The sequence below is a fragment of the Salvelinus namaycush genome, chromosome 16 (assembly GCF_016432855.1).
Source record: "Salvelinus namaycush isolate Seneca chromosome 16, SaNama_1.0, whole genome shotgun sequence".
Classification (NCBI taxonomy): Eukaryota; Metazoa; Chordata; class Actinopteri; order Salmoniformes; family Salmonidae; genus Salvelinus; species Salvelinus namaycush.
The window spans coordinates 5,861,314-5,933,402 of record NC_052322.1 but is presented as its reverse complement, the minus strand read 5'-3'; the positions used below and the strand labels follow the sequence as shown (position 1 = coordinate 5,933,402).

At 41.8% G+C, this 72,089-nt stretch overlaps 1 protein-coding gene and 1 pseudogene across 1 annotated transcript; one reads left to right on the top strand and one right to left on the bottom strand.

Annotated features, from left to right (window-relative positions):
* Positions 1 to 7,046: 7,046 nt before the first annotated feature.
* LOC120060931 (zinc finger protein 239-like) lies at positions 7,047 to 7,964 on the bottom strand (the record flags this gene model as incomplete). The annotated part of the gene is made up of 1 exon (XM_039010366.1): positions 7,047 to 7,964. A coding segment is annotated over one exon (918 nt), but the record flags the coding sequence as incomplete, so codon positions are not given.
* Positions 7,965 to 32,362: 24,398 nt separating this feature from the next.
* On the top strand, positions 32,363 to 66,758 carry LOC120060863 (annotated as a pseudogene).
* Positions 66,759 to 72,089: the final 5,331 nt, after the last annotated feature.

Sequence of the window (72,089 nt, the reverse complement as noted above, 5' to 3'; positions counted from 1 at the left end):
TTGTACACAAATTGTTCAATATTTTAGCAGGCTGACTTGAAAGATTACACGCAACATTTTTCTGCGTGGCAATACTGTGTTTAGATTCTGAAGGGCATTTATACAATAGAGGTAGTCTAGACACTGTATTAATACCATTATGCATTTGAATCCCATCTACAGCTACCATCTAAGATATTAATTTCCCTCCACAAGGGGGCGGACATGCAACGTTTCCAAAATGGGATAGTATTGTACATGCAACGTTTCCAAAATGGGATAGTATTGTACATGTAACGTTTCCAAAATGGGATAGTACATGTAACGTTTCCAAAATGGGATAGTATTGTCCATGTAATGTTTCCAAAAAGGGATAGTATTGTACATGTAACGTTTCCAAAATGGGATAGTATTGTCCATGTAATGTTTACAAAATGGGATAGTATTGTACATGAAACGTTTACAAAATGGGATAGTATTGTAAATTAAACGTTTCCAAAATGGGATAGTATTGTACATATAACGTTTCCAAAATGGGATAGTATTGTACATGAAACGTTTCCAAAATGGGATAGTATTGTACATGAAACGTTTCCAAAATGGGATAGTATTGTACATGTAACGTTATGCCCCCTTGTGAGTGCATAGTATTGCATGCTGTAGCAGGCTATATAAAGAGGAAGACCTCCATTGACGATTCAGTTCGTTGTAACATCTCGTCTGGACAGCTCGCCGTCCTTAGTTAGTTAGTTAGTTAACGCTAGCTAGTTAATTCTCACAAAAGTGAGAACTGCTCTAGATTGGAAACTTACGTTAATGAGTGTAAAGCCATGTTGGCTTTATGGAAACGATATACAATATATGGGAAAGAATATAGTTAAGGGAAATAATACAAACCTAGTTCTGCCTAGTTAGGACATAACGTTAGCTAGCTAGATAACGGTACTGTACTGTAGCTCATACAACGCCGACGGTCAAACCCGGCTTTCTAATGTTTACGGTAATTAGCTATAGTAACGTTATGGAAGCTATTAATAGAAAACCATCATTATCTTCGTTATTCATTATTATGTTATATTATTATTTAAATTATTTCGAGACATATTCAGAGCCAAACATCTCCCCAACTTACCTTTTTAACTGTTGTCGCATCCAAACTTGTCACCATCGTTTTCAGTTGTAATTGCGAAGTTCCCGGAAGAAGTCCAGCAACAACGGAGGTTCCTCGATGAACCCACCTTCTAACAAGTTCTTTGAAGAACCTTTTGGGTCTGTTTTTCATTATTGAGCAAGAACCCTACGGTTCTTAGGGGATCTGAGAACAACTCCAGTTGAACCCTTCATTTTTAGAGTGTAGTCGGCTCTATTTACTCTTAGATTCAAACATGCTGATTAGCATCAACATCAAGTCAGCTGCTCCAATACAGTATGAGGTGGGACGGTGAACTGATGTTGACCTGGGCAGTCAGCTGCTGCTGCTCCAATACAGTAGGAGGTGAGACGGTGAACTGATGTTGAACTGGGCAGTCAGCTGCTGCTACTGCTCCAATACAGTGTGAGGTGAGATGGTGAACTGATGTTGAACTGGGCAGTCAGCTGCTGCTGCTCCAATACAGTATGAGGTGAGACGGTGAACTGACGTTGAACCGGGCAGTCAGCTGCTGCTGCTGCTCCAATACAGTAGGAGGTGAGACGGTGAACTGACTTTGAACCGGGCAGTCAGCTGCTGCTGCTGCTCCAATACAGTAGGAGGTGAGACGGTGAACTGATGTTGGTGAACTGATGTTGAACTGGGCAGTCAGCTGCTGCTACTGCTCCAATACAGTGTGAGGTGAGACGGTGAACTGATGTTGAACTGGGCAGTCAGCTGCTGCTGCTCCAATACAGTATGAGGTGAGACGGTGAACTGACGTTGAACCGGGCAGTCACCTGCTGCTGCTCCAATACAGTATGAGGTGAGACGGTGAACTGACGTTGAACTGGGCAGTCAGTCATTCATTCTGTACTATGAGTCTGGTCTAACATTGTTGGTACTGAAAAAGCCTACTGCACATTGTGGTGGAAATTCTAACCATTCAGGAGAGACTTTGTCATTTCTTCAAACAATCAACCTTTATTTGATGAGAATTGTAATAATGTAGCTGGTCAGCCCTGCACTCTGAGGTGGAAGGCCAAGAGCTCGATGACACAAGGAGTTCAGAAGCCTTATATAGTCAAACTATCTTGTGCATATAGAAAACACGTGATCTTGGTATGTGTACGTGTGTGGAGAATAAGACACAGACTAACTGTGAATTGGTCGTCTCGTTCTGTAGCAACAGCTAGTTATTCTAGTTTTTCAGTGAGGTGTCAAAACAACAGGAAATCACTCTAGACACAGTTCCTGTGAAGTAGATCAATGGTTCCCCGAATTGGGGCAAGCAAGCGCCTTTGGCCTGTCTGTTGAGAGGGTGTGTGGTTGCACACCCACACAAACATACATATACACTTCTCAACCTTAAGGAGATCCTTCAACACATTAGATGTCATATCAATTTAGAGGTTAACATAAATTTTCTCTCACAACATTGCACAGAGAGAAATCAGACCCAGCCTGAACTGTGTGATGTAGTAGGGAGGGTTAGTTTCTCTAGAGATAAATCAGACCCAGACTGAACTGTGCGATGTAGTAGGGAGGGTTAGTTTCTCTAGAGATAAATCAGACCCAGACTGAACTGTGTGATGTAGTAGGGAGTTGTAGTTTCTAAAGTGAAAAATCAGATCCAGACTGAACTGTGTGATGTAGTAGGGAGTTGTAGTTTCTCTAGAGATAAATCAGACCCAGACTGAACTGTGTGATGTAGTAGGCAGTTGTAGTTTCTCTAGAGATAAATCAGACCCAGACTGAACTGTGTGATGTAGTAGGGAGTTGTAGTTTCCAACAGGCCAATAATCTACGTAGTTTAGCGCATAAAACGTTGTAATTAACTTCAATGACCATAATCGACTGCGCACTTACTTGTCTTGTCTGTGTTTCTTTTACACCTGTTAAGTTCTAAATAAAGAGTAAAAACTCAGACGATAAGTAAAGCTCAAACCAAGTTTATTCACCCACTGAGTCACAGCTGCATAAGACCAAGACATATTCACACAAGCGCTGGTATTTAACCCTTTATGCTGAGTCTCCTGTTACACCTCTGTTGCTTGGCAGAACATTAGTCACATCAGTTCTTCCTCACTTCATCTGACCTCGGCCTAAATTCCTCCCTCCTCCCCACCTCACGGCTGTCCTGTTGACTTGTACCAGACTGTGGCCCTTCTCCTCCCACCTCACGGCTGTCCTGTTGACTTGTTCCAGACTGTGGCCCTTCTCCTCCCCATCTCACGGCTGTCCTGTTGACTTGTACCAGACTGTGGCCCTTCTCCTTCCAAAGGATCCCTGACGTCTAACAATAACACATTCTGACAATGTAAATGTTCTACATTCCCCTCTCAAACAGTGACATGAATAAGGATATTTCATTTTCAAGTTCAGAAGTCAGAACCCATCACCTGCTATGTGAAAGAGACAGAAGAATGCACGATGGTCAATGCTATCCGGGATCCTTGTGACATCCCTACCCTAAACCCTAACCATTTTAAATGTCAACTTCAAAGGTCTAGGGACATCCCAAGGATGTATCTCTACCTGAAAATACATGATCTAAGTGATTGATAGTTGGTATTCAGCAGTCATAAAGCCTTATTTACTTTAATGAACTACTAAAATAGTGATTTTGTCAGACAGCATAGACAGCAGTTCTACATCCTTCCATCCCTCCTCAGCCTTCCTCTCCTCTGAAGACCCAGTGAGGGTGGAGCTCAGTCAGAGAGCTGTTGAGGGACTGGTTAGAAAGAACACAACAGGTCACACAAGGTTTAGATGGTAAATATTTATATTCCCTTCGCGGTTCATCACGTCAGCAAAAGGGAATATGTTCCATCATCCATGTTATTTACATTAGTGGAAATTCTCACCCCCTTTTGGCTGTATGAAAGTTAATTTCCCCTCACATGCATTTGATATAATTAAGGTAATTTGTGTCAAATGTACTTTTCCCCACTCATTCACCCCATCTCTTTACATTGCTGATGAATATTCGATGGCCAGACTCAAATTCCGAACACAATGCCCATCCTGGCAGATCTAAACCTAATGCAGCACATTGTGACTTTTGTGCATCCAGACCTAATGCAGTTTGGAGTGATCAGAAGTTACATTTAGGTGCCAGGTGTAACTGAGGCCATAGATGCTCCATATCCATTCCTTTGAGTGTTTTATTTAATATGACTAAATGTTTTTCTTTCTGTGTTGCAGGGGCAGTCAAGAAATGGAACGGCAAGGCCACAGAACATGACATAAGCAGAGCTGTGGGAGACCACCTCAAGCCCCTGGTAGAGCCGGGGATGGTGTTTACCACTCCTTCAGCAGGCTGGAAAAGTGTGATTGATCTGCATGATCCATTTGTTTGTTTCAATTTTCAGTAGTTGAATCCTTTGACACTGATTTTCATACTAGGAGTCTGTTGATAGGTCAGTCATTGGGTTCATTTGTTGAAATCAAGTCAAGCTTTATTTATACAGCACATTTCAGACATGGATGCAACACAATGGCTTCACAGGAAAAAACAATACACAACATAAGAGGATAAAAAACAGAAGACTATTGAGCATTCTAAGGAAATGCCATTGATTACAATATTAATTGGATGCAACATCCAACCCCAAATATAAGCTTGTTTTTTAGGAGGGGTTCTGAAAGACACTATGGGGGTGTCCACTGAAAGTTGACTAGTAACAACTGGGACCTAAAAGACACCCACCATGAGACCCACTAAATCTGCCCAAGGGGCAAACAAAAAAAAAACCACACCAAACTTAAAGACAGGAAGCAAACCAAAAAGGTGGAGCAACTAAAGGTGTTGACTCTCCACATCTATCAAGACAACTGGAGCACTGGGCCAGACACTCTTAAATAGAACCTGGACCAGCTCAGGTGAAACACCTTCCCACTAACGAGATGGACGAGCCAGCACAGGTGTAACACATACTGACTAACGAGGTGACACCAATCAGTGTCACCTACGTACTAACGAGCTATACCTGCTGAAGTCAAACCTCAAAACATAAATGGAAAAACCAAAGCCTGTAACACCTTTAGACAACAAATATATCCTATATTTCTGTTGGAAAGTTTGCTTACCACCAACAGAAAACAACTTTATTTCACATTATAATCAACTACAATGCTTCACCTTCTACAATTTAAACATGGTGTCTACTGGCTGTCAACAATTAAAAACAAGAAAAAACACATTTCTAAATCCTAATATACAATCGTATCTTCTCCTTTTTCTTTCTATAGAATCCTAAAACTCACTAGCTTCTAGAACTCTCGTCCCCTTGGAACGAGCCCAAACAAAACTAATCTCCAATACGGAAAACGTGCAGTCAAAATAAGATCCATGGCAACTCACTGGCTAAACACAAAACACAAATCTTTATGACTGCCCACCCTTGAGAAAATCAGCAACCAAGTTGTCCTCACTACGGACATGTCTGATTTTAAGAGGAAACTCCTGCAATATCCGTAGTAACTTTCCACCTAACTGCAGCGCTTCTCTCTCTTTTCAGGGTTCACTAGATAGGCATGTTGTTGGATCGGGGCCCAGTCCCCAATGTCATGCTCTAGTACATTTGGGTTGGCACATTGAGAATGAACCCTGATGTTCTAAAAGCAGGGCAACAATGTCAATATAATTGTACCCAAATATTGTCAGTTGGTTGCATAAATATTTATGATTACTAAATGTTACATGAATATTAAACATGAAATATCAAAACCAAATGTACACCCCTTTGTTAATATGTATTGGCAATAATTCACTTAATGGTGAGGCATGGAATAATAAAACATGTATCTTTTGTCAGGCTGAATGTTTGAAATATGAGGTGATTTGAGACATGCTTCTTCAGTAGTGGAATAAAGACAATTAGCACTTGAGTGTTGACTAGAAATGCTGGAGTGATGTAGGATTGTTAATAAAATTGATTATAGACCAATTTATTATACTGCGTCCATGTGTATAGGCTGCAAGTACGTTGAAATTAAGTTGTTTTAAAGTCATTGAAAAAAACAACCCAAAACATTTTCAACTTTCACATTCAACTACAACCGAACGCATATTGGACTTTGTTTTCAATGTCTTTCCAATATATATATATTTTTTTTTTACAAGTTTCCAAATCAATAACCAATATGCAGAAACAGTTTGGGATAAATTGAAAAGCTAAACATAAAATGGGCTATATACACAAACATCTGCCACAATAATCATATTACTTGTATTTTTTAAAACAAGCACCTTATAAACTGCACCAGAAACACTTATGTTTTGACAAGTAGCAATAAATCACTGATATTGATTAGGGGGGAAATCAGGTTGTATGTGCTGTTGAAATGAACACAACTAAAAAAAACATGGAAATGGGAGATATATTTTACCTCACTGGTTAGAGGACAACCTGCAGAAGACAGTCAGCTACATTTGGAGTGATGCATTTATATTTAGGGCTCGCTAAACAAAGGAACGCAACACTTATTTGTCATTACTCATCGATATCATGTTGAAATCAATTGTGCGAGGAGGGAGATGAGGTTGCACGTCCTGTTAAAACTAACAGCTCAAAAACCACACGGAATCTGGGAATAATGTGTACACTGGTTAGAGGACAATTTGTAGAAAACCGCTAGCTACATTTTGAAATGTTGCATTTTGATTCCAGTGGGTCACCAACGTGGTAAGTGTAACACAACTCTTTTTTTGTTAGTCACTTTTTGTTAAATCACATAAATAGTACTCTTTCAATTCAGAGCCTGGATCTTTCCCCTGAGGCTAATATACATATCATGTTGAAATCAATAGAAAAGGGGGCAAACATTTAGGGTTCTACATTGTGACATTATTAAAATAATCCTTCTACAATGTTAAAACATTCTACATTGTGACATTACTTCATTGATATCATGAAACAACTCCTTCATGTATTTTCTGATGTTTAATCAGAGATCTTTTATCAGAGTATTTCTTCCCACATTGATTACAGCTATAAGGCTTCTCTCCTGTGTGTATTCTCTGGTGTAATGTCAGATGGCCAGATCTAGTAAAACTCTTCCCACATTGATCACATCTATAAGATTTCTCTCCTGTGTGTATTCTCAGGTGTAACATCAGATGGTCAGATCTAGTAAAACTCTTCCCACATTGATCACAGCTATAAGGTTTCTCTCCTGTGTGTGTTCTCTGGTGTAAAGTCAGCTGGCCAGATGTAGTAAAACTCTTCCCACATTGATCACAGCTATAAGGTTTCTCTCCTGTGTGTATTCTCTGGTGTAAAGTCAGCTGGCCAGATGATGTAAAACTCTTCCCACATTGATCACAGCTATAAGGTTTCTCTCCTGTGTGCATTCTCTGGTGTATAGTCAGCTGGCCAGATGTAGTAAAACTAGTCCCACATAGATCACAGCTATACGGTTTCTCTCCTGTGTGCATTCTCTGGTGTAAAGTAAGCTGGCCAGATGTAGTAAAACTCTTCCCACATTGATCACAGCTATAAGGTTTTTCTCCTGTGTGTCCCCGCTGGTGTACCATCAGGCTGTCTGGCCGAGAAAAACTCTTCCCACATTGATCACAGCTATGAGGTTTCTCTCCTGTGTGTGTTCTCTGGTGTATAGTCAGATGGCTAGGCGCAGTAAAACTCCTCCCACATTGATCACAGCCAAAAGATTTCTCTCCAGTGTGAATTCTTTGATGTATTTTAAGTTTTACTGAAGAGTTGAATCTTTTCCCACAGCCAGAGCAGCAGTTAGATTCCTTCCCTGTGGGTCTCTGCAGGTGTTTCTTGAGGAGTTCTGATCTGGAGAGACTCTTCTCTGCCTCGTCAGCATCATGATGTTGTTGAGGATCCCCAGAGGACCCACGATAGTCTAGTCTCTCTCCTGTGTGAATCACAAAGTCAGACAGATGGTTAAAGGCCCACAACAGCAGAAATCCACTGTTTATTTGAGGTAAAAGGTGATGCCCAGAGCATACCCATGAAGGTGTACAACAATTGATGTCTGTTAAATTTGACAATTAAGAGAGTCAAGTTAGCAACAATAGTCATATTTTGTCTTGTAAGTTATTCAAGTTGTTGAAATCCTAAGCACTGTGCCAGACAACTTTTGGTCTCCAATATAGGCCCCTTTCTCTGGGTTTGCTAAAATTGCGGCCCGAGGTCAATGCACACACAATTTGATGCAGAAACTCCTCCATGCTAATGAGGAAACCGCTAGTTATGGATGTAGTACATCTGCTAATGAGGATGTAATATATCTGCCTGGAGCAAAAATGGTAAACGAAGATTTTAGTTTTTCACAATGTATTTTGAATATTACAGCGCAAGTCAGGAGTGTTACTCAAGGAAACTCACATTAAGCTCTGTGTCTATTCACTAATTCACCACCATAGGGGAGTTCTCATAGGCTGAAAGCAAAAATAGCCTCCATTTCCAGGTTGCTTATGAGTGCATTTCACATTACTTTGGATTATAATTGTAAGGCTTGTTTGAATCATCTGCTTAATATGTTTGTGTTATTGTCGCAAATCAACTGCTTTTTACTTTAAAAAACACTTCAACCAGTAAAATGCTTTTTGGCTATCTTTCCTATCAGCCTGACAATGAGGGTTTGTAAACTAAGTGTTAAACAAATTGGCCCATACCATCAACAAACAATAACATAGTAGAGGTCGACCGATACCGATTATTGGAGGATCAAAAAAAGCCGAATCCGATTAATCGTCCGATTTTATATATATATTTGTAATAATGACAATTACAACAATACTGAATGAACACTTATTTTATCTTAATATAATACAAGTAAAATCAATTTAGCCTCAAATAAATAATGAAACATGTTCCATTTGGTTTAAATAATGCAAAAACAAAGTGTTGGAGAAGAAAGTAAAAGTGCAATATGTGCCATGTAAGAAAGCTAACGTTTAAGTTCCTTGCTCAGAACATGAGAACATATGAAAGCTGGTGGTTCCTTTTAACATGAGTCTTCAATATTCCCAGTTAAGAAGTTTTAGGTTATAGTTATTATAGGAATTATAGAACTATTTCTATACCATTTGTATTTCTTATAACTTTGACTATTGGATGTTCTTATAGGCACTATAGTATTGCCAGCCTAATCTTGGGAGTTGATAGGCTTGAAGTCATAAACAGAGCTGTGCTTCAAGCATTGCGAAGAGCTGCTGGCAAATGCAGGAAGTGCTGTTTGAATGAATGCTTACGAGCCTGCTGCTGCCTACCACCGCTCAGTCAGACTGCTCGATCAAATACCAAATCATAGACTTAATTATAATATAATAAACACAGAAATACGAGCCTTAGGTCATATTCAATTTAATATTGCTCTTCACCGAGCCCAGGAACAGGCGGGGCCAAACAGGTGTTGATACCTCGTTTCCCTCCTTCAGGGAACAGTAATTATAGTCATAAAGTTACACTCTCTTTCAGTCGGTCAACTTCGGTACAACATACTATGGGAAATACAATTATTCCCCATGCCGACCCAAACGGATACTAAATGAAACGGCCCATGGCAGACCACCCAGACCTGACCCCGCAAGATGCGTCAGTTTTGTAAATTTATTCATTGTCTTTTGTTTGAAACACTCCTGTCAATGTTGAGTAAGGACGCACACACCTAATTACGCATATAGAAGTAGGACTAGTCTACCTGGTGTCATGAAGTTGGCCTGGGGGTAGGTTTATGACAGTCATAAATACCTCTCCTCCCCCTTTTCCTCTCTCTACCCTACTGATGTGACATTTGAAAATCCTTTGGTTAACATAGAGATTCTGGGAACATCAGAAGGTGGGGGGAAATGAACCATATTCTGGTAATCCGACCAATTGAACATATGCGGTGGTACTTAATGAATACGATGTCAGTTCGGTTGTCATCTGAGACATTCTCATCAATGATAGGATGACAAACTCTACAGTGGAAAGTCTGCACATTGTAGTTATCGGATTCACATGGAATTGTTGTTGAATTTAAATGTTTGAATATAAAATTATTGATGAAGAGATTAAAGGTAATTTTAGCTTCCAAATGAGAGATTTGGTTTTCATAAGGTTAGGGCTCTGCTCAATCAGTGGCCTGCCCCTGTGAAGAGACATGGGTTATAAAACTTTTAAACACACCCTTCTCCCTCCACTATATAAAGCCTTGACGAAAATGTAACCTCCTGTTCCAGGGCTGTTAAAATGACAATCCTATGTCAGAATGGTTCAGATGTCAACTGCAGAACTAAGCCAACCTCAGCGTGAGCTTTGGTTGCGAATGGTATGAACTTTGAACTCTTATTCACTACAGAAGTGATACCTCCTAGCCGTTCAGTTGGCAACAGCAGCTGCAAACGTGGGCTAGGAAAGCACAGACAGAGTATCCCGTCTACCACACAACGACGTTACTACAACGTATCCAATTTACCAGCAGAGACTTTCTTCAAAGCAACACGGCCTTCCATCTACCACCAACCTACCGAAGTGCAGCTCAGAGTAAATATTTATTGCATTTTCCTTTTCCAAATGGGCGGTGATTTAGAATGCATAAGATACTGTATTTACGATAGCATGGCTTCTCCCTTTGTTCCTCAAGTCTTCCCGCTCTTTCACTCAAACCCAGCCCCCTTTTCTTTTGTGTAACCAGCTGTCATATCTGTTCCGCCCGCTAGGGACGTTTTCCTTTATGACGTAATTTGTAATCAAGGTATGATTCATTCTGTGTATATGTAATTCTGTGTGATTAGTTAGGTATTTAGTAAATAAATAATTAAACCCAATTTTGTATTGCAGATTCAACTTGTTAGCCAGGGTTCGTGAAGATAACCAAGAATTTACAACTTTCAGATGAGACTGAAATAAGGTGACGATTAATATTGACTGCTATTGATGTAAAATATTACTAGGTCTTTAAGAGTTTATTCGGAAGATAACAGCTCTACAAATATTATTTTGTGGTGCCCCAACTTTCTAGTTAATTACATTTAAATGATTAGCTCAATTAGGTAATATTAATTACGGAGAAAGGATTTTATAGAATAGCATGTCATATCACTTAATCCGGCATAGCCAAAGACACTGGCCTGTTCGCAAATGTAGGTCTATAAATGTTCCCATTTGGGGATGTCTCATAGTATTTCTGATTGTCATAACGCTGCACCACTAATGAGTTGTGGAGCTTCTCATCTGGACAAGAGGAATACCTATGTGAGAATGCTGTTCATCGATTACAGCTCAGCATTTAACACCATAGTACCCTCCAAACTCGTCATCAAGCTCGAGACCCTGGTTCTCGATCCCGCCCTGTGCAACTGGGTCCTGGACTTCCTGACGGGCCGCCCCCAGGTGGTGAGGGTAGGTAACATCTCCACCCCGCTGATCCTCAACACTGGGGCCCCACAAGGGTGCGTTCTGAGCCCTCTCCTGTACTCCATGTTCACCCATGACTGCGTGGCCATGCACGCCTCCAACTCAATCATCAAGTTTGCGGACGACACTGCAGTGGTAGGCTTGATTACCAACAACGACGAGACGGCCTACAGGGAGGAGGTGAGGGCCCTCGGAGTGTGGTGTCAGGAAAATAACCTCACACTCAACGTCAACAAAACAAAGGAGATGATTATGGACTTCAGGAAACAGCAGAGGGAGCACTCCCCTATCCACATCGACGGGACAGTAGTGGAGAAGGTGGAAAGTTAAGTTCCTCGGTGTACACATCATGGACAAACTGAATTGGTCCACCCACACAGACAGCGTTGTGAAGAAGGCACAGCAGCGCCTCTTCAACCTCAGGAGGCTGAAGAAATTCGGCTTGTCACCAAAAGCACTCACAAACTTCTACAGATGCACAATCGAGAGCATCCTGTCGGGCTGTATCACCGCCTGGTACGGCAACTGCTCCGCCCACAACCGTAAGGCTCTCCAGAGGGTAGTGAGGTCTGCACAACGCATCACCGGGGGCAAACTACCTGCCCTCCAGGACACCTACACCACCCGATGTCACAGGAAGGCCATAAAGATCATCAAGGACAACAACCACCCGAGCCACTGCCTGTTCACCCCGCTATCATCCAGAAGGCGAGGTCAGTACAGGTGCATCAAAGCAGGGACCGAGAGACTGAAAAACAGCTTCTATCTCAAGGCCATCAGACTGTTAAACAGCCACCACTAACATTTAGTGGCCGCTGCCAACATACTGACTCAACTCCAGCCACTTTAATAATGGGAATTGATGGAAATTATGTAAAAATGTATCACTAGCCACTTTAAACTATGCCACTTTATGTTACATACCCTACATTACTCATCTCATATGTATAGACTGTACACTATACCATCTAATGCATCTTGCCTATGCCGTTCTGTACCATCACTCATTCATATATCTTTATGTACATATTCTTTATCCCTTTACACTTGTGTGTATAAGGTAGTAGTTGTGGAATTGTTAGGTTAGATTACTTGTTGGTTATTACTGCATTGTCGGAACTAGAAGCACAAGCATTTCGCTACACTCGCATTAACATCTGCTAACCATGTGTATGTGACAAATAAAATTTGATTTGATTTCTCAAAGCACATTTTTTTCACCTCAAACAGCAAGTGAACAAAGTCTAATCAAAATCAATTGCAAATGAGAAGAACTCCTCAAAGTATTTGAAAAATATTTCCAGCTCCCGCCCTTTCGATAACCACTCGGCACAAAAGGGAAAAATGTAATGCTCTGATCCAGTGGAAATGTCATAAAATACCTGATTACTTCTTATCCCTTTCACAAATAGCCTACAGCTGTGTCTGTCCCAAACTCACTGGCGCGGGAAACTGAGAGCCCAGAATATTTTATACAATGTTTCAAGTTTGTTGTAGACAGGCCATGTGATTTATAGGATTTATTTGCAATGTTTTTTTTGTTGGCTTTATGTAGGCTATTTTTTACATAGTTGGCAATGGCAATAAAAGTCACTTTTAGATTTGTGTAATTTTCATTTAGATTTAGATAGAATATAAATTAATCACAGACAATGATTTTGAGATACTATTATAAATTAAATGAAACTGCTCCAGTAAAATGTGCATATTAAAATCATAACTGGCACGCAGATCGGTAGAAAAGGTCAGTTAAATTTACACTCCAAATGTAGGTTGCCGACTGCTTGTGTAGCCTATTACCAGCAACGTAAGAATTTACGAAGGCCAGCAGGAGGTGGTAGTTCAGGAATATTTTTTTCTCTTCTGGTTGGGCTATATTGATGTAATGGCATGAAAATAAATTGGCTGAATATTATACAATGACTTATCAACAGCTCTAACAATGTGACCCCCACAGGAAATCTACACTGGCAATTCTAGAATATACTATATATCCTAGAAACCTGGTTAAACTATCACTATGACATCATGGATGAATTCTAGAATACACTATATAGCCTAGAAACCTGGTTAAACTATCATTATGACATCATGGATGAATTCTAGAATATACTATATAGCATAGAAACCTGGTTAAACTACCATTATGACATCATGGATGAATTCTAGAATATACTATATAGCCTAGAAACCTGGTTAAACTATAATTTTGACCTCATGGATGGCCAGTTCTTGTATTCATAGTGTAGTGAATTCAGGGGGTAGCCCTGAGCTGGACTCAAATCTGGGTCCAGTGACTGTCAAGCCAACACCTTTTAACTGTTACGCCAAGATGTCTGAACTTCTTGACGAGATCGCTAGGTTTTGGGTTAAGGTTGATACAATAGCTTTCTCTATGAATTTGAGAGTGGTTACATTTCTCCAGCCCCATCCCTCAGCCGTTTACCAAACCAAGTCTCTGAGCAGCCATTTTGTTTCAGTTTAAATCCTAGGTTGTCCCTTTAAAAAAGCCACACATCAATCAACAAACCAATCTGCAGTTGAAACAATATCAAAGCTGCAATTCCACCACTGTTTTGGTAATACGATGATGGATGGGGCTGGAGAAATGTAACTAGTCTCTAATTCATAGACAGACCTATGGAGGCAAGGACTGACCATCCATGATATCAGCATTATAGTTTTAACCATGTTGAGGCTATACAGTGTTGGTTTACATTGTTTCTAGACATTGGAGTAAAAAAAGCTTATTTGGGGTTCTGATTGGGTACAACAGTTGAACTAAACTCACGAGGCATGTGTTATATTCTTCAAGAATCAATGGCTATAAATAAATAATTTTAATGTCACAATATGGATGTAGCAATTGCATATTTCCCCTTTAACGCCACACATCAGTTCAACAACTGCAGAGTTTGTGCCTCTGTATTTAAGACAGTACTTACTAGTGTTAATCAGGGAACGGTTTCTCAAAACCATTTTACGGCTAAGTTCACCATTGGATGCCTTAAGATGCGTTTGGGAAACCGGAACTAGATACCCAGTTTCCTTCTCTTCTTCCTCCTCCTTTCTCGATGTGAAAGTCATCTCCACCTCATCTTTCACTCCAAAAACTGCATCCTCTTCTTTCTCTTCCCCCTCTTCTTTCACTGCAACATCCTCCTCCTCTTTCACTCTGAACGCGTCTTCCTCTTCTTTCACCGAACCGTCTTTCTCTTCTTTAACTACAACAGTCTCACCCTCAACTTCTTGTTTTACTGTGATATCCTGCTCTTCCTTCTCCTCTTTGACGAGAGCTTCTTTCTCCGTCCAGCAGACCTCCTCTTCTTTAGCAGGACGAGAGTAGTTTAGTAAGCTCATGGTCGGAGATGTTAGCTAGCTAGGCTAATGCTAACTTAACCAGCCCGCTAGCTGACTAATAACAACACCGTAAATATGAAATTAAATCGGATAACTAACTAGACGACAGAAGTGGGTTTAAAACACAGTGGCTAATATACACTAACGCGTCTAAATACCTTTATTGGTTCAGCTATTTTGGCTAGCAAGCTACGGATGTGGCTGACTAACTGTTGCTGCTGTTGAAAGATGCGTTCTGTCCACTAGATTATACGTCACACTAGCAGCACTGCCTTAAATCCCAACTTCTCCATCTGCTGACTGGAGTGGGTAACGCAGTTGATTAAAATGTATATTTGAAATGTTTTACAAAAGGTTATAGGGTAGGAATCAGGGACGTTTGAGATCGACTGAGTTTTTCAATGTAAATCCATTGAACGAGACAAGTTACCAGACAGGACATATTGCTAATGCTCTTCCCATTGATAACCTGAATGACAATTAACTTGTGGGCGGTGGTGGTGATGACGGCTTATTGGATGACGTCGTCCATCGGGATTCCCCAAAAAAGAAGACGCTCTGGATTGATCACTGGAGTCAGATGTGAAGGAGGAGGTTGATCATCAGGAGTCAGATGTGAAGGAGGAGGTTGATCATCAGTGAACCTCTAGGATTGTGGCTGGGCTGGCGTTTCCACTTCCAGCTTGGTCATGTATTTTGATACATTGAATGTTGATATTGTTGATATTTTTTATTTTATTTTTTATTTCACCTTTATTTAACCAGGTAGGCAAGTTGAGAACACGTTCTCATTTACAATTGCGACCTGGCCAAGATAAAGCAAAGCAGTTCGACACATACAACAACACATAGTTACACATGGAGTAAAACAAACATACAGTCAATAATACAGTGAAAAATAATTCTATATACAATGTGAGCAAGTGAGGAGAGATAAGGGAGGTGAAGGCAAACAAAATATATATATAAATAAATAAAAATATAAAAAAGGCCATGGTGGCGAAGTAAATACAATATAGCAAGTAAAAACACTGGAATGGTTGGTTTGCAGTGGAAGAATGTGCAAAGTAGAGATAGAAATAATGGAAATAAAGATAATAGAAATAAAGGAGCAAAATAAATAAATACAGTAGGTAAAGAGGTAGTTGTTTGGGCTAAATTATAGATGGGCTATGTACAGGTGCAGTAATCTATGAGCTGCTCTGACAGCTGGTGAGGGAGTTAAGTGTTTCCAGTTTTAGAGATTTTTGTTGTTCGTTCCAGTCATTGGCAGCAGAGAACTGGAAGGAGAGGCGGCCAAAGGAAGAATTGGTTTTGGGGGTGACCAGAGAGATATACCTGCTGGAGCGCGTGCTACAGGTAGGTGCTGCTATGGTGACCAGCGAGCTGAGATAAGGGGGGACTTTACCTAGCAGGGTCTTGTAGATGACCTGGAGCCAGTGGGTTTGGCGACGAGTATGAAGCGAGGGCCAGCCAACGAGAGTGTACAGGTCGCAGTGGTGGGTAGTATATGGGGCTTTGGTGACAAAACGGATGGCACTGTGATAGACTGCATCCAATTTATTGAGTAGGGTTTTGGAGGCTATTTTGTAAATGACATCACCGAAGTCGAGGATTGGTAGGATGGTCAGTTTTACAAGGGTATGTTTGGCAGCATGAGTGAAGGATGCTTTGTTGCGGAATAGGAAGCCAATTCTAGATTTAACTTTGGATTGGAGATGTTTGATGTGAGTCTGGAAGGAGAGTTTACAGTCTAACCAGACACCTAGGTATTTGTAGTTGTCCACATATTCTAAGTCAGAGCCGTCCAGAGTAGTGATGTTGGACAGGCGGGCAGGTGCAGGCAGTGATCGGTTGAAGAGCATGCATTTAGTTTTACTTGTATTTAAGAGCAATTGGAGGCCACGGAAGGAGAGTTGTATGGCATTGAAGCTCGCCTGGAGGGTTGTTAACACAGTGTCAAAAGAAGGGCCAGAAGTATACAGAATAGTGTCGTCTGCGTAGAGGTGGATCAGAGACTCACCAGCAGCATGAGCGACATCATTGATGTATACAGAGAAGAGAGTCGGTCCAAGAATTGAACCCTGTGGCACCCCCATAGAGACTGCCAGAGACCCGGACAACAGACCCTCCGATTTGACACACTGAACTCGATCAGAGAAGTAGTTGGTGAACCAGGCGAGGCAATCATTAGAGAAACCAAGGCTGTCGAGTCTGCCGATGAGGATGTGGTGATTGACAGAGTCAAAAGCCTTGGCCAGGTCAATGAATACGGCTGCACAGTATTGTTTCTTATCGATGGCGGTTAAGATATCGTTTATGACCTTGAGCGTGGCTGAGGTGCACCCATGACCAGCTCTGAAACCAGATTGCATAGCGGCGAAGGTATGGTGGGATTCGAAATGGTCGGTAATCTGTTTGTTGACTTGGCTTTCGAAGACTTTAGAAAGGCAGGGTAGGATAGATATAGGTCTGTAGCTGTTTGGGTCAAGCTGCAGCTGCTTTCCAATCTTTGGGAATCTCAGACGACACGAAAGAGAGGTTGAAAAGGCTAGTAATAGGGGTGGCAACAATTTCAGCAGATAGTTTTAGAAAGAAAGGGTCCAGATTATCTAGCCCGGCTGATTTGTAAGGGTCCAGATTTTGCCGCTCTTTCAGAACATCAGCTGACTGGATTTGGGAGAAAGAGAAATGGGGAAGGCTTGGGCGAGTAGCTGAGGGGAGGGCAGTGCTGTTGACCGGGGTAGGGGTAGCCAGGTGGAAAGCATGGCCAGCCGTAGAAAAATGCTTATTGAAATTCTCAATTATAGTGGATTTGTCGGTGGTGACAGTGTTTCCTATCTTCAGTGCAGTTGGAAGCTGGGAGGAGGTGTTCTTATTCTCCATGGACTTTACAGTGTCCCAGAACTTTTTTGAGTTTGTGTTGCAGGAAGCAAATTTCTGCTTGAAAAAGCTAGCCTTGGCTTTTCTAACTGCCTATGTATATTGGTTTCTAGCTTCCCTGAAAAGTTGCATATCACTGGGGCTGTTCGATGCTAATGCAGAACGCCATAGGATGTTTTTGTGTTGGTTAAGGGCAGTCAGGTCTGGAGAGAACCAAGGGCTATATCTGTTCATGGTTCTAAATTTCTTGAATGGGGCGTGCTTATTTAAGATGGTGAGGAAGGCATTTAAAAAAAAAAAACAGGCATCCTCTACTGACGGGATGAGATCAATATCCTTCCAGGATACCCCGGCCAGGTCGATTAGAAAGGCCTGCTCGCTGAAGTGTTTCAGGGAGTGTTTGACAGTGATGAGTGGAGGTCGTTTGACCGCTGACCCATTACGGATGCAGGCAATGAGGTAGTGATCGCTGAGATCTTGGTTGAAAACAGCAGAGGTGTATTTGGAGGGCAAGTTGGTTAGGATGATATCTATGAGGGTACCCGTGTTTACGGATTTGGGGTGGTACCTGGTAGGTTCATTGATAATTTGTGTGAGATTGAGGGCATCAAGCTTAGATTGTAGGATGGCTGGGCTGTTAAGCATGTTCCAATTTAGGTCGCCTAGCAGCACGAGCTCTGAAGATAGATGGGGGGCAATCAGTTCACATATGGTGTCCAGAGCACAGCTGGGGGCAGAGGGTGGTCTATAGCAGGCGGCAACGGTGAGAGACTTGTTTTTAGAGAGGTGGATTTTTAAAAGTAGAAGTTCAAATTGTTTGGGAACAGACCTGGATAGTAAAACAGAACTCTGCAGGCAATCTTTGCAGTAGATTGCAACACCGCCCCCTTTGGCCGTTCTATCTTGTCTGAAAATCTTGTAGTTAGGGATGAAAATGTCAGAATTTTTGGTGGTCTTCCTAAGCCAGGATTCAGACACGGCTAAAACATCCGGGTTGGCAGAGTGTGCTAAAGCAGTGAACAAAACAAACTTAGGGAGGAGGCTTCTAATGTTAACATGCATGAAACCAAGGCTATTACGGGTACAGAAGTCATCAAAAGAGAGCGCCTGGGGAATATGAGTGGATCTAGGTACTGCAGGGCCTTGATTCACCTCTACATCACCAGAGGAACAGAGGAGGAGTAGGATAAGGGTACGGCTAAAAGCTATGAGAATTGGTCGTCTAGAACGTCTAGAACAGAGAGTAAAAGGAAGTTTCTGGGGGCGATAAAATAGCTTCAAGGAATAATGTACAGACAAAGGTATGGTAGGATGTGAATACAGTGGAGGTAAACCTAGGTATTGAGTGATGATGAGAGAGATATTGTCTCTAGAAACATCATTAAACCAGGTCATGTCATCGCATATGTGGGTGGTGGGACTGAAAGGTTGGATATGGTATAGTGAGCAGGGCTAGAGGCTCTACAGTGAAATAAGCCAATAAACACTAACCAGAACAGCAATGGACATGTCAGAGTCGTGTGTATAGGTGGCAGGGAAGTCAGGCGCATGAGAGTCAAACGGAGTGTAAAATGGAGTCTTTTAATGAATGTCCAAGTACATGCTCCATAACACTAATAAGAAACGAACATAAACAAATATGGGTACGAAGACCCGTCGCGCACCTATACACATAAAAAAACAATACTAACAAGAAACAATCTCTGACAAAGACATGAGGGGAAACAGAGGGTTAAATACACAAGAGGTAATGGATGGGATTGAAAACAGGTGTGTGGGAAGACAAGACAAAACCAATGGAAAATGAAAAATGGATCGATGATGGCTAGAAGACCGGTGACGTCGACCGCCGAACACCGCCCGAACAAGGAGAGGCAACGACTTCGGCAGAAGTCGTGACAGGACAAGGCATATTGACATATTGAACCTATGTTATATATTGGTACCTCCTGTTTCATGAAGTGATGTCACTAAGTACTGCCCCTATATATACAATGCATTTGGAAATTATTCAGACCCCTTCACCTTTTCCACATTTTGTTACGTTACAGCCTTATTCTAAAATGGATAAAATAATTTTTTCCCTCATCAATCTACACACAATACCCAATAATGACATCACAATATCCCATAAGACATCACATTGCCCCATAATGACATCACAATACCCCATATTGACATCACAATACCCCATTATGAGAAAGCAAAAACAGGTAAATAAAAGAAAAAATTAGATTTTCTTTCAAAAACAAGGACATTTCTTAATTGACCCCAAACTTTTGAATGGTAGTGTACATCTATCTACATGATGTATTGTTACACCATGTAGGAGCAGTATAGACCTAGTCTGTTCATTATATGCATCTACATGATGTATTGTTACACCATGTAGGAGCAGTATAGACCTAGTCTGTTCATTATATGCATCTACATGATGTATTGTTACACCATGTAGGAGCAGTATAGACCTAGTCTGTTCATTATATACATCTACATGATGTATTGTTACACCATGTAGGAGCAGTATAGACCTAGTCTGTTCACTATATACATCTACATGATGTATTGTTACACCATGTAGGAGCAGTATAGACCTAGTCTGTTCATTATATACATCTACATGATGTATTGTTACACCATGTAGGAGCAGTATAGACCTAGTCTGTTCACTATATACATCTACATGATGTATTGCTACACCATGTAGGAGCAGTATAGACCTAGTCTGTTCATTATATACATCTACATGATGTATTGTTACACCATGTAGGAGCAGCTAGCTACTTATTTAGATTTAGTTTGACTTAATGAAACTGTCTTAAATGTCTTTGTATGTCTCAATATAATAGTGTATTTAATTAAATCCATTTAAAACAATCTTTGTCAGTACATAAGAAAAAAAATATTTTAACTGCGTTTCCCACTCCAGTCAGCAGACTGCGATATGCGTTTTTCAGGCGATGCTGCTAGCGTGACGTATAATCTAGTGGACGGTTCTTCATAAACAGCTAGTCAACCACCTCGGTAGCTTGCTAGCCAACATAGCCGAAAGATTCAAGGTATTTATACGCTTTCGGTCTATATTACCTACTGTGTTTTAGACACACTTCTGTCGTATCTACTTGTGAACCTATTTAGTTTAATATTTACGTTGTTTTTTATTACTCAGCTATAGTAGCTGGCTGGTTAAGTTAGCACTAGCCTAGTCGCTAATGATAGCTAGCTAGCTAGCTAACATCCCCGAACATGAGCTCCCTAAACTACTCCCCTCCTGTTAAAGAAGAGGAGGTCTGCTGGACGGAGAAAGAAGCTATGGGGCTGAACATTGTCGTGAAAGAGGAGAAGGATGAGGAGGAGGTCACAGTAAAACAAGAAGTAGAGGGTGATGCTGTGAAAGATGAAGAGAAAGACGAGGTCAGAGTGAAAGAGGAGGAGGAGGAAGAGAAAGAGGAGAATGCCGTTTTTGGAGTGAAGAAGGAAGGGGAGATTACTGTCACATTGAAAGATGAAGAGGAGGAGATGGGATATGTGATTAACACCAGTAAGTACCCCTTTAAATTTGTTTTTAACTTTGGATATTCGGAGTTCTCTCGTCAATATCTCTTCGATGGAGGGCCCTAGGATGATGACTGAAATGTCTAGAATCAGACGAAGTAGAGCAAGCTACCCCTTGTTTTCTCCGTTCCGTTTCCAAAAAGTGACTTAACATATATATTTGAGAAGGGTCTATCTGCTGACCGCAGACTGGGGGGCACGGCATGTTGTGATTTTCGTGTAGTGATGTTTTACTACACACCGAGCCCCCCAATAGTGCCATGCGAGAGTTGGGTTGGCTACACCAAAGATTATGGATATACTGACAAGATGTCTCTCCGCCCTAACAAGGGGAGTCGTTGTTCACAAAGCGGCACTGCGGGTTGTCTAGCTCCCACCTGTCCTTTCTTTGGATTGGTGGATACATCTTATTATTGTAAACTATTGTTTATATTCTATGAGGGTTGTTGACGTCAACCGCCTGTATTCAATGGAGAGAGATGCTAAGCTACCAGCATGAATATGCATAGCGATCTGGAGACAACTAATATAGTGTTTTTATCAAAGTTGTCTATGTCACGTGTCCACATAACAACTTAATCATTACGAAACTTCTGTTGGTTCAAGTAAACCTCACGTTGCAAATAAGCCATTCATTTTGTTGTTGACCAAATTCAACACTTTCCACATTGGGTTGATAATTGTTTCCACTTGGATACAACCTACTGTAGCCTACTGGCATGACCTAGAGATACAACCTACTGTAGCCCACTGGCATGACCTAGAGAGATACAACCTACTGTAGCAAATCAAATTTATTTATATAGCCCTTCTTACATCAGCTGATACAGTGGGGCAAGAAAGTATTTAGTCAGCCACCAATTGTGCAAGTTCTCCCACTTAAAAAGATGAGAGAGGCCTGTAATTTTCATCATAGGTACACTTCAACTATGACAGACAAAATGAGAAAAAAAAATCCAGAAAATCACATTGTAGGATTTTTAATGAATTCATTTGCAAATTATGGTGGAAAATAAGTATTTGGTCACCTACAAACAAGCAAGATTTCTGGCTCTCACAGACCTGTAACTTCTTTTTTAAGAGGCTCCTCTGTCCTCCACTCGTTACCTGTATTAATGGCACCTGTTTGAACTTGTTATCAGTATAAAAGACACCTGTCCACAACCTCAAACAGTCACACTCCAAACTCCACTATGGCCAAGACCAAAGAGCTGTCAAAGGACACCAGAAACAAAATTGTAGACCTGCACCAGGCTGGGAAGACTGAATCTGCAATAGGTAAGCAGCTTGGTTTGAAATCAACTGTGGGAGCAATTATTAGGAAATGGAAGACATACAAGACCACTGATAATCTCCCTCGATCAAGATGATCACAAGAACGGTGAGCAAAAATCCCAGAACCACACGGCGGGACCTAGTGAATGACCTGCAGAGAGCTGGGACCAAAGTAACAAAGCCTACCATCAGTAACACACTACGCCGCCAGGGACTCAAATCCTGCAGTGCCAGATGTGTCCCCCTGCTTAAGCCAGTACATGTCCAGGCCCGTCTGAAGTTTGCTAGAGAGCATTTGGATGATCCAGAAGAAGATTGGGAGTATGTCATATGGTCAGATGAAACCAAAATAGAACTTTTTGGGAAGAACTCAACTCGTCGTGTTTGGAGGACAAAGAATGCTGAGTTGCATCCAAAGAACACCATACCTACTGTGAAGCATGGGGGTGGAAACATCATGCTTTGGGGCTGTTTTTCTGCAAAGGGACCAGGACGACTGATCCGTGTAAAGGAAAGAATGAATGGGGCCATGTATCGTGAGATTTTGAGGGAAAACCTCCTTCCATCAGCAAGGGCATTGAAGATGAAACGTGGCTGGGTCTTTCAGCATGACAATGATCCCAAACACACCGCCCGGGCAACGAAGGAGTGGCTTCGTAAGAAGCATTTCAAGGTCCTGGAGTGGCCTAGCCAGTCTCCAGATCTCAACCCCATAGAAAATCTTTGGAGGGAGTTGAAAGTCTGTGTTGCCCAGCAACAGCCCCAAAACATCACTGCTCTAGAGGAGATCTGCATGGAGGAATGGGCCAAAATACCAGCAACGGTGTGTGAAAACCTTGTGAAGACTTACAGAAAACGTTTGACCTCTGTCATTGCCAACAAAGGGTATATAACAAAGTATTGAGAAACTTTTGTTATTGACCAAATACTTATTTTCCACCATAATTTGCAAATGAATTCATTAAAAATCCTACAATGTGATTTTCTGGATTTTTTTTTCTCATTTTGTCTGTCATAGTTGAAGTGTACCTATGATGAAAATTACAGGCCTCTCTCATCTTTTTAAGTGGGAGAACTTGCACAATTGGTGGCTGACTAAATACTTTTTTGCCCCACTGTATCTCAAAGTGCTGAACAGAAACCCAGCCTAAAACCCCAAACAGCAGGCAATGCGGATGTAGAAGCACGGTGGCTAGGAAAAAGTCCCTAGAAAGGCCAAAACCTAGGAAGAAACCTAGAGAGGAACCAGGCTATGAGGGATGGCCAGTCCTCTTCTGGCTGTGCCGGGTGGAGATTATAACAGAACATGGCCAAGATGTTCAAATGTTCATAAATGACCAGCATGGTCAAATAATAATAATCACAGTAGTTGTCGAGGGTGCAGCAAGTCAGCACCTCAGGAGTAAATGTCAGTTGGCTTTTCATAGCCGATCATTAAGAGTATCTCTACCGCTCCTGCGGTCTCTAGAGAGTTGAAAACAGCAGGTCTGGGACAGATAGCACGTCCGGTGAACAGGTCAGGGTTCCACAGCCGCAGGCAGAACTGTTGAAACTGGAGCAGCAGCACGGCCAGGTGGACTGGGGACAGCAAGGAGTCTTCATGCCAGGTAGTCCTGAGGCATGGTCCTAGGGCTCAGGTCCTCCGAGAGAGAGAATTAGAGAGAGCATACTTAAATTCACACAGGACACTGGATAAGACAGGAGAAGTACTCCAGATATAACAAACTGACCCTAGCCCCCTGACACACAAACTACTGCAGCATAAATACTGGTGGCTGAGACAGGAGGGGTCAGGAGACACTGTGGCCCCATCCGATGATACCCCCTGACAGGGCCAAACAGGAAGGATATAACCCCACCCACTTTGCCAAAGCACAGCCCCCACACCACTAGAGGGATATCTTCAACCACAAACTTACCATCCTGAGACAAGGCCGAGTATAGCCCACAAAGATCTCCGCCACAGCACAACCCAAGGGGGGGGGGCGCCAACCCAGACAGGAAGATCACGTCAGTGACTCAACCCACTTAAGTGACGCACCCCTCCTAGTGACGGCATGAAAGAGCACCAGTAAGCCAGTGACTCAGCCCCTGTAATAGGGTTAGAGGCAGAGGGCCAGACTACACTCAATCATATGACCTACTGAAGAGATAAGTCTTCAGTAAAGACTTAAAAGTTGAGACCGAGTCTGCGTCTCTCACATGGGTAGGCAGACCATTCCATAAAAATGGAGCTCTATAGGAGAAAGCCCTGCCTCCAGCTGTTTGCTTAGAAATTCTAGGGACAATTAGGAGGCCTGCGTCTTGTGACCGTAGCGTACGTTTGGGTATGTACGGCAGGACCAAATCGTAAAGATGGGTAGGAGCAAACCCATGTAATGCTTTGTAGGTTAGCAGTAAAACCTTGAAATCAGCCCTTGCCTTAACAGGAAGCCAGTGTAGGAAGGCTAGCACTGGAGTAATATGATCAAATTTTTTGGTTCTAGTCAGGATTCTAGCAGCCGTATTTAGCACTAACTGAAGTTTATTTTGTGCTTTATCCGGGTAGCCGGAAAGTAGAGCATTGCAGTAGTCTAGAAGTAACAAAAGCATGGAATAATTTTTCTGCATCATTTTTGGACAGAGAGTTTCTGATTTTTGCAATGTTACGTAGATGGATAAAAGCTGTCCTTGAAACAGTCAGAGATCAGGGTCCAGAGTAATGCTGAGGTCCTTCACAGGTTTATTTGAGACGACTTTACCACCATCAAGATTAATTGTCAGATTCAACAGAAGATCTCTTTGTTTCTTGGGACCTAGAACAAGCATCTCTGTTTTGTCCGAGTTTAAAAGTAGAACGTTTTCAGCCATCCACTTCCTTATGTCTGAAACACAGGCTTCTAGCGAGTGCAATTTTGGGGCTTCACCATGTTTCATTGAAATGTACAGCTGTGTGTCATCCGCATAGCAGTAAAAGTTAACATTATGTTTTCGAATGACATCCCAAGAGGTAAAATATATAGTGAAAACAATAGTGGTCCTAAAACGGAACCTTGAGGAACACCGAAATGATAATTGGGGGTAGCCTACTGGCATGACCTAGATAGATACAACCACTTGTATGCAAACATTTTTAAACTTTTTTCACTTTTATGGGGTATTGTGATGTCATTATGGGTATTGTCTGTAGATTGATCATTTTTTTTAAATTTAATCCATTTTAGAATAAGGCTGTAACGTAACAAAATGTGGAAAAAGGGAATGTTGTATGTTCTAGGGGTGTCCCAGATATAAAAAAAATATAGTATTTTCTTTCTACCAATTGATTGGTTGAAATGTTATGACGTGTATTTTTCCATATAGACACACCCCATGTGTTTAATAAAATCAACTGTATGTGCGGAACTTGAACTGAACTGATGTTTCAAGCGTTTGATTAAATAATTAACACACACAAATGACTTGAGGAAGCCAGAGATCAATTTAACCAGAAGAAAATAACCAATTCCCGACCTGCTGCTGGCCTTAAAAAATTCTGATGTTATGCTCCTGAAGTTTCCGGTAAAATCGGCAAACTTTTTCCATTTCCATTTGGAGTGCCAATTTATCTTACCATTTCTACTGATCTCCGAACCAATTATGAAAGAGTTACAACACCTGTTTGGCCCCGCCACTTCCTGGGTTGGTGAAGTGCTGTATTGAATTTAAGGACTAAATCCGAGTATCACGCTCATCACCTGTGGAAGGCAGGGCTTCCAGCGAGGCGTGGATTTAATTGTATGTTGTACCTCGTTTCCCTCCTTCAGGGAACAGTAGTTATAGTCATAACGTTAAGCTTGTCATATGATGAACTTAAATACTGGATCTTTCTGTCGGACAGTTTTTTGTATTCAGATCTCTGAAATGCTCTCTAACTACGTAACATTTAGTGTATCCTTATGTTACGCTGGGAAAACAGTTTTCATGGGCACAGAAATACTAAATCATTTCAGAGTTTGCTAAATCCGAGAGTCACCTTAATTAAGTTGATTCACAATACCCAAATGGATACTGTCATTGATGCTGTTCTTCAATAATTACACATGATACTTAATACAGTAGCTGTTTAGTTAGTCACATGTTCAACTATCACCAGCTGATCCCGGAAATCAATTTCTGAATGACAAGCACATGACAAACATCACGACATGAAACAACAACCAAAGTGCTTCTTCATTCATTACTCTGGTAAAGACAGTTATGCTGTGCTCCATGTTGGATCCAACATCCCTAACAAATGTATGTTTATAATATGTTATTGTCTGCTTGATTTACAGTAGGGTCTCGTTAGTCTGTTTCAACACAGAGATACTTACCTCATAATGTGTAGAGTAGAGGTCGACCGATTAATCAGAATGGCTGATTAATTAGGGACGATTTCAAGTTTTCATAACAATCGGTAATCGGCATTTTTGGACACTGTTCATGGCCGTTACATTGCACTCTACGAGGAGACTGCGTGGCAGGCTGACTACCTGTTATGCGAGTGCAGCAAGGAGCCAAGGTAAGGTACTAGCTAGCATTAAACATATCTTATAAAAAACAATCATTCTTAACATAATCACTAGTTAACTACACATGGTTGATGATATTACTAGTTTATCTAGCTTGTCCTGCGTTGCATATAATCGATGCGGGCCTGTTAATTTGTCATTGAATCACAACCTACTTCGCCAAGCGGGTGATTTAACAAGCGCATTTGCAAAAAAAGCACAGTCGTTGCACCAATGTGTACCTAACCATAAACATCAATGCCTTTCTTAAAACCAATACACAAGTATATATTTTTAAACCTGCATATTTAGTTAATATTGCCTGCTAACATGAATTTCTTTTAACTAGGGAAATTGTGTCACTTCTCTTGCGTTCTGTGCAACAGAGTCAGGGTATATGCAGCAGTTTGGGCCGCTTGGCTCGTTGCGAACTGTGTGAAGACCATTTCTTCCAAAAAAAACAGCCAACTTCGCCAAACGGGGGATGATTTAACAAAAGCGCATTTGCGAAAAAAGCACAATCGTTGCATGAATGTACCTAACCATAAACATCAATGCCTTTCTTAAAATCAATACACAGAAGTATATGTTTTTAAATCTGCATATTTAGTTAAAAGAAATTCATGTTAGCAGGAAATATTAAACTAGGGAAATTGTGTCACTTCTCTTGCGTTCATTGCACGCAGAGTCAGGGTATATGCAACAGTTTGGGCCGCCTGGCTTGTTGCGAACTAATTTGCAAGAATTTTACGTAATTATGACAACATTGAAGGTTGTGTAATGTAACAGCAATATTTAGACTTATGGATGCCACCCGTTAGATAAAATACGGAACGGTTCCGTATTTCACTGAAAGAATAAACATTTTGTTTTCGAAATGATAGTTTCCGTATTTGACCATATTAATGACCTAAGGCTCGTATTTCTGTGTTTTATTATATTATAATTAAGTCTATGATTTGATAGAGCAGTCTGACTGAGCGATGGTAGGAAGCAGCAGGCTCGTAAGCATTCATTCAAACAGCACTTTACTGCGTTTGCCAGCAGCTCTTCGCAATACTTCAAGCATTGCGCTGTTTATGACTTCAAGTCTATCAACTCCCGAGATTAGGCTGGCAATACTCAAGTACATATTAGAACATCCAATAGTCAAAGGTATACAAATGGTATAGAGAGAAATAGTCCAATAATTCCTATAATAGCGACAACCTAAAACTTCTTACCTTGGAATATTAAAGACTCGTGTTAAAAGGAACCACCAGCTTTCATATGTTCTCATGTTCTGAGCAAGGAACTTAAACGTTAGCTTTTTTACATGGCACATATTGCACTTTTACTTTCTTCTCCAACACTTTGTTTTTGCATTATTTAAACCAAATTGAACATGTTTCATTATTTATTTGAGACCAAAATGATTTTAGTGATGTATTATATTAAGTTAAAATAAAAGTGTTAATTCAGTATTGTTGTAATTGTCATTATTACAATATATACAGTGGGGAGAACAAGTATTTGATACACTGCCGATTTAGCAGGTTTTCCTACTTACAAAGCATGTAGAGGTCTGTAATTTTTATCATAGGTACACTTCAACTGTGAGAGACGGAATCTAAAACAAAAATCCAGAAAATCACATTGTATGATATTTAAGTAATTCATTTGCATTTTATTGCATGACATAAGTATTTGATCACCTACCAACCAGTACGAATTCCAGCTCTCACAGACCTGTTAGTTTTTCTTTAAGAAGCCCTCCTGTTCTCCACTCATTACCTGTATTAACTGCACCTGTTTGAACTCGTTACCTGTATAAAAGACACCTGTCCACACACTCAATCAAACAGACTCCAACCTCTCCACAATGGCCAAGACCAGAGAGCTGTGTAAGGACATCAGGGATATAATTGTAGACCTGCACAAGGCTGGGATGGGCTACAGGACAATAGGCAAGCAGCTTGGTGAGAAGGCAACAACTGTTGGTGCAATTATTAGAAAGTGGAAGAAGTTCAAGATGACGGTCAATCACCCTCAGTCTGGTGCTCCATGCAAGATCTCACCTCGTGGGGCATCAATGAACATGAGGAAGGTGAGGGATCAGCCCAGAACTACACGGCAGGACCTGATCAATGACCTGAAGAGAGCTGGGACCACAGTCTCAAAGAAAACCATTAGTAACACACTACGCCGTCATGGATTAAAATCCTGCAGCGCACGCAAGGTCCCCCTGCTCAAGCCAGCGCATGTCCAGGCCCGTCTGAAGTTTTCCAATGACCATCTGGATGATCCAGAGGAGGAATGGGAGAAGGTCATATGGTCTGATGAGACAAAAAGAGATTTTTGGTCTAAACTCCACTCGCCGTGTTTGGAGGAAGAAGGATGAGTACAACCCCAAGAACACCATCCCAACCGTGAAGCATGGAGGTGGAAACATCATTCTTTGGGGATGCTTTTCTGCAAAGGGGACAGGACGACTGCACCGTATTGAGGGGAGGATGGATGGGGCCATGTATCGCGAGATCTTGGCCAACAACCTCCTTCCCTCAGTAAGAGCATTGAAGATGGGTCGTGGCTGGGTCTTCCAGCATGACAACGACCCGAAACACACAGCCAGGGCAACTAAGGAGTGGCTCCGTAAGAAGCATCTCAAGGTCCTGGAGTGGCCTAGCCAGTCTCCAGACCTGAACCCAATAGAACATCTTTGGAGGGAGCTGAAAGTGCGTATTGCCCAGCGACAGCCCCGAAACCCGAAGGATCTGGAGAAGGTCTGTATGGAGGAGTGGGCCAAAATCCCTGCTGCAGTGTGTGCAAACCTGGTCAAGAACTACAGGAAACGTATGATCTTTGTAATTGCAAACAAAGGTTTCTGTACCAAATATTAAGTTCTGCTTTTCTGATATCGAATACTTATGTCATGTAATAAAATGCAAATTAATTACTTAAATTAATTTCTTAAAAATCATACAATGTGATGCACATTTGTGGCCTGCTGGAGGTCATTTTGCAGGGCTCTGGCAGTGCTCCTCCTTGCACAAAGGCGGAGGTAGCGGTCCTGCTGCTGGGTTGTTGCCCTCCTACGGCCTCCTCCACATCTCCTGATGTACTGGCCTGTCTCCTGGTAGCGCCTCCATGCTCTGGACACTACGCTGACAGACACAGCAAACCTTCTTCCCACAGCTTGCATTGATGTGCCATCCTGGATGAGCTGCACTACCTGAGCCACTTGTGTGGGTTGTAGACTCCGTCTCATGCTACCACTAGAGTGACAGCACCGCCAGCATTCAAAAGTGACCAAAACATCAGCCAGGAAGCATAGGAACTGAGAAGTGGTCTGTGGTCACCACCTGCAGAACCACTCCTTTATTGGGGGTGTCTTGCTAATTGCCTATAATTTCCACCTTTTGTCTATTCCATTTGCACAACAGCATGTGAAATTTATTGTCAATCAGTGTTGCTTCCTAAGTGGACAGTTTGATTTCACAGAAGTGTGATTGACTTGGAGTTACATTGTGTTGTTTAAGTGTTCCCTTTATTTTTTTGAGCAGTGTATATTCACACATTTAGACATTGGCCAAAATAATAAAAATTGTAAAAATCAATAACTAATTCATTGATTGTCATAGAAACATCAAGCTAGATATTATTTATTATATAAATGTCTAGCATACTTTTACAACCTTTGTTTTGAATAAAAATTACAGTTTTGATTTTATAGAAATACAAAATCTATAAAATGCCATTTAAAAGCGGTAAAAATCAATAACTAATTCACCGTTTGTCACAGAGAAATGTATAATTAAAAGTTAATTTGTGGAATTTCTTTCCTTAATGCGTTTGAGCCAATCAGTTGTGTTGTAACAAGGTAATGGTTTTCTCACGTACTAGTAGGCTTATATTGAAGATATGGCAAATAGGAGTGGCAATGTTGTGCGCTATTATCCTCAGTCATTTTCCATCCAAGTTGTCAGACCCCGGTGGCCTGAAAAAGAAAAGGACAACCTCACACTCTAGGAGCTCAGATGCAATAATTTAATAACCTGATATCAACATTTTCACAGACAAGCTGTCTTCATCAGGGTATAATGACAAACACTGCGGGTAACTGGTTTATATTGTGTCAAAGGACACACACAAATGTCTGTAATCATGTCTGGGTGTGGCCTGATATCATTGGTTAATTTACAGATATAAATAGATAGTGTAAAAACATAAATGGATAGCATACGGTCGTAGATACAATTTGGCTCCATAGACCTACAAACATTTTACAATGAATAGCAATATTACAATAATGGCTACGTTGAGACCGACGGGAGCAAGGCTCTTTAAATTAAAGATCCAGGCAGCCTCTTGTTTTTAACAATAAATTGTCGAGGTCACCCCCTCTCCTAGGGAGGGTGACGTGTTCAATGCCGATATAATGTAGGGACGAAATCAAGGGGTTCGCTTCCAAAAAGTGGGTCGAAACTGGATATATACGTTTTGTTTAAGTGTTCCCTTTATTTTTTTGAGCAGTGTATAAAAATCGTCCGATTAATCAGTATTGGCTTTTTTTGGTCCTCCAATAATTGGTATCGGTGTTGAAAAATCATAATCGGTCGACCTCTAGTGAAGAGAACTGTTCCTTGATGGATAGGCTATTGTACAACACACAGAGCTATTTTCCTTTATTCAGGACATTTAGAATGACAACACATTAAAGAGTGGCCTAGTGGAATTATTGACAAAATTATCTGGTGATCAGGTTATGAAATGTCATGACAAAGACATTTTAGTTTCCATGTTTCACCTGAACTCTTAAATTATGTATAGTCCTAGGTCTATGTTGTTGTTAGGTGGAGTTATGGGTCCTACAGTAGGTCTATGTTGTTGTTAGGTGAAGTTATGGGTCCTACAGTAGGTGTGTGTTACTGTTAGGATTTCCCAGTAGTTATCGATGTTACTACTAATGTGAAAACAAGACGAAATATGACTATTGTTGCTCACTTGACTGTATTAAGACAATTGTCAAATAATTTAACAGACGTCAATTGTTGAACACCTTCATGGGTTTGCTCTGGGCATCACCTTTTACCTCAAACTAACAGTGGATTTCTGCTGTTGTGGGACTTTAACCATCTGTCTGACTTTGTCGTTCACACAGGAGAGAGATGTGACTATCCTGGGTCCTCTGGGGAGCCTCAACAACATCATGATGCTGACGAGGCAGAGCAGAGTCTCTCCACATCAGAACACCTCAAGAAACACCAGCAGAGACCCACAGGGAAGAAATCTATTTGCTGCTCTGACTGTGGGAAATGTTGCAAATCTTCATCAGATCTTAAAATACACCAGCGAGTACACACAGGAAAGAAATCTCACAACTGTTTCAATTGTGGGAAGAGTTACTTAAGATTAAAATCACTAAAGGTACACATGAGAATTCACACTGGAGAGAAACCTTATAGCTGTGATCAATGTGGGAAGAGTTTTACTATATCTACCTATCTGACGATACATCAGAGAACACATACAGGAGAGAAACCTTATAGCTGTACTCAATGTGGGAAGAGTTTTACTCAGTCATGCAACCTGTTATCACACCAGAGAAAACACACAGGAGAGAAATCTTATAGCTGTAATCAATGTGGGAAGAGTTTTACTCAGTCAAGCACCCTGGTATCACACAAGAGAACACATACAGGAGAGAAACCGTATAGCTGTGATCAATGTGGGAAGAGTTTTACTACATCTAGCCATCTGATTGTACACCAGAGAACACACACAGGAAAGAAACCTTATAGCTGTACTCAATGTGGGAAGAGTTTTACTCACTTAGGCAGCCTGTTATCACACCAGAGAAAACACACAGGAGAGAAATCTTATAGCTGTAGTCAATGTGGGAAGAGTTTTAATCAGTCAAGCAACCTGGTATCACACAAGAGAACACACACAGGAGAGAAACCTTATAGCTGTGATCAATGTGGGAAGAGTTTTACTAAATCTAGCAGTCTTATTGTACACCAGAGAACACACACAGGAGAGAAACCTCATAGCTGTGATCAATGTGGGAAGAGTTTTGTTACATCTAGCCGTCTTATTGCACACCAGAGGACACATACAGGAGAGAAACCTCATAGTTGTGGTCAATGTGACAAGAGCTACTCTGATAAAAGATCTCTGATCAAACATCAGAAAATACATACTTGAAGTAGTTGTTTCATGATATCAATGAATTAATGTCCCAATGTAGAACCCTAACTGTTTGCCCCCTGTTCTATTGATTTCAGTGTGATATGGATATGAGCTTCATCAGTAGAAACATCTTTGTACCTTGCTCCGTTCATCTTTCCCTCGATCCTGACTAGTATGCCAGTCCTTGCCACTGAAAACATCCCCACAGCATGATGCTGCCACCACCATGCTTCACCGTAGGGATGGTGCCTGGTTTCCTCCAGACGTGATGCTTGGCATTCAGGCCAAAGAGTTCAATCTTGGTTTCATCAGACCAGAGAATCTTGTTTATCATCGTCAGAGTTCTTTAGGTGCCTTTTGGCAAACTCCAAGTGGGCAGTCATGTGCCTTTTTACTGAGGAGTGACTTCCATCTGGCCACTCTATCATAAAGGCCTGATTGTTGGAGTGCTGTATAGATGGTTGTACTTCTGGAAGGTTCTCCCATCTCCACAGAGGAACTCTGGAGCTCTGTCAGAGTGACCAGAGGGTTCTTGGTCACATCCTTGAACAAGGCGCTTCTCCCCTGATTGCTCTGTTTGAAGAGTCTTGGTGGTTCCAAACATCTTCCATTTAAGAATGATGGAGGCCACTGTGTTCTTGGGGACCTTCAATACTGCAGACATTTTTTGGTACCCTTCCCCAGATCTGTGCCTCGACACAATCCTGTCTCAGAGCTCTACGGACAATTCCTTCAACCTCATGGCTTGGTTTTTGTTCTGACATGCACTGTCAACTGTGGGACCTTATATAGACAGGTGTGTGCCCAAATCATGTCCAATCAATTGAATTTACCGCAGGTGGACCTCAATCAAGTTGTAGAAACATCTCAAGGATGATCAATGGAAACAAGATGCACCTGAGCTCAATTTCGAGTCTCATAGCAAAGGGTCTGAATACTTATGTAAATAAGGTATGTCTGTTTTTTGCTTTGTCATTATGGGGTATTGTGTGTAGATTAATGAGGAACACAATATTATTTAATACATTTTAGAATAAGGCTGTGATGTAACAAAATGTGTAAAAAGTCAAGGGGTCTGAATACTTTCTAAATGCTCTGAATATGCTGTTGGTTTACTGTTAGAATAAGTTGTATGACTACACCAATACTGTTAAAGCAACGATGCATAGACCTAGAAAATGCATGGCCAACCTTGCTGCTAGAGATCTAGCTACTGGGTGTGTAGGTTTCTTTTCCAACCATGCACTAACACCTGACATTGTGCTGATTATTTGGATTAGAAACTATTCAACTATTCAATCATGTCTTGTTTTGGAGTCAGATGGATGTGTAAACCTACTACCCATTTCCACAGGTGTTCTTTATGATATGAAATAAAGTATGGATTCTTTGAATGAAGTATAGTGTATTTTTGGGTAATTGAACATTCCCTGTTTGTCTGTTTTATTTGGTTGTTACTCTAATTTAGTCTGATATTGCACAGATTTGCAGCTGATGTCCTTGGTCATTGGTGTGGGTGTAACAGCTGATGTCCTTGGTCATTGGTGTGGGTGTAACAGCTGATGTCCTTGGTCATTTGTGTGGGTGTAACAGCTGATGTCCTTGGTCATTGGTGTGGTTGTAACAATCCCTGTCTGACTGACCTGTGATGCAGCCTCTGTTCACAACAGCACTTCATACCCACAAAGCAGCAACCATTATCCTACCAATACCATGATCTTGGTGGGGCTAGGATAACAGTGTAGGTCTCAGGGTGGGTGGGGCTAGGATAACAGTAGTGTAGGTCTCAGGGTGGGTGGGGCTAGGATAACAGTAGTGTAGGTCTCAGGGTGGGTGGGGTGAGGATAACAGTAGTGTAGGTCTCAGGGTGGGTGGGGTGAGGATAACAGTGTAGGTCTCAGGGTGGGTGAAATCACCACACGATGGCGACTAGGGCTTACTCACTTTGTCTTTCCTTGATTATTCACATCTCCTTTCCTCTGACCTTCTTCTCCAATGGTTTTAAGAAGGACACAAGGAGAGGAATCGAGTAAGGATGAATTCACCTGTCAACTAAATCAAATAAAACTTTATTTGTCACATGCGCCCAAATACAAGTGTAGACCTTACCTTGAAATGCTTACTTACAAGCCCTTAACTCTCCTTGAACTGCATTGTTGGTTAAGAAAATATTTACCAAGTAAAATAAAAAAGTAACACAATAAGAATAACAATAACGAGGCTATGTACAGGGGGCACTGGTACCAAGTCAGTGTGTGGGGGTACAGGCTAGTTGAGGTAATTGGTACATGTAGGTGGGTGTGATGTGACTATGCATAGATAATAAACAGCATGTAGCAGCGGTGTGCAAAAGGGGGGAGGGGGGGGGGGGTGTCAATTGTCCTGCGGCGATTTTATTAATTGTTCTGCAGTCTAATGGCTTGGGGGTAGAAGCTGTTGAGGAGCCTTTTGGTCCTATACTTGGCGCTCCGGTACCACTTGCCGTGCGGTAGCAGAGAAAACAGTCTATAACTTGGGTGACTGGAGTCTCTGGCAATTTTATGGACTTTTCTCTGACACCGCCTGTCCTGGGTTGCAGGAAGCTTGGCACCAGTGATGTACTGGGCCGTTCGCACTACCCTCTGTAGCGCCTTATGGTCAGATGCCGAGCAGTTGCCATATCAGGCGGTGATGCAACCGATCAAGATGCTCTCGGTGGTGCAGCTGTAGAACCTTTTGATGATCTGGGGACCAATGCCAAATCTTTTCAGTCTCCTGAGGGGTGAAAAGGTGTTGTCGTGCCCTCTTCACAACTGTCTTGGTGTGTTTGGACAATGATAGTTTTTGGTGATGTAGCTCCGGTATCAAACGTAACAACCCCACCCGAAAAGTTGACAAAACAAAAAGGAGCAAGCAGGTATGATTTTCTCTTTTGTTCGGAGCCCACAGCAAGAAGTCACCAGAGCCTACCGTGCTAACGGGTTCCCACTAGATAACACAATCACACATTGCATGAAAGCATGAGGTGTGGCTAACATTAGCAAGCTTGAGCTAGATACCGAGCTAGCATACAAACTTGGTAGCACAGAGTAGATACTCCATATGGCGTTGAGAAATAGTGCCTTGTGGGTAGTTTAGAAGATATCCAGAAATAAGTTAAGAAATATGTAATGAAAAAACATAACTCTTTGTACTTATAGGAAACCAGATCGTGACAACAACTCAGTTACTAAGTCTTTAACCACACCGTGTTGTTACACTGGTGAGTAAAAACTCATGTTCCCTACCCTTTAACTTTTAGTCAAATAATTTAAATATACATTTTTTTCAACTGAGTTACCCACTCCAGTCAGCAGATGGCGGTGTGCGATGTTAAGGCGATGCTGTTAGTGTGATGTATATTCTAGTGGATTGAACGCTTCTTTCAACAGCTGCAACAGTTAGTCAGACACCTCGGTAGCTTGCTAGACAAAATAACCGAACCAATAAAGCTCTTTAGATGCGTTCGTGTAAATTAGCCACTGTGTTTTAAACCCACTTCTGTCGTCTAGTTAGTTATCCGTTTTAATTTCATATTTACGGTGTTGTTATTATTCATCTAGCGGGCTGGTTAAGTTAGCATTAGCATAGCTAGCTAACTTACCCAACCATGAGCTCACTAAGCTACTCTCCTCCTGCTAAAGAAGAGGAGGTCTGCTGGACGGAGAAAGAGGGTCTGTGGCTGAACATTGTCGTGAAAGAGGAAGAGGAGGATGTCACAATACAAAAACAAGTAGAGGGTGAGGCTGTTACAGTGAAAGAAGAAGAGAAAGACGTTATAGTTAAAGAAGAGGAAGCCGCGTTCAGAGTGAAAGAGGACGAGGACATTACTGTGAAAGAAGAGGAGGAAGTGAAAGAGGAGGAGGGGGAGAAGACTGTCACATTGAAAGAAGAGGAGGAAACTGGATATCTGGGCCCAGTTTACCAAAGACATCTTAAGGCATCCAATGGTTCTAACGATGAACGGGCGCTGATTAACACTAGTAAGTATTGTCTTAAAACCAACACTGTAAACCAACACTGTTAAGCCTTAACATGGTTAAAACTATAATGCTGATATCATGGGTGGTCAGTCCTTGCATCCATAGGTCTGTCTATGAATTTGAGAGTAGTTACATTTCTCCAGCCCCATCATCTAATTACCAAAACAGTGGTGGAATTACAGCTTTGTTATTGTTTGAACCGCAGATTGGTTGGTAAATTGTGTGGCTTTTTTAAAGGGACAACCTAGGATTTAAACAGCAACAAAATGGCTGCCCAGAGACTTGGTTTGGTTAACAGCTGAGGGATGGGGTCTGGAGAAATGTAACCACTCAAATTCATTGAGAATGCAATTGTATCAACCGTAACCCAAAACCTAGTGAAGTTAAGAAGTTCAGGCATCTTGGCGTAACAGTTATAAGGTGTTGGCTTGACAGTCGCTGGACCCAGGTTTGAGTCCAGCTCAGGGCTACCCCCTGAATTGACTACACTATAAATACAAGGACTGGCCATCCATAAGGTCAAAATTATAGTTTTAAAAAAGATTTCAAGGCTATACAGTGCTTGTTGACAAACAGTGGTGTTATAAGAGCTTATGTTTTGGTTTCTGGTGGGGTAATACAGTTGAAACATTTGAGGCATTTATAAGTTAATTCTTCAAGAATCAATGGGTATATGTAACGGATGTGAAATGGCTAGCTAGTTAGCGGGTACGCGCTAGTAGCGTTTCAATTAGTTACGTCACTTGCTCTGAAACCTAGAAGTAGTGTTGCACCTTGCTCTGCAAGGGCCGTGGCCTTTGTGGAGCGATGGGTAACGATGCTTCGTGGGCGACCGTTGTTGATGTGTGCAGAGGGTCCCTGGTTCGCGCCCGTGTCGGGACGAGGGGACGGTTTAAAGTTATACTGTTACATATATAGTAAATGGGTCTTTCTATAACTGCCAGTGTAGATTTCCTGTGGGGGTCAAATTGTTAGAGCTGTTGATAAGTCATTAGCTGTGTTAGAATACTCATACTAACCAAACTATTTGTGATGTTAATTGAGTATATAGTACTTGTCATAGTATGATTTAGTTAGTATGCCAAAAGTTCCCAGTGGTCGTATTAAAGCAAGTCTCTCTGGACAAGCACGTGCTGGCCGTGGTGGCCATTGACCAGATGCTTGAGAAGCTGAAGAAGTCAAACGAGTTCCTGGAGTTGATCCTGAAGGGCCTCAATGAATACCTGGAGAAGAAGCGCCTCTACTTTCCACGATTCTTCTTCCTGTCCAACGACGAGCTGCTGGAGATCCTCTCTGAAACCAAAGACCCCACAAGACCATACAAACGCTTCACACCGCGTGGCCGCTGCTACTCTAACCTGGTGGTCCCAGCGCGCACGACCCACGTGGAGTTCCAGGTCTCCGGCAGCCTCTGGAACTGCCGATCTGCGGCCAACAAGGCAGAGTTCATCTCAGCCTATGCTTCCCTCCAGTCCCTCGACTTCTTGGCACTGACGGAAACATGGATTACCACTGATAACACTGCTACTCCTACTGCTCTCTCCTCGTCTGCCCACGTGTTCTCGCACACCCCGAGAGCTTCTGGTCAGCGGGGTGGTGGCACTGGGATCCTCATCTCTCCCAAGTGGACATTCTCTCTTTCTCCCCTGACCCATCTGTCTATCGCCTCCTTTGAATTCCATGCTGTCACAGTTACCAGCCCTTTCAAGCTTAACATCCTTATCATTTATCGCCCTCCAGGTTCCCTTGGAGAGTTCATCAATGAGCTTGACGCCCTGATAAGTTCCTTTCCTGAGGATGGCTCACCTCTCACAGTTCTGGGTGACTTTAACCTCCCCACGTCTACCTTTGACTCATTCCTCTCTGCCTCCTTCTTTCCACTCCTCTCCTCTTTTGACCTCACCCTCTCACCTTCCCCCCCTACTCACAAGGCAGGCAATACGCTTGACCTCATCTTTACTAGATGCTGTTCTTCCACTAATCTCATTGCAACTCCCCTCCAAGTCTCCGACCACTACCTTGTATCCTTTTCCCTCTCGCTCTCATCCAACACTTCCCACACTGCCCCTACTCGGATGGTATCGCGCCGTCCCAACCTTCGCTCTCTCTCCCCCGCTACTCTCTCCTCTTCCATCCTATCATCTCTTCCCTCTGCTCAAACCTTCTCCAACCTATCTCCTGATTCTGCCTCCTCAACCCTCCTCTCCTCCCTTTCTGCATCCTTTGACTCTCTATGTCCCCTATCCTCCAGGCTGGCTCGGTCCTCCCCTCCTGCTCCGTGGCTCGACGACTCATTGCGAGCTCACAGAACAGGGCTCCGGGCAGCCGAGCGGAAATGGAGGAAAACTCACCTCCCTGCGGACCTGGCATCCTTTCACTCCCTCCTCTCTACATTCTCCTCTTCTGTCTCTGCTGCTAAAGCCACTTTCTACCACTCTAAATTCCAAGCATCTGCCTCTAACCCTAGGAAGCTCTTTGCCACCTTCTCCTCCCTCCTGAATCCTCCTCCCCCCTCCTCCCTCTCTGCGGATGACTTCGTCAACCATTTTGAAAAGAAGGTCGACGACATCCGATCCTCGTTTGCTAAGTCAAACGACACCGCTGGTTCTGCTCACACTGCCCTACCCTGTGCTTTGACCTCTTTCTCCCCTCTCTCTCCAGATGAAATCTCGCGTCTTGTGACGGCCGGCCGCCCAACAACCTGCCCGCTTGACCCTATCCCCTCCTCTCTTCTCCAGACCATTTCCGGAGACCTTCTCCCTTACCTCACCTCGCTCATCAACTCATCCTTGACCGCTGGCTACGTCCCTTCCGTCTTCAAGAGAGCGAGAGTTGCACCCCTTCTGAAAAAACCTACACTCGATCCCTCCGATGTCAACAACTACAGACCAGTATCCCTTCTTTCTTTTCTCTCCAAAACTCTTGAACGTGCCGTCCTTGGCCAGCTCTCCTGCTATCTCTCTCAGAATGACCTTCTTGATCCAAATCAGTCAGGTTTCAAGACTAGTCATTCAACTGAGACTGCTCTTCTCTGTGTCACGGAGGCGCTCCGCACTGCTAAAGCTAACTCTCTCTCCTCTGCTCTCATCCTTCTAGACCTATCGGCTGCCTTTGACACTGTGAACCATCAGATCCTCCTCTCCACCCTCTCCGAGCTGGGCATCTCCGGCGCGGCTCACGCTTGGATTGCGTCCTACCTGACAGGTCGCTCCTACCAGGTGGCGTGGCGAGAATCTGTCTCCGCACCACGTGCTCTCACCACTGGTGTCCCCCAGGGCTCTGTTCTAGGCCCTCTCCTATTCTCGCTATACACCAAGTCACTTGGCTCTGTCATATCCTCACATGGTCTCTCCTATCATTGCTATGCAGACGACACACAATTAATCTTCTCCTTTCCCCCTTCTGATAACCAGGTGGCGAATCGCATCTCTGCATGTCTGGCAGACATATCAGTGTGGATGACGGATCACCACCTCAAGCTGAACCTCGGCAAGACGGAGCTGCTCTTCCTCCCGGGGAAGGACTGCCCGTTCCATGATCTCGCCATCACGGTTGACAACTCCATTGTGTCCTCCTCCCAGAGTGCTAAGAACCTTGGCGTGATCCTGGACAACACCCTGTCGTTCTCAACCAACATCAAGGCGGTGACCCGTTCCTGTAGGTTCATGCTCTACAACATTCGCAGAGTACGACCCTGCCTCACACAGGAAGCGGCGCAGGTCCTAATCCAGGCACTTGTCATCTCCCGTCTGGATTACTGCAACTCGCTGTTGGCTGGGCTCCCTGCCTGTGCCATTAAACCCCTACAACTCATCCAGAACGCCGCAGCCCGTCTGGTGTTCAACCTTCCCAAGTTCTCTCACGTGACCCCGCTCCTCCGCTCTCTCCACTGGCTTCCAGTTGAAGCTCGCATCCGCTACAAGACCATGGTGCTTGCCTACGGAGCTGTGAGGGGAACGGCACCTCCGTACCTTCAGGCTCTGATCAGGCCCTACACCCAAACAAGGGCACTGCGTTCATCCACCTCTGGCCTGCTCGCCTCCCTACCTCTGAGGAAGTACAGTTCCCGCTCAGCCCAGTCAAAACTGTTCGCTGCTCTGGCACCCCAATGGTGGAACAAACTCCCTCACGACGCCAGGTCAGCGGAGTCAATCACCACCTTCCGGAGACACCTGAAACCCCACCTCTTCAAGGAATACCTAGGATAGGATAAAGTAATCCTTCTAACCCCCCCACCCCCCCCTTATGAGAGTTAGATGCACTATTGTAAAGTGGTTGTTCCACTGGATATCACAAGGTGAATGCACCAATTTGTAAGTCGCTCTGGATAAGAGCGTCTGCTAAATGACTTAAATGTAAATGTAAATGTATTAAATTCACCAAAATATGACGTAAACACGCTGTACGTTAGGGCCCATAATGCAATTCTTCAGGAAATGGACATGGCTTCACATCGTTTTCAGATTTGAAGAAAATAGCGGAAAATATTCAGCCGAAGTCCGACGAGAGCAGATAAAAATTCATTGTTTTAACTAATTATGACAAATGTTAAGAAAATGTTGAGCAATGTAATAAAGTAATGACTTTTCAAATAAGTTACCTTACACGTTATTTTGGCTGACAATTTGTTAGCATGTTATTACAGCAGTATGTACCGGTATGTTAACTAACTACCTAACGTTAGTTGGCTACTTGTACATCAAACTTGCCAGTATATGAACTATATTCTATCTAACTAACTACCCAACGTTTATTGACTTGATTATTCCCGTCAATCTTAGCTAAATGGTATAGTCGTTCTCAATGGACATTCGGGTGCTTTCATAAATCCTCTGGCTATCTACTCCGATTTCAAAGCACTCTCGTCAGTACCATCAGAGCAGAATAATGAATTTACTAGCGCTCAACACCGGTTGAATATGACCAGGTGTCAGTAAACGGAGGCAAAAAAAGAAGCGTAATTTAAATGTTTTTACAGCAGTACAGTTAGTCACTCTGGATAACATGAAAACTGCCTAACCAGCTCTGCTAGGGCGAGTAAAATGGTAAGAGTCTCATTTGTGTCTGGAAGTAGCTAGCAAGCTGAGGTCAGAACGGTCAAATCAACCCAACTCCTCGGCCAGTGGCTCCGAGAGCGAAACGGGCTGAATTTACAAACGGACCATCTGACAACGCTCTGAATTTATGAAGCACTATGGTATTCAAGATTGAATTTAAGAACACACCCGAAGTCGTAAAATGTCTAACTAGTAATGTGTTATGCTAACTAGCTAGCAAGAGGTTGCATAGCAACAGCACAAACTTCCGGTAGACAGGAGAAGAGAGCTCAACTGATACGGTTCGGTTACAGTACACTACAATTAACTAATAGTATGTAGTATATACTCATTAAGTATGTAGTTACAGTATACTACAATGAACTAATAGTATGTAGTATATACTCATTAAGTATGTAGTTACAGTATACTAAAATGAACTAATAGTATGTAGTATATACTCATTAAGTATGTAGTATACTTTTTTCAATTTATTTTCAATGCCATTACATTAAAGGCGAAACATACCTACATTCCATAATATTTATGAATTGTTTGAAACCTTTGTTTTAAACCCTTCTCAAAGTTGGCGCCTTGCCGGATTTGTGTATATATATATATATTTTAAATAAAACACTACTTGACTTTCCTTGTATTTATGGCAGTGTAGTTCCCTTATTAAGGGTCAGTCAACTTTGGTACAACATACTATGAGGAGTCGCGACTTCGGTTGAAGGATCTAAAATCACACCTGAAAAGGCCAATGAAATCCGCGCCTGGCTGGAAGCCCCGGCTTCCACAGGGGATGAGCGTTAGGCTCGGATTCATTCCTTCAATTATTCCGCTCTTCACCTCGGTGTGAACAGGAACAATTCATGCTACTAAAACATACAATTGGAACACGAGACTGTTTTACTTTGCGCCAACTAAACTGACTCTTAGTGGTAGAGCGTGATCACCCTGGACTTTGTGTGGTTCTCATAGTTTCCTAATCAAAAACAATGTCCTGGCTTTAACAATGAGTAAGATGGCTAAAAATGAGACCGAGACAATGAAAGTTCAGACCGATTTATATTCACACATTTAGACATTGGCCAAAACAATAACTAATTCATTGATTGTCACAAAAACATCAAGCTAGATATTATTTATTATATAAATGTCTAGCATACTTTTACAACCTTTGTTTTGAATAAAAATTACAGTTTTGATTTTATAGAAATACAAAATCTATAAAATGCCATTTAAAAGCGGTAAAAATCAATAACTAATTCACAGAGAAATGTATAATTAAAAGTTAATTTGTGGAATTTCTTTCCTTTATGTGTTTGAGCCAATCAGTTGTGTTGTAACAAGGTAATGGTTTTCTCACGTACTAGTAGGCTTATATTGAAGATATGGCAAATAGGAGTGACAATGTTGTGCGCTATTATCCTCAGTCATTTTCCATCCAAGTTGTCAGGCCTGAAAAAGAAAAGGACAACCTCACACTCTAGGAGCTCAGATGCAATAATTTAATAACCTGATATCAACATTTTCACAGACAAGCTGTCTTCATCAGGGTATAATGACAAACACTGCGGGTAACAGGTTTATATTGTGTCAAAGGACACACACAAATGTATGTAATCATGTCTGAGTGTGGCCTGATATCAGATATAAATAGATAGTGTAAAAACATAAATGGATAGCATACAGTCATAGATACAATTTGGCTACATAGACCTCCAAACATTTACAATGAATAGCAATATTACAATAATGGCTACGTTGAGACCGACGGGAGCATGGCTCTTTAAATTAAAGATACAGCCTCTTGTTTTTAACAATACATTGTCGAAGTCACCCCCTCTCCCTAGGGAGGGTGACGTGTTCGATGCCGATATAATGTAGGGACGAAATCAAGGGGTTCGCTTCCAAAAAGTGGGTAGAAACTGGATATATACATTTTACCACAAGGACAAGTTATAAGATAAATAACTGCCTTAGTGGTGCACATGATAACACCTTTGATTGGGATCTGTTTCCCTGTTTGGGGGTGTTTGAAGGATCTACATTTACAAGTGCCCTTGCATTGAGCACAGCCATTACATTTGTAGTTTCCATCCGGGAGAGGTGCAAATAGACGTTGTGCAGGAGTATTTGGGGGTGGTAAATCAGAGTTTAGTGAGAATGCAAGAATGCTTGGTTTTTGCGAGAATGTCCTTGAAAGAGATAATTTCTTGATTTTTGTACCCCCTCTCCTCTGTCGAATTGTTTTTTGCAAATTATTTTGATTCAAGAGTGAGACTTTCCTTTAGAGTCTATGTTATTGGGTCTATGTTGTTGTTAGGTGAAGTTATGGGTCCTACAGTAGGTCTATGTTGTTGTTAGGTGAAGTTATGGATCCTACAGTAGGTCTATGTTGTTGTTAGGTGGGTCCTACAGTAGGTGTGTGTTACTGTTAGGATTTTCCAGTAGTTATCGATGTTACTACTAATGTGAAAACAAGACAAATATGACTATTGTTGCTCACTTGACGACTGTATTAAGACAATTGTCAAATAATTTAACAGACGTCAATTGTTGTACAACTTCATGGGTTTGCTCTGGGCATCACCTTTTACCTCAAACTAACAGTGGATTTCTGCTGTTGTGGGACTTTAACCATCTGTCTGACTTTGTCGTTCACACAGGAGAGAGATGTGACTCCTGGGTCCTCTGGGGAGTCTCAACAACATCATGATGCTGAAGAGGCAGAGAAGAGTCTCTCCACATCAGAACACCTCAAGAAACACCAGCAGAGACCCACATTGAATAATCCTTACTGCTGCTCTGACTGTGAGAAGACCTGCAAATCTAAATCAGAACTTGATATTTCCCCCGGAGAATCCACACAGGGAAAAGCCGTACCATTTCTCTCATTGTGGAATGAGTTTCTCTAGATCATATTCATTGAAAACACACCTGCTAATTCACACAGGAGAGAAATCTTATAGCTGTAGTCAATGTGGGAAGTTTTACTACATCTTCCAATCTGACTAAACACCAGAAAACACACACAACAGAGAAACCTTATAGCTGTGATCAATGTGGGAAGAGTTATGTTACATCTAGCTATCTGACTTTACACCAGACAACACACACAGGAGAGAATCCATTTAGCTGTACTCGATGTGGGAAGAGTTTAACTACATCTAGCTCTCTGAAGGTACACAAGAGAACAGACACAGGGGAGAAATCATGTAGCTGTACTCAATGTGGGAAGAGTTTTACTCGGTCAAGCTCCCTGGTAATGCACCAGAGAATACACACTGAAGAGAAACCATATAGCTGTAATCAATGTGGGAAGCGTTTTACTCAGCCAAATGGACTGATATTACACCAGCGGACACACACAGGAGAGAAATTGTATAGTTGTACTCAATGTGGGAAGAGTTTTATTCAGGTAAGCTGCCTGAAAGTACACCTGAGAACGCACACAGGAGAGAAATCTTAACACTGCTCTGACTGCGAAAGAGTTTTTTTAGCTTAAGTGATTTAAAATCGCACCAGAGAATACACACAGGAGAGAACTGTTGGAGCTGTGATCAATGTGTCAAGAGATACTTTGATAAAATATCTTTGATCAAACATCAGAAAATACATAGATGAAGGATTTGTTTTACTGTCACAATGTAGAATGTTTTAACATTGTAGTAGGAGTATTTTAATGATGTCATAATGTAGAACCCTAAATGTTTGTCCCCTGTTCTATTTATTTTAGCCTCAGGGGAAGATCCAGGCTCTGAATTGAAAGAGTACTATTTATGTGATTTAACAAAAAGTGAGTAACAAAAAAAGAGTTGTGTTACACTTACCACGTTGGTGACCCACTTGAATCAAAATGCAACACTTCAAAATGTAGCTAGCTGTTTTCTACAAATTGTTCTCTAACCAGTGATGTACACATTACTCCCAGGTTCCGTGTGGTTTTTGAGCTGTTAGTTTTAACAGGGCGTGCAACCTCATCTCCCTCCTCTCGGCACAATTGATTTCAACATGATATCTATGAGTTATGACAAATAAGTGTTGTGTTCCTTTGTTTAGCAACCCCTAAATTTAAATGCATCTTTGAAAAGAGGACTGCCCGACGGCCAATAATAAATTTGTCTATAATCAATTGTATTAACAATCCTACATCACTCCAGTATTTCTTTACAACATCCAAGTGCTAATCGTCATTATTCCACTACTGAAGAAGCATGTCTCAAATCACCTCATATTTCAAACATCCAGCCTGACAAAAGATACATGTTTATTATTCCATGCCTCACCATTAAGTTAATTATTGCCAATACATATTAACAAAGGGGTGTACATTTGGTTTTTATATTTCATATTTACAATTCATGTAACATTTAGTAATCATAATTATTTATGTAACCAACTGACAATTTCGGGGTACAATTATATTGACATTGTTGCCCTGCTTTTAGAATATCAGGGTTCATTCTCAGATGTGCCAACCCAAATGTACTAGAGCATGACATTGGGGACTGGGCCCGATCCAACAACATGCCTGTCGAGTGAACCCTGAAAAGGGAGAGAAGCTCCTCTGTGAGGTGGAAAGTTACTACGGATATTGCAGGAGTTTCCTCTTGAAATCAGACATGTCTGTGGTAAGGACAACTTGGTTGCTGATTGTCTCAAGGGTGGGCAGTCAAAAAGATTTGTGATTTGCATTTAGCCATTGCATTGCCATGGATCACAATTTATTTTGACTGCACATTTTAGTGAGTTTTTCAAAAAGTAAGATTGTAGAAAATATATACTTAGAAATGCATGTTTTTTCTTATTTTGAATTGTTGACAGCCAGTAGACACCATGTTTATATTGGTGAAGCATTGTAGTTGGTTCTAATGTGAAATGGAAGTTGTTTTCTGTTGGTGGTAAGCAAACTTGTCCAACAAAAATATAGGATATATTATTTGTCTTTAGGGGGGAAGGTGTTACAGTCTTTGGTTTTTGCATTTATGTTTTGAGGTTGGACTTTAGCACGTATAGCTCATTAGAACGTAGGTGACACTGATTGGTGTCACCTCGTTAGTCAGTATGTGTTACACCTGTGCTGCCTTGTCCATCTTGTTAGTGGGAAGGTGTTTCACCTGAGCTGGTCCAGGTTCTATTTAAGAGTGTCTGGCCCAGTGCTCCAGTTGTCTTGATCGATGTGGAGAGTCAACACCTTTAGTTGCTCCACCTTTTTGGTTTGCTTCCTGTCTTTAAGTTTGGTGTGGGTTTTTCTTTTGTTTGCCTCTTGGGCAGATTTAGTGGGTCTCATGGTGGGTGTCTTTTAGGTCCCAGTTGTTGTTACTAGTCAATTTTCAGTGGACACCCCCATGGTTTCTTTCAGAACCCCTCCTAAAAAAAAACTCCTAAAACACCACGCCTTCACCATGCCTGCTGAAGGCGTGGTGGAGTGGTTAACACCACCCCCAGCTCTACCAGGGGCTTGAGGTGGTCTCCCACAGCTCTGCTTATGTCATGTTCTGTGGCCTTGCCATTCCATTTCTTGACTGCCCCTGCAACACAGAAAGAAAAACATTTAGTCATATTATATAAAACACTCAAAGTAATGGATATGGAGCATCTATGGCCTCAGTTACACCTGGCACCTAAATGTGACTTCTGTCATCCCATCACTCCAAGCTGCATTAGGTTCTGATCTACCAGGATGGGCGTTTGACATAGTCTGGATGCAGTCGGGGCACTGAATATGCATCAGCAATGTAAAGAGGTGGGGTGAATGAGTGGGGGAAAGTACATTTGACACAAGTGACCTTCATAATAAATCAAATCAAATGTTATTTGTCACATACATATGTTATTGCGGGTGTAGCGAAATGCTTGTGTTCCTAGCTCCAACAGTGCAGTAATATCTAACAATTTCACAACAAATAGCTAATACACACAAATCTAAGTAATGGAATTAGAATATATACATATATGGACGAGCGATGTCAGAGCAGCATAGACAGATACAGTAGAATAGGATAGAATACAGTATATACATATGAGATGAGTAATGCATAGACTAAGATACAGTAGGATAGAATACAGTAAATACATATGAGATGAGTAATACACTGCTCAAAAAAATAAAGGGAACACTTAAACAACACAATGTAACTCCAAGTCAATCACACTTCTGTGAAATCAAACTGTCCACTTAGGAAGCAACACTGATTGACAATAAATTGCACATGCTGTTGTGCAAATGGAATAGACAAAAGGTGGAAATTATAGGCAATTAGCAAGACACCCCCAATAAAGGAGTGATTCTGCAGGTGGTGACCACAGACCACTTCTCAGTTCCTATGCTTCCTGGCTGATGTTTTGGTCACTTTTGAATGCTGGCGGTGCTCTCACTCTAGTGGTAACATGAGACGGAGTCTACAACCCACACAAGTGGCTCAGGTAGTGCAGCTCATCCAGGATGGCACATCAATGCGAGCTGTGGCAAGAAGGTTTGCTGTGTCTGTCAGCGTAGTGTCCAGAGCATGGAGGCGCTACCAGGAGACAGGCCAGTACATCAGGAGACGTGGAGGAGGCCGTAGGAGGGCAACAACCCAGCAGCAGGACCGCTGGAGGTCATTTTGCAGGGCTCTGGCAGTGCTACTCTTTGCACAAAGGCGGAGGTAGCGGTCCTGCTGCTGGGTTGTTGCCCTCCTACGGCCTCCTCCACGTCTGTGGTGATTGACAGAGTCGAAAGCCTTGGCCAGGTCGATGAATACGGCTGCACAGTATTGTTTCTTATCGATGGCGGTTATGATATCGTTTAGGACGTTGAGCGTGGCTGAGGTGCACCCATGACCAGCTCGGGAAACCAGATTGCATAGCGGAGAAGGTACGGTGAGATTCAAAATGGTCGGTGATCTGTTTGTTAACTTGGCTTTCGAAGACCTTAAAAAGGCAGGGTAGGATATTTATGGGTCTGTAGCAGTTTGGGTCTAGAGTGTCTCCCCCTTTTAAGAAGGGGATGACCACAGCAGCTTTCCAATCTTTGGGGATCTCAGATGATACGAAAGAGAGGTTGAACATGCAAGTAATAGGGGTTGCAACAATTTCGGCTAATAATTTTAGAAAGAGAGGGTCCAGATTGTCTAGCAGCTCTTTTAGAACATCAGCTATCTGGATTTGGGTGAAGGACAAATGGGGGAGGCTTGGGCAAGTTGCTGTGGGGGGGTGCAGGGCTGTTGACCAGGGTAGGGGTGGCCAGGTGGAAAGCATGGCCAGCCGTAGAAAAATGCTTATTGAAATTCTCAATTATTGTGGATTTATCGGTGGTGACAGTGTTTCCTAGCCTCAGTGCAGTGGGCAGCTGGGAGGAGGTGCTCTTATTCTCCATGGACTTTACAGTGTCCCAGAACTTTTTGGAGTTTGCGCTGCAGGATGCAAATTTCTGTTTGAAAAAGCTAGCCTTTACTTTCCTAACTGCCTGTGTATATTTGTTCCTAACTTCCCTGAAAAGTTGCATTTCGCGGGGGCTATTCGATGCTAATGCAGTACGCCACAGAATGTTTTTCGCTGGCCAAGAGCAGTCAGATCTGGAGTGAACCACGGGCTAAATCTGTCCTAGTTCAATTTTTTTTTAACGGGGCATGCTTATTTAAGATTGTGAGGAAAGCACTTTTAAATAATAACCAGGCATCTTATACTGACAGAATGAGGTCAACATCCTTCCAGGATACCCGTGCCAGGTTCATTAGAAAGGCCTGCTCGCTGAAGTGTTTTAGGGAGCGTTTGACAGTGATGAGGGGTGGTCGTTTGACCGCATACCCATTACGGACGCAAGCAATGAGGCAGTGATCGCTGAGATCCTGGTTGAAGACAGCAGAGGTGTATTTAGAGGGCAGGTTGGTTAGGATGATATAAGGGTGCCTGTGTTTACGGATTTGGGGTTGTACCTGGTAGGTTCATTGATAATTTGTGTGAGATTGAGGGCATCAAGCTTAGATTGTAGGATGGCCGGGGTGTTAAGGATTTCCCAGTTTAGGTCACCTAACAGCACGAGGTCTTAAGATAGATGGGTGGCAATCAATTCACATATGGTGTCCAGGGCACAGCTGGGGGCAGAAAGTGGTCTATGGCAAGCGGCAACGGTGAGAGACTTGTTTCTGGAAAGGTGGATTTTTAAAAGTAGAAGCTCAAATTGTTTGGGCACAGACCTGGATAGCAAGACAGAACTCTGCAGGCTATCTCTGCAGTAGATTGCATCTCCGCCCCCTTTGCCAGTTCTATCTTGTCATAAAATGTTATAGTTAGGGATGGAAATTTCAGGGGTTTTGGTGGCCTTCCTAAGCCAGGATTCTGGGTTGGCAGAGTGTGCTAAAGCAGTGAATAAAACAAACTTAGGGAGGAGGCTTCCAATGTTAACATGCATGAATCCAAGGCTTTTTCTTTTACAGAAGTCAACAAATGAGAACGCCTGGGGAATGGGAGTGATGCTGGAGGATGTAGGGCCTGGATTATGTCCCGTGTGGCTCAGTTGGTAGAGCATGGCGCTTGCAACGCCAGGGTTGTGGGTTCGATTCCCACGGGGGACCAGTACAAAAAAAGTATGAATGTATGTACTTGTAAGTCGCTCTGGATAAGAGCGTCTGCTAAAATGACTTAAATGTAAATGTAAAATTAACCTCTACATCACCAGAGGAGCAGAGGAGGAGTAGGATAAGGGTACGGCTAAAGGCTATAAGAACTGGTCGTCTAGTACGTTCGGAAAAGAGAGTAGAAGGAGCAGATTTCTGTGCGCGGTAGAATAGATTCAATGCATAATGTACAGACAAAGGTATGGTAGGATGTGAATACAATGGCGGTAAACCTAGGCATTGAGTGATGATGAGAGAGGTATTGTCTCTAGAGACATCAATTAAACCAGGTGAGGTCACCGCATGTGTGGGAGGTGGGACAAGAGGGTTAGCTGAGGCATATTGAGCAGGGCTGGAGGCTCTACAGTGAAATAAGACAATAATCACTAACCAAAACAGCAATGGACCAGGCATATTGATGCTAGGGAGAGGCATGCGTAGCCGAGTGATCATAGGGTTTAATGAGTAGCTGGACAGGCTGGAGACATGGTGATTCAGACAGCTAGCGGGCCGGGGCAAGCAGGCAAGCAGATGGGCCTTAGAGGGACGTCGCGACGGAAGAAGTCTGTTGTAGCCCCTTCGTGCTGTTATGTCGGCAGATCAGTCATGATGGATCAGCAGGGTTCCGTGTAGTAAAAGGGTCCAGGCCAATTGGCAGAATAGGTATAGTAGCCAAAGAAATTGGCTGATGGACCTCTTTCAGCTAACAGTCCGGTATGCTCTAGATAAGCTAGCGGGCCGCGGCTAGCAGATAAGCATTCAGGGGACGTCGCGACGTAGGGGCCTGTTGAAAACCCCCCTCGGGCGGATTACGTCGGTAGTCCAGTCGTGATGGATCGGCGGGGCTCCATGTCGGCAATAAAATGGGTCCAGGCCAATTGGCAAAATAAGTATTGTAGCCCAAGGAGTGACTGATGGACCTCTTCAGCTAGCCAGGAGATGGGCCTAGCATAGGCTAGCTCCAGGCTAATTGGTGCTTGCTGTGGGACAGGGACGTTAGCCAGGAGAAGCCAATCAGGATAGCAGCTAGCTAGCTGCGATGATCCAGGTGAAAAGGTTCAGAGCTTGTGGTAGGAATCCGGAGATATGGAGAAAGCGAGTCCGATAAGCTCTGGGTTGAATCACGCTGTGCAGACTGGCAGGAGTTGTCCAGGCTAAAGGTTAGCTGATGACCGCTAGCAGTGGCTAGTTGACCACTAGCTAGTAGCTAGTTAGCTGGCTAGCTTCTGTTGGGGGTTCTGGTTCTAAAATAAAGAAAATAGCAGATCCATACCACATTGGATGAGGCGGGTTGCAGGAGAGTATGTTGAAGTTGAGGTTAAGAAAAATATAAAAAATATATGCGAAGAAAAAAGAAAGATATATATAAAGATATATACACGGGACACGACAAGACGAAGACAAAAGACGCCTGACTGCAACGCCATCTTCGAATTAGCCATGTAGATGGATATATTGAACAGACTAGGTCTATACTGCTCCTACATGGTGTAACAATACATCATGTAGATGTATATAATGAACAGACTAGGTCTATACTGCTCCTACATGGTGTAACAATACATCATGTAGATGTGTACTACCGTTCAAAAGTTTGGGGTCACTTAGAAATGTCCTTGTTTTTGAAAGAAAAGCAATTTCTTTGTAAACAGTGTGCTGGCTTTCTTGTTCTTTAACTACAATGCTTTTGTAAACAGTGTTTTTGCATGCAGCAATTCAACCACGAAGGCCTAATTCACAGTTTCCTCTGAACAGTTGATGTTGAGATGGGTCTGTTACTTGAACTCTGTGAAGCATTTATTTGGGCTGCAATCTGAGGTGCAGTTAACTCTAATGAACGTATCTTCTGCAGCAGAGGTAACTCTGGGTCTTCCTTTCCTGTGGCAATCCTCATGAGAGCCACCCATACCTTGTCACAACACAACGGATTGGCTCAAATGCATTAAGAAGGAAAGAAAAACCACAAATTAACATTTCACTAGGCACACCTGTTAATTGAAATGAATTCCAGGTGGCTACCTCATGAAACCGGTTGAGAGAATGCCAAGAGTGTGCAAAGCTGTCTCATAAAGGCAAAGGGTGACTGCTTTGAAGAATATCAAATATATAATATATTTTGATTTGTTTAACCCTTTTTTGGTTACTACATGATTCCATATGTGTTATTTCATACTTTTGATGTCTTCACTGTTATTCTACAATGTAGAAAATAGTAAAAATAAAGTAAAACCCTTGAATGAGTAGGTGTGTCCAAACCTTTGACTGGTACTGTATGTAAATGTGATATTTCAGTTGTTGTTTATGTTACATTTGAAACATTTATAAAAACCTGTTTTTGCTTTGTCATTATGGGGTATTGTGATGTCATTATGGGGTATTGTGTGTAGATTGAGGGTAAAATATTGATTTAATTCATTTTAGAATAACATAGCAAAATGTGGAAAAAGTGATAGGGTCTGAAAACATTCCAAATGCACTGTATATATAGTGGCAGTACTCAGTGACATCGCTTCCTGAAACAGGAGGTACAAATATATAACATAGGTTCACAATATCAACATTCAATGTATCAAAATATACAGTGGGGAGAACAAGTATTTGATACACTGACGATTTTGCAGGTTTTCCTACTTACAAAGCATGTAGAGGTCTGTAATTTTTTTTATCATAGGTACACTTCAACTGTGAGAGATGGAATCTAAAAAATCCAGAAAATCACATTGTATGATTTTTAAGAAATTAATTTGCATGACATAAGTATTTGATACATCAGAAAAGCAGAACTTAATATTTGGTACAGAAACCTTTGTTTGCAATTACAGAGATCATACGTTTCCTGTAGTTCTTGACCAGGTTTGCACACACTGCAGCAGGGATTTTGGCCCACTCCTCCATACAGACCTTCTCCAGATCCTTCAGGTTTCGGGGCTGTCGCTGGGCAATACGGACTTTCAGCTCCCTCCAAAGATTTTCTATTGGGTTCAGGTCTGGAGACTGGCTAGGCCACTCCAGGACCTTGAGATGCTTCTTACGGAGCCACTCCTTAGTTGCCCTGGCTGTAAGTTTCGGGTCGTTGTCATGCTGGAAGACCCAGCCACGACCCATCTTCAATGTTCTTACTGAGGGAAGGAGGTTGTTGGCCAAGATCTCGCGATACATGGCCCCATCCATCCTCCCCTCAATACGGTGCAGTCGTCCTGTCCCCTTTGCAGAAAAGCATCCCCAAAGAATGATGTTTCCACCTCCATGCTTCACGGTTGGGATGGTGTTCTTGGGGTTGTACTCATCCTTCTTCTTCCTCCAAACACGGCGAGTGGAGTTTAGACCAAAAAGCTCTATTTTTGTCTCATCAGACCACATGACCTTCTCCCATTCCTCCTCTGGATCATCCAGATGGTCATTGGCAAACTTCAGACGGGCCTGGACATGCGTTGGCTTGAGCAGGGGGACCTTGCGTGCGCTGCAGGATTTTAATCCATGACGGAGTAGTGTGTTACTAATGGTTTTCTTTGAGACTGTGGTCCCAGCTCTCTTCGGGTCATTGACCAGGTCCTGCCGTGTAGTTCTGGGCTGATCCCTCACCTTCCTCATGATCATTGATGCCCCACGAGGTGAGATCTTGCATGGAGCCCCAGACCGAGGGTGATTGACCGTCATCTTGAACTTCTTCCATTTTCTAATAATTGCGCCAACAGTTGTTGCCTTCTCACCAAGCTGCTTGCCTATTGTCCTGTAGCCCATCCCAGCCTTGTGCAGGTCTACAATTTTATCCCTGATGTCCTCACACAGCTCTCTGGTCTTGGCCATTGTGGAGAGGTTGGAGTCTGTTTGATTGAGTGTGTGGACAGGTGTCTTTTATACAGGTAACGAGTTCAAACAGTTAATACAGGTAATGAGTGGAGAACAGGAGGGCTTCTTAAAGAAAAACTAACAGGTCTGTGAGAGCCGGAATTCTTACTGGTTGGTAGGTGATCAAATACTTATGTCATGCAATAAAATGCAAATGAATTACTCAAAAAACATACAATGTGATTTTCTGGATTTTTGTTTTAGATTCCGTCTCTCACAGTTGAAGTGTACCTATGATAAAAATGACAGACCTCTACATGCTTTGTAAGTAGGAAAACCTGCAAAATTGGCAGTGTGTCAAATACTTGTTCACCCCACTGTATGACCAAGCTGGAAGTGGAAACGCCAGCCCAGCCACAATCCTAGAGGTTCACTGATGATCAACCTCCTCCTTCACATCTGACTCCTGATGATCAACCTCCTCCTTCACATCTGACTCCCGATGATCAACCTCCTCCTTCACATCTGACTCCTGATGATCAACCTCCTCCTTCACATCTGACTCCCGATGATCAACCTCCTCCTTCACATCTGACTCCTGATGATCAACCTCCTCCTTCACATCTGACTCCTGATGATCAACCTCCTCCTTCACATCTGACTCCTGATGATCAACCTCCTCCTTCACATCTGACTCCAGTGATCAATCCAGAGAGTCTTCTTTTTTGGGGAATCCCGATGGACGATGTCATCCAATAGGCCGTCATCACCACCACCGCCCACAAGTTAATTGTCATTCAGGTTATCAATGGGTAGAGCATTAGCAATATGTCCTGTCTGGTAACTTGTCTCGTTCAATGGATTTACATTGGCAGGTGCAAAGGGGGAACCCCATTGAAAAAACTCAGTCCATCGCAAACTGCGGAAACACTTTTGGAAGTCTTTAACTGCATCAAAGTCTGTGGCTTGTGATGTTGGGACAAATGATAGTCCCTTATTATACAAGAGACAAAATTCATCAATTATACAGCACAATGCCAGATTCATGTCTTAAGTGTAAAATTAACAATGACTCAATAATCAATGCCTTCTGGGAATGTTATAACGTCCAAAAAGTTATGGGGGGAGTTAGAAAGTTGGCAGTCAGAAGTACAGTTATACAATGTAAAATGACTTTTAATCCGTCTGTCTGCATATTTCAAAACATGGCATTTGAGGGTGCAGTGAGATACCCCTGGACGTACCTTTCTCGTCAATCATCTTAAATATTATACATAATTAAAACCTGGAAATCAACCAATCCTCTGTTGTTAATTCAAAAGAAAGGTAAAATGCTTTATTATCTAAATGTTGGAAGTCAGTGGGCAATGGAGAGAAATTAAATGGTGCTGATGCGGGCACTGGAGATGGGGGTGTGTTCTAGTGGGTCTGGGCAGGTGTGATGTAGTTAATGGAGATGGAGGTGTGGTCTAGTGGGTCTGGACAGGTGTGATGTAGTTAATGGAGATGGAGGTGTGGTCTAGTGGGTCTGGGCAGGTGTGATGTAGTTAATGGAGATGGAGGTGTGTTCTAGTGGGTCTGGGCAGGTGTGGTGTAGTTAATGGAGATGTGGGTGTGTTCTAGTGGGTCTGGACAGGTGTGAAGTAGTTAACGGAGATGGAGGTGTGTTCTAGTGGGTCTGGGCAGGTGTGATGTAGTTAATGGAGATGGGGATGTGTTCTAGTGGGTCTGGACAGGTGTGATGTAGTTAATGTAGATGGAGGTGTGTTCTAGTGGGTCTGGGCAGGTGTGATGTAGTTAATGGAGATGGGGGCATGTTCTCGTGGGTCTGGACAGGTGTGATGTAGTTAACGGAGATGGAGGTGTGTTCTAGTGGGTCTGGGCAGGTGTGATGTAGTTAATGGAGATGGGGGCATGTTCTAGTGGGTCTGGACAGGTGTGATGTAGTTAACGGAGATGGAGGTGTGTTCTAGTGGGTCTGGGCAGGTGTGATGTAGTTAATGGAGATGGGGATGTGTTCTAGTGGGTCTGGGCAGGTGTGATGTAGTTAACGGAGATGGAGGTGTGTTCTAGGGGGTCTGGGCAGGTGTGATGTAGCTAATGGAGATGGGGGTGTGTTCTAGTGGGTCTGGGCAGGTGTGATGTAGTTAATGGAGATGTGGTGTGTTCTAGTGGGTCTGGGCAGGTGTGATGTAGTTAATTGAGATGGAGGTGTGTTCTAGTGGGTCTGGACAGGTGTGGTGTAGTTAATGGAGATGGGATGTGTTCTAGTGGGTCTGGGCAGGTGTGATGTAGTTAATGGAGATGGAGGTGTGTTCTGGTGGGCCTGGGCAGATGTGATGTAGTTAATGTTTGTATGATATTGTTGTTTGTATGTGTATGTTTTGTATTGTTTATAAAATATAAAATTAAATTTAAAAAAATGTCCAATGCAAAGTAACACATCACAGTTCTATTTTTGTTGTTATTACATTAAACCAATCAGAATTCAGAAGAATGCCAAAGTCAGGTGTGATGTAACATAACCTATGATGTAAACTACAACAGAAATAACTTCAAATGTATACCTTTAAATTAAACCAATCGTTTGCGCTCATGACTTGAGTTATTAAAGTAAACCACAGTTTTGAAAATACATAACGCCATCAAACCAAAAATCAAAGAATGTTAGCTATATGCAGTTATCTTAACCAGCCAGCTAACATTAGCTATTTAGCCAACTAGCTATGGTCAGCGAGCTGGAGCCCAACTACCGGAGACCAGTTAGAACCCAACTAAGAGTTTGCAGATCAAAAGAGCAGAAACATACATAATGATGGCAGGGAAAAGCCCCGACATCCAAAATAGATAGATTCCAGATGTCAGTCAGCTAGCGCACTAGCAGTAAGCCAAGGTTGTTAAAGTTACAAAACTCCCATAGTCTAATTCACAGAGAACATGCTCAGAAGTAGTGATGGGGAAACAAAGCTTCCTGAAGCATTGATGCTTTCCAGCCAATTGTGTCAAAAATAGGTTCATTACTCAAGGCTTTGAGCGAAACAGAATTTAGAACAGCCAAATTATTATAGATGACGTCCCACACACCGTAGCGCTTGCGCAGCGTAGCCTTCATGTCTTCTACTACACCACTGGCCTTGATCGAGAGCATCAAATCCATGTTGCATTATGGGTAAATTGACTGGCTGACTGATTCCTAAATAATAATGAGTAGTTATTTATGATGTATAGTGATTTGTAGATCAGTCAGTTGGCAGTCGCCTGCAGTGTCGAACAAGCCCTGATTGGTTTGGTATTGAAATGAACGAAATGAAGCTTCAGACGTCATTGATGACGTGCTGCTGATAAAGTGATACAGGCATCGGCACACTGCTTTGAATGATTGTTTAGTGATTAGGACGCATGGGTCGTAGCGCCGGTATCAAAAGTAACATCAAATCAAATCAAATCAAATGTATTTATATAGCCCTTCGTACATCAGCTGATATCTCAAAGTGCTGTACAGAAACCCAGCCTACAACCCCAAACAGCAAGCAATGCAGGTGTAGAAGCACGGGGGCTAGGAAAAACTCCCTAGAAAGGCCAAAACCTAGGAAGAAACCTAGAGAGGAACCAGGCTATGAGGGGTGGCCAGTCCTCTTCTGGCTGTGCCGGGTGGAGATTATAACAGAACATGGCCAAGATGTTCAAATGTTCATAAATGACCAGCATGGTCAAATAATAATAATCACAGTAGTTATCGAGGGTGTAGCAAGTCAGCACCTCAGGAGTAAATGTCAGTTGGCTTTTCATAGCTGATCAGAAAAGTTGACAAAACAAAAAGGTCCAAGCAGTTTGATTTTCTCTTTTGATTTGAGCCCACGGCAAGAAGGCACCAGAGTCTACCGTGCTAACGGGTTCCCACTAGATAACACAATCACACAGTTAATGAAAAGCAAGAGGTGAAGCTTGAGCTAGATATCAGCCTAGCGTGACCTTCCTAGATATCGACCTAGTGTGACCTTCCTGGTCCCGTCCCTCAAGTCAGTGAGTCAACACAGGAAGGAGCAATGAATGGATAGTTCATTTATTTCCAAAGCTGCAATGATGGGACACACACAGTACGGATGAATGATCAGTAGTGACGGGATATAAATAGCACTCACACAGCATTTCTCCATAAATCTGCCCTGTAATATAGTAACAAAAAAACGATTGAAATGTCTATCAAAGTCATTGTGATCGTATAGTGGATTTAACAATTCCTAATAATTCCTAATTGACTATAATAAAATGAACACATTGTTTCCATGTGTCTCATATTCACTACATCAGAATAAACTGTCATCCGTTTTAGTATCAAAATATATCAAATTAACCTGAAAAATGACTCAATGTCCCCCTCTGGTGGCGAAGAAGTATAATACACCTAAGCTAACAAAACCGGGCTAATAAATTTGCTGGTGTTCATGAGTTATAAAGCATATACTTTATACATTTGTCATAAATTACCTGCATTGATGAGACACAGTGTGGATGAAGGATCAGTAGTCGACAGGATAAAAATAGCACTCCTAAAGACGATGCATTTTCCAGTTAGCTACCATCTTGAAAGAGGGAACTTTAGCATAAAACCCAGATGGAAAACGGAGATTTGGCAAATAACATACAAAGAGAGGCTTATTTGACGCCAAACCAACAACAGTAGTTACTAAAACTTAAATTGCTAATGTATGATTTAAATGGTGGATTTTATGATGTAATGTCAACTTTATACATTTCTATCCCAGGGCCACTCAATTTTCAAATTCTCCAAAAATCTGTTTTGGATTACCCAGAATCCCACACCTTTATCACTGAGTGTATTACACTGGGTGTAATGTAAACAACATGAGCAACGGTCTAAGGTACTAAATCTCAGTGCTAGAGGCGTCACTACAGACCCTGGTTCAAATCCAGGCTGTATCATAACAGGCTGTCATTGGGAGTCCCATAGGGCAGCGCACAATTGGCCCAGCATCGCCTGGGTTGGGGTTTGGCCGTCAATGTAAATAATAATTTGTTCTTAACTGACTTGCCTAGTTAAATAAAGGTTAAATATATTTAAAAAAAATGTAACTTCATTACACCGTTACACTGGCATACAAACTCGGTAGCACAGAGTTTGTATGCCATATTAAGAAATACTGCATTGTGGGTAGTATGGAAGACTTCGCAAAATAAGTTAATAAATATGTAATAACGCAAAAACATAACTGTTTGTACTTATAGGAAACCATATCGTGATAACAACTAGGTTAGTAAGTTTTTAACCACACTGTGTTGTTACACTGGTGAGTAAAAACTCATGCTCCCTACAGTTTAACTTTTTGTCTGAAAATTAAATATACATTTTACTCAACTACGTTACCCACTCCAGTCAACTGATGACGAAATGCGATTTTAAGGCGATCCTGCTGGTGTGACGTATATTCTGGTGTGACGTATATTCTAGTGGACGGAACGCTTCTTTCAACAGCAGCAACAGTTAGTCAGACACCTCCGTAGCTTGCTAGACAAAATAGCCGAACCAATAAAGCTCTTTAGACGCGTTCGTGTATATTAGCCACTGTGTTTTAAACCCAGATCTGTCGTGTAACGTAGTTAGTTATCCGTTTTAATATCATATTTACGGTTGTTGTTATTAGTCAGCTAGCGGGCTGGTTAAGTTAGCATTAGCCTAGCTATCTAACATTCCCGACCATGAGCTCACTAAGCTACTCTCCTCCTGCTAAAGAAGAGGAGGTCTGCTGGACGGAGAAAGAGGGACTGTGGCTGAACGTTGTCGTGAAAGAGGAAGAGGAGGATGTCACAATACAAAAACAAGTAGAGGGTGAGGCTGTTACAGTGAAAGAAGAAGAGAAAGACGTTTCAGTGAAAGAAGAGGAAGACGCGTTCAGAGTGAAAGAGGAGGATGTTACAGTAAAAGAAGAGGAGGCAGAGAAAGAGGAGGATGCAGTTTTTGGAGTGAAAGAGGAGGAGGGGGAGATGACTGTCACATTGGAAGAAGAAGAGGATGAAGAGGAGGCAACTGAATATCTGGGCTCGGTTTCCCAAAGGCATGTTAAGGCATCCAATGGTTCTAATGATGAACGTGCCCTGATTAACACTAGTAAGTACTGTCTTAAAAACAGAGGTACAAACTCTGCAGTTGTTGAACTGATGTTTGGTGTTAAAGGGGAAATATGCAATTGCTACATTCCATATTTGGACTTTTAAATTATTTATTTATAGCCATTGATTCTTGAAGAATATAACACATGCCTCATGAGCTTAGTTCAACTTAGTTCAACCCCATCAGAACCCCAAATAAGCTTTTTTTACTCAAATGTTTAGAAACAATGTAAACCAACAATGTATATCCTCAACATGGTTAAAACTATAATGTTGATATCATGGATGGTCAGTCCTTGCATCCGTAGGTCTGTCTATGCATTTGAAAGTAGTTACATTTCTCCAATCCCATCCATCTTCCACCACCTAAACAGTGGTTATTATTGTTGTTATTGTTATTGTTTGAACTGCAGATTGGTTGATTTGATTTTGTGGCTTTTTTGAAGGGGCAACCTAGGATTTAAACAGCAACAAAATGGCTGCCCAGAGACTTGGTTTGGTAAACAGCTGAGGGATGGGGGCTGGAGAAATGTAACCACTCAAATTCATAGAGAAAGCTATTGTAGCAACCGTAACCCAAAACCTAGCGACCTTGTCAAGAAGTAAAGACATCTTGGCGTAACAGTTATAAGGTGTTGGCTTGTCAGTCGCTGGACCCATGTTTGCGTCCAGCTCAGGGGCTCCCCCTGAATTGACTACACTATGAATACAAGGACTAGCCATCCATAAGGTCAAAATGATAGTTTTAACCATATGTCGAGGCTATACAGTGCTTGTTTCTCAAACAGTGGCGTTATACAAGTTTATGATTGGTTTCCGGTGGGGTAATACAGTTGAAACATTTGAGGCATTTATAAGTTATATTCTTCAAGAATCAATGGTTATATAGTAAATGGGTCTTTCTATAACTGCCAGTGTAGATTTCCTGTGGGGGTCAAATTGTTAGAGCTGTTGATAAGTCATTAGCTGTGTTAGAATACTCATACTAACCGTACTATTTGTGATGTTAATTGAGTATATAGTATGCTTATTGGTCATAGTATGATGTAGCTTTAGTATGCCAGAAGATCCCGGATGTCGTACTAAATTCGCCAGAATATGACGTAAACACGCAGTACGTTAGAGCCCATAATGCAATTGTTCAGGAAATGGGCGTGGCTTCACATTGTTTTCAGATTTGAAGGAAATGGCGGAAAATATTCAGCCGAAGTCCAACGAGCCGATACAAATTCATTGTTTTAACTAATTATGACAAATGTTAAGAAAATGTTGAGCAATGTAATAAAGTAATGACTTTTCAAATAAGTTACCTTACACGTTATTTTGGCTGACAATTTGTTAGCATGTTATTACAGCAGTATGTACCGGTATGTTAACTAGCTACCTAACGTTAGTTGGCTACGTATACATCAAACTTGCCAGTATATGAACTATATTCTATCTAACTAACTACCCAACGTTTATTGACTTAATTATTCCCGTCAATCTTAGCTAAATGGTATAGTCGTTCTCAATGGACATTCGGGTGCTTTCATAAATCCTCTCTGGCTATCTACTCCGATTTCAAAGCACTCTCGTCTGAGTACAATCAGAGCAGAATAATGAATTTACTAGCGCTCAACACCGGTTGAATATGACCAGGTGTCAGTAAACGGAGGCAAAAAAAGAAGCGTAATTTAAATGTTTTTACAGCAGTACAGTTAGTCACTCTGGATAACATGAAAACTGCCTAACCAGCTCTGCTAGGGCGAGTAAAATGGTAAGAGTCACATTTGTGTCTGGAAGTAGCTAGCAAGCTGAGGTCAGAACGGTCAAATCAACCCAACTCCTCGGCCGGAGCGGCCAGTGGCTGAGAGAGCGAAACGGGCTGAATTTACAAACGGACAATCTGACAACGCTCTGAATTTATGAAGCACTCTGGTATTCAAGATTGGATTTAAAAACACAACCTGAAGTCGTAAAATGTCTAACTAGTAATGTGTTATGCTAACTAGCTAGCAAGAGGTTGCATAGCAACAGCACAAACTTCCGGTAGACAGGAGAAGAGCGCTCAACTGAAAGGATACGGTTCGGTTACAGTACACTACAATTAACTAATAGTATGTAGTATATACTCATTAAGTATGTAGTTACAGTATACTACAATTAACTAATAGTATGTAGTATATACTTAATGAGTATGTAGTATACAGTATGTTAGTATGGGTATTCAAACACAGCTATTGTATAATATTCTAATCAGCATTTATTTTCAATGCCGTTACATTAAAGGCGAAACTTACCTACATTCAATAACATTTATAAATTAGTAGAAAGAGGAGGAAGGGAAGCGCTACTAAGGTACACTATAGTATATTTTGGTAGATAGAAGGTGCTCTTTGGTAAAAGGTGTAAATTGGTCATGAAAAAGAAAGGAGGACCAAGGCACTCTTTATATAATTAATTAAAATGCCTTTATTAGTATGGCATGTTCAATAGAAACAAAGTTGTTTAAAAACCGGTTTTTAAACAACTTTGTTTCTATTGAACATGCCATACTAATAAAGGCATTTAAATTAATTATATGAAGAGTGCCTTGGTCCTCCTTTTTGATGAACATTATTAAATTGTTTGAAACCTTTGTCTTAAACCCTTCTCAAAGATAGAGCCTTGACGGATTTGTGAAAATGTTTTAATCATAAAACACTACTTGACTTTCCTTGTATTTATGGCAGTGTAGTTCCCTTAAGGGTCACTCAACTTTGGTACAACATACTATGAGGAGTCGCGACTTCGGTTGAAGGATCTAAAATCACACCTGAAAAGGCCAATGAAATCCGCGCCTGGCTGGAAGTCCCGCCTTCCACAGGTGATGAGCGTTAGGCTCGGATTCATTCCTTCAATTATTCCGCTCTTCACCTCGGTGTGAACAGGAACAATTCATGCTACTAAAACATATAATTGGAACACGAGACTGTCTTACGTTGCTCCAACTAAACTGACCCTTAGTGGTAGAGCGTGATCACCCCCTGGACTTTGTGTGGTTCTCATAGTTTCCTAATCACAAACAATGTCCTGGCTTTAGCAATGAGTAAGATGGCTAAAAATGAGACCGAGACAATGAAAGTTCAGACCGAAGTAAAGTTGGATTTATATTCACACATTCTGACATTGGCCAAAAGCCATTTAAAATTGTATAAATAAATAACTAACTCACTGTTTGTCACAGAAAAATAAGTAATTCAAAGTTAATTAGTGGAATTTTTTTCCTTAATGCGTTTGAGCCAATCAGTTGTGTTGTAACAAGGTAGGGTTTTCTCACTTTCTAGTAGGCTTAAATTGAAGATATGGCAAATAGGAGTGGCAATGTTGTGCGCTATTATCCTCAGTCATTTTCCATCCAAGTTGTCAGACCCCGGTGGCCTGAAAAAGAAAAGGACAACCTCACACTCTAGGAGCTCAGATGCAATAATTTAATAACCTGATACCAACGTTTTCACAGACAAGCTGTCTTCATCGGGGTATAATGACAAACACTGCGAGTAACAGGTTTATATTGTGTCAAAGGACACACACAAATGTCTGTAATCATGTCTGAGTATGGCCTGATATCATTGGTTAATTTACAGATATAAATAGATAGTGTAAAAACATAAATGGATAGCATACGGTCGTAGATACAATTTGGCTCCATAGACCTACAAACATTTTACAATGAATAGCAATATTACAATAATGGCTACGTTGAGACCGACGGGAGCATGGCTCTTTAAATTAAAGATACAGCCTCTTGTTTTTAACAATAAATTGTCGAGGTCATCCCCTCTCCTAGGGAGGGTGACGTGTTCGATGCCGAAATAATGTAGGGACGAAATCAAGGGGTTCGCTTCCAAAAAGTGGGTAGAAACTGGATATATACGTTTTACCACAAGGACAAGTTATAAGATAAATAACTGCCTTAGTGGTGCACATGATAACACCTTTGATTGGGATCTGTTTCCCTGTTTGGGGGTGTTTGAAGGATCTACATTTACAAGTGCCATTGCATTGAGCACAGCCATTACATTTGTAGTTTCCATCCGGGAGAGGTGCAAATAGACGTTGTGCAGGAGTATTTGGGGGTGGTAAATCAGAGTTTAGTAAGAATGCAAGAATGCTTGGTTTTTGCGAGAATGTCCTTGAAAGAGATAATTTCTTGATTTTTGTACCCCCTCTCCTCTGTCAAATTGTTTTTTGCAAATTATTTTGATTCAAGAGTGAGACTCTCCTTTAGAGTCTATGTTATTAGGTCTATGTTGTTGTTAGGTGAAGTTATGGGTCCTACAGTAGGTCTATGTTATTGTTAGGTGAAGTTATGGGTCCTACAGTAGGTCTATGTTGTTAGGTGAGGTTATGGGTCCTACAGTAGGTCTATGTTGTTGTTAGGTGAAGTTATGGGTCCTACAGTAGGTCTATGTTGTTGTTAGGTGAAGTTATGGGTCCTACAGTAGGTCTATGTTGTTGTTAGGTGAAGTTATGGGTCTTTCAGTAGGTCTATTATGTTGTTAGGTGAAGTTATGGGTCCTACAGTAGGTCTATGTTGTTGTTAGGTGAAGTTATGGGTCCTACAGTAGGTCTATGTTGTTGTTAGGTGAAGTTATGGGTCCTACAGTAGGTCTATGTTGTTGTTAGGTGAAGTTATGGGTCCTACAGTAGGTGTGTGTTACTGTTAGGATCTTCCAGTAGTTATCGATGTTACTACTAATGTGAAAACAAGACAGAATATGAGTATTGTTGCTCACTTGACTGTATTAAGACAATTGTCAAATAATTTAACAGATGTCAATTATTGTACAACTTCATGGGTTTGCTCTGGGCATCACCTTTTACCTCAAATTAACAGTGGATTTCTGCTGTTGTGGGACTTTAACCATCTGTCTGACTTTGTCGTTCACACAGGAGAGAGATGTGACTATCCTGGGTCCTCTGGGGAGTCTCAACAACATCATGATGCTGAAGATGCAGAGAAGAGTCTCTCCAGATCAGAACACCTCAAGAAACACCAGCAGAGACCCACATTGAATAATCCTTACTGCTGCTCTGACTGTGAGAAGACCTGCAAATCTAAATCAGAACTTGAAATACACCGGAGAATCCACACAGGAGAAAAGCCGTACCATTGCTCTCATTGTGGAATGAGTTTCTCTAGATCATATTCATTGAAAACACACCTGCTAATTCACACAGGAGAGAAATCTTATAGCTGTACTCAATGTGGGAAGAGTTTTACTACATCTTCCAATCTGACTAAACATCAGAAAACACACACAACAGAGAAACCTTATAGCTGTGATCAATGTGGGAAGAGTTATGTTACATCTAGCTATCTGACTTTACACCAGAGAACACACACAGGAGATAAATCTTATAGCTGTGATCAATGTGGGAGGAGTTATGTTACATCTAGCTCTCTGACAGTACACCAGAGAACACACACAGGAGAAAAACCATTTAGCTGTACTCAATGTGGGAAGAGTTTTACTACATCTAGCTCTCTGAAGGTACACAAGAGAACACACACAGGAGAGAAACCATGTACCTGTACTCAATGTGGGAAGAGTTTTACTCGGTCAAGCTCCCTGGTAATGCACCAGAGAATACACACAGGAGAGAAACCATATAGCTGTAATCAATGTGGGAAGCGTTTTACTCAGCCAAATGGACTGATATTACACCAGCGGACACACACAGGAGAGAAACCATATAGTTGTACTCAATGTGGGAAGAGTTTTATTCAGGCAAGCTGCCTGAAAGTACACCTGAGAACGCACACAGGAGAGAAATCTTAACACTGCTCTGACTGCAAAAAAGTTTTGTTAGCTTAAGTGATTTAAAATCGCACCGGAGAATAGACACAGGAGAGAAACCTTATAGCTGTGATCAATGTGGGCAGAGTTGTACTACATCTAGCCATCTAATTGTACACCAGAGAACACACACAGGAGACTTTGATAAAAGATCTCTGATCAAACATCAGAAAATACATAGCTGAAGGATTTGTTTTAATAATGTCACAATGTAGAACCCTAAACATTTGTCCCCTGTTCTATTGATTTCAACATGGTATGGATATTAGCCTCAGGGGGAAAATCCATGCTCTGAAATGAAAGAGTACTATTTATGTGATTTAACAAAAAGTGACTAACAAAAAAAGAGTTACACTTACCGCGTTGGTGACCTACTTGAATCAAAATGCAGCACTTCAAAATGTAGCGATCTGTTTTCTACAAAGGTTCCTCTAACACATTATTCCCAGATTTCGTGTGGTTTTTGAGCTGTTAGTTTAACAGGACGTGCAATCTCATCTACCCCTTTTTCGCGCAATTGATTTCAATATGATATCGATGAGTGATGACAAATACAGTGGGGCAAAAAAGTATTTAGTCAGCCACCAATTGTGCAAGTTCTCCCACTTAAAAAGTTGAGAGAGGCCTGTAATTTTCATCATAGGTACACTTCAACTATGACAGACAAAATGAGAAAGAAAATCCAGAAAATCACATTGTAGGATTTTTAATGAATTTATTTGCAAATTATGGTGGAAAATAAGTATTTGGTCAATAACAAAAGTTTATCTCAATACTTTGTTATATACCCTTTGTTGGCAATGACAGAGGTCAAACGTTTTCTGTAAGTCTTCACAAGGTTTTCACACACTGTTGCTGGTATTTTGGCCCATTCCTCCATGCAGATCTCCTCTAGAGCAGTGATGTTTTGGGGCTGTTGCTGGGCAACACAGACCTTCAACTTCCTCCAAAGATTTTCTATGGGGTTGAGATCTGGAGACTGGCTAGGCCACTCCAGGACCTTGAAATGCTTCTTACGAAGCCACTCCTTCGTTGCCCGGGTGGTGTGTTTGGGATCATTGTCATGCTGAAAGACCCAGCCACGTTTCATCTTCAATGCCCTTGCTGATGGAAGGAGGTTTTCACTCAAAATCTCACGATACATGGCCCCATTCATTCTTTCCTTTACACGGATCAGTCGTCCTGGTCCCTTTGCAGAAAAACAGCCCAAAGCGTGATGTTTCCACCCCCATGCTTCACAGTAGGTATGGTGTTCTTTGGATGCAACTCAGCATTCTTTGTCCTCCAAACACGACGAGTTGATTTTTTACCACAAAGTTCTATTTTGGTTTCATCTGACCATATGACATTCTCCCAATCTTCTTCTGGATCATCCAAATGCTCTCTAGCAAACTTCAAATGGGCCTGGACATGTACTGGCTTAAGCAGGGGGACACGTCTGGCACTGCAGGATTTGAGTCCCTGGCAGCGTAGTGTGTTACTGATGGTAGGCTTTGTTACTTTGGTCCCAGTTCTCTGCAGGTCATTCACTAGGTCCCCCCGTGTGGTTCTGGGATTTTTGCGATCAATTTGACCCCACGGGGTGAGATCTTGCGTGGAGCCCCAGATCGAGGGAGATTATCAGTGGTCTTGTATGTCTTCCATTTCCTAATAATTGCTCCCACAGTTGATTTCTTCAAACCAAGCTGCTTACCTATTGCAGATTCAGTCTTCCCAGCCTGGTGCAGGTCTACAATTTTGTTTCTGGTGTCCTTTGACAGCTCTTAGGTCTTGGCCATAGTGGAGTTTGGAGTGGGACTGTTTGAGGTTGTGGACAGGTGTCTTTTATACTGATAACAAGTTCAAACAGGTGCCATTAATACAGGTAACGAGTGGAGGACAGAGGAGCCTCTTAAAGAAGAAGTTACAGGTCTGTGAGAGCCAGATATCTTGCTTGTTTGTAGGTGACCAAATACTTATTTTCCACCATAATTTGCAAATAAATTCATTAAAAATCCTACCTCTCATCTTTTTAAGTGGGAGAACTTGCACAATTGGTGGCTGACTAAATAATTTTTTGCCCCACTAAGTGTTGCATTCCTTTGTTTAGCGACCCCTACATTTAAATGCATCACTCCAAAATGTAGCGGACTGTCTTCTGCAGGTTGTCCTCTAACCAGTGAGGTAAAAGATATCTCCCATTTCCATGTGTTTTTTTAGTTGTGTTATTTTCAACAGCACGTACAACCTGATTTCCCCCCTAATTGATAACAGTGATTTATTGCTACTTGTCTTTATGGTCGTTTTTTTCAATTACTTGAAAACCACTTAATTTCAACGTACTTGCAGCCTATACACATGGACGCAGTATAATAAATTGGTCTATAATCATTTTTATTAACAGTCTTACATCAGTCCAGTATTTCTTTACAACATCCAAGTGCTAATTGTCTTTATTCCATTACTGAAGAAGCAGGACTGAAATCACCTCATATTTCAAACATCCAGCATGACAAAAGATACATTTTTTGTTATTCCATGCCTCACCATTAAGTGAATTATTGCCAACACATATTAACAAAGGGGTGTACATTTGGTTTTGATATTTCAAATTCATAAATCATGTAACATTTAGTAATAATTATTTATGCAATCAACTGACAATTTTTGGGTACTATTATATTGATGTTGTTGCCCTGCTTTTAGAAGATCAGGGTTCATTCTCAGATGTGCCAACCCAAATGTACTAGAGCATGACATTGGGGACTGGGCCCAGATCCAACAACATGCCTATCGAGTGAACCCTGAAAAGGGAGAGAAGCTCTGCAGTGAGGTGGAACTTTACTATGGATATTGCAGGAGTTGGTTGCTGATTGTCTCAAGGGTGGGCAGTCAACAAGTTTTGCATTTAGCCAATGCGTTGCCATTGATCCTAATTTATTTTGACTGCACGTTTTTCTGTATTGGAGATTAGTTTTGTTTGGGCTCGTTTCAAGGGGACAAGAGTCCTAGAAGCTAGTGAGTTTTAGGAAGACGAGAATTCTAGTGGGGGAAAAATTTGATATATTTGTTGTCTTTGGTTTTCCATTTATGTTTTTAGGTTGGACTTTAGCACGTATAGCTCGTTAGCACGTAGGAAGCACTGATTGGTGTCACCTCTTTAGTCAGTATGTGTTACACCTGTGCTGGCTTGTCCATCTTGTTAGTGGGAAGGTGTTTCACCTGAGCTGGTCCAGGTTCTATTTAAGAGTGTCTGGCCCAGTGCTCCAGTTGTCTTGATAGATGTGGAGAGTCAACACCTTTAGTTGCGCTACCTTTTTTGGTCCTGTCTTTAAGTTTTGTTTGCCTCTTCTTGGGCAGATTTAGTAAGTCTTATGGTGGGTGTCTTTTATGCCCCAGTTGTTTTATGAGTCAACTTTCAGTGGACACTCTCATAGTGTCTTTCAGAACCCCTCCTAAAAAATAAGCTTGTATTTTGGGTTGGATATTGCATCGAATTAATATATTAAATCAATGGCATTTCCTTAGGGTGCCCATTAGTCTTTCAGTTGTTAGTCCTCTGTTCTGTACTAAATATTTCTGTTTATTTTCATTTTATTATTTGTTTTTTCCTGTGAAGCCATTGTGTTGCAACCATGTCTGAAATGTGCTGTATAAATAAAGCTTGATTTGATTTCAACAAATTAACCCAATGACTGGAATGGTGAACACCACCTCTGGCTCTACCAGGGGCTTGAGGTCTCCCACAGCTCTGCTTATGTCATGTTCTGTGGCCTTGCCATTTCTTGACTGCCCCTGCAACACAGAAATAAACACATTTAGTCATAAAACACTCAAAGTAATGGATATGGAGAATCTATGTCTTCAGTTACACCTGGCACCTAAATGTGACTTCTGATCACTCCAAACTGCATTAGGTCTGGATGCACAAAAGTCACAAAGTGCTGCATTAGGTTTAGATCTGCCAGGATGGGCACTGTGTTTGGAATTTCAGTCAGGCCACTGAATATGCGTAAGCAATGTGAAGAGATGGGGTGAATGAGTGGGGAAAAGTACATTTGTCACAAATTACATTCATAATATCAAATAACAAATGCATGTGCCTGAGGGGAAATTAACTTTCATACAGCCAAAAGGGGGTGAGAAATTATACCAATATCAGTGGACAACTTGCACTAATGTAAATAAACTTTTACTTATGTGATGAACTGCTAAGGGAACATACATATTTACCATCTAAACCATGTGTGACCTCTCTGGCTGTAGAAGTGTTCTTCCTAACCAGTCCCTCAACAGCTCTCTGACTGAGCTCCACCCTCACTGGGTCTTCAGAGGAGAGGAAGGCTGAGGAGGGTTGGAAGGATGAATGGATCAATCAGTCAATAAAGTGTAGAGCTGCTGTCTATGCTGTCTGACAAAATCACTATTTTAGTAGTTCATTAAAGTAAATGAGGCTTTATGACTGCTGAATACCAACAATCAATCACTTAGATCATGTATTTTCAGGTAGAGATACATCCTTGGGACGTCCCTAGCCCATTGAAGTTGACATTTAAAATGGTTAAGGTTAAGGTTAGGGTTTAGGGTAGGGATGTCCCAAGGATCCCAGATAGCGTTGACCATCATGCATTCTTCTGTCTCTTTCACATAGCAGGTGTAAAATAAACAGACAAGACAAGTAGACACACAGTGCATTATGGTCATTGTAGTTTAAAAAATAGCATCTAATTATTCCAATCTGTATGTGGGGTTGTTAGAGAAGAATGTGATTATCAGCCCTAACAATCCATTCTAGCAAATCATCAGGCTCTGAAAATGGCTTCATTGATGACGTGTTCCTTCTATTCCAGGGGAAGAGGAACAGAGGAACTTCATCAATTCCACTCCTTCAACAATACAAGCAGTGAAGATCTGAAATTCACCCTCACCTTTGATGTGCATGAAACAAGTTATCTGGGCATTTTGATAAAGAGGGAGGGGTGTGGCTTTAGCACAGACCTATACAGGAAGCAGACGGACAGGAATTCCCTGTTATGCGGAGACAGCTTCCACCCTACACCCCTAAAAAAGAACCTCCCCATCACCCAATACAGTTGCACACACAGGATTTGTAGTACACAGTGTGACTATGACAAACAAGCCTACTGTCTGGATGAGCATTTCAGACAGCGGGGTTACCCAGAGGAATGGCTGCATGACGCAAGTGATCGTTATAAAAATACAGTGGTGGAAAAAGTACCCAATTGTCATACTTGAGTAAAGAAAACCTTTAAAATGTCATTTTAATTTTGTCAATTTAAAATAAAAACATAACAATTTGTACTTATAGGTAACCAGATCGTGGCTACAACTCAGTTACTAAGTCTTTAACCACACTGTGTTGTTACACTGGTGAGTAAAAACTTATGCTTCCTACCCTTTAACTTTTTGTCTGAAAATAAAATATACTTTTTTCTCAACTGCGTCCAGTCAGCAGATGGAC